Here is a 66,759-nt window from a genome sequence, read left to right as displayed (position 1 = left end):
AAAAAAAAAAAAAAAAAAAAAAAAAAAAAAAAAAAAAAAAAAAAAAAAAAAAAAAAAAAAAAAAAAAAAAAAAAAAAAACGCTTTACATTATTTTGAACAAATAATTTAGCTATCTTTGAGAAACAGATTACATGAAGATTCGATACAAATACAGCATACTAGGAGCTGTATTAAATCGTATTTGACAAGAATTGCATAACGATGATAAACAGGGATAATTGATTAGAAAATAACGCCTTATTACACAAACATTTATAAAACGTTAACTATATTCAATTGTATTTTGAGAAATAAAAAAAAAAACGGTTCATAATTGAGATACCAAAATAACGCTTTACACAAATAATTGAGCTATCTTTGAAAAATGAGGCACAGATTGCTTGATGTTTAAATACAAAGATCGCATTCTAACAGTTGTATTAAATCATATTTGACAAGAATTGCGAAGAGCTTAATATACAGACGTAGTTGATCATAAAACAACACATTATTTGACGGGTATTTTTGAAATGTAAATTTCTACATTCAACCACATTTTGAAAAATAAAGAAACTGCTTATAAGTAAATTGTTCGAAAAAACACACAAAATAACGCTTTATATTATTTAACACAATCAAAATATCTTCGAGAAATAAGAGACACAGATTGCATAACAATTAGATATAAAGATTGTATTCCAACAGCCGTATTAAATCGTATTCGACAAGAATCGCATAACAATGATAAACAGGCGTAATTGATTATAAAACAACACATTATTTGACACGGATTCGTGAAACGTTTAACTATATTTAATCTCATTTTGAGAAATCGAGAAACGAATCGGAATTACGATACCACGATTTAACGTTTTACACAAATAAGTGAGCATCTTTAAGAAATAAGAGACACAGATTGCATTTTAATAGTTGTATTAGACATGAATTGCATAACGATTGATTCATTGATCACAAAAACACGCATTCTTGAAATGTTACGTAGGTAAATTGACCGTGGAACCGCAAAGTAGCACCTTACGTTATTTTACAAGTCGAACTATCTATGAAAAATAGAGACGCAGAACCTAGGATTCTTGTAATGTTAATTATATTCGAGAAGCAACTCGGTAAGATATTATGAACTATCATTTTATAAGATTCACATATTATTTTACACAAACAATCGAAATGTGTGAGAAAAATAGCGACACAGAAATAACAACATTATTTCAATGTAACAGAAACCAGAAATTTCACACCTTAAACAGATCCTATAACGTTCAATGATATATTTCTTAAAAATGTAATATCGAATTCTTTCACTCCGCCTTATTGTTATAAAATAACGCATTGATAAATTTCTATTGGTACAAAAGTAAAAAAAGTATGAATATATCACAGAACTCCATTTAGAATAAAAATTAATGTTTTAAAAAATTTTAAAATCAAAGTCAAAATGTAGTAATAGATGGAGCACTACTGATTACCAAACCTGCAGGTGAAATAGGAACAAAAGCGTATCAGTTATTCTAAACAAGTGTGTTATTAAAAATAAGATTTAAGTTCGATAGAGGTGAATATTCTAGATTTCTGAAATTATGTTTCTTTGTAGATTCCCGAAGAAAAATTATTGTTTTCGTTTTCGATATAATAGTTCCATAAAATTGTAGATACTAAATTTCATAAGCATATTTTTAGCAATTTCTGACTAACCCCTCCCCCTGCCAGCAAATATAAGTAAATCACAAACTCTCCTCCCATGCTTTTACAAAGTTGAAAGAAAGTTGCAAATCCTTTTTGGTTTTGCTTTAACTTTGACTTTTAACTTAGTAATCTAATTTTCAGTTTTTTAGACTGAAAAAAAAAAAGTGCAACTTTGTATAAAACAAATTTTTGTTTTAATTCGTTGTATGAAATTTTGAATCGAATATTCTTTGGGCATCTTTTGAGTTTACCTTCAGCTATAAACTAATGATCTCAGAAATTCTCTGACGAATTTTTTTTTCTCTCCTCAAATTCAACTTCAGCTATTTGAAAATTTTCACATACATTTTTTGTTATTTTTTCATTTAGTATTTTAAGAAAATTTTGAAAATTAGGTTATATTAATGTCTTCCATAAGCATTGCACACACCCCTCTTCCCCCCATCAGCAAAAATAAGCATATCACAAACCCTCTCCTTGCCATTAGGTGTTTATGCAATATTTGAATAGTCCCTAGTAATATATTAGCATGTTTGCAATCAAGGCACGCCACTGATTGTAACAAAGAAAAAACGAGGTACACGCAAAGTTTTTCTCATACAGCAAACAGCAATAAAGTGTCATTTGAATACACAAATACATTGAATTCTTCAATAGTTGCAACAATTCATAGAAATCAGGGCACGAAAAAACTGAGAAATTTTACCAGAGGACGGCTTGTCCAACAATGTACCCGTCCTCCTTTGAAACTAACCCCCGCAGCAACTAAATAAATAAAAATATAATTTTCTCTTATTTATTACAAATATTTATATAAATTGCACAATGAATTAGTAGTTACTAGGATTACAAATACTAGGTTACTGATAGTAACCTAGTATTTCCTTTATGAAATAATTTAAATGACAAAGTTCAATTTATCCGAGGGTACTGCGTTTTTTAAATGAATCAAATATGACGTTTGGCAGTTCCACAATCAAGCCAATGATTTACAGAGGTTTCGGCACAGAAATCTGAAAGGGGTTTTCCATTTAGGTAGATGCTCATAATTACGTTTAACGCTTCTTGTTTAAGACCAGTTCGTAATGTGTTTTTTTGTAAGTTCATTGCTGAAAAGTTCCTTTAAATCGCTGCAGTAATCACAGACAGAGAAAACATCAATTCCACCATGCGCAGAGTGCTGCTGCATTTCTAGATTAGAAGGTCATTTTAGAAGTGAGGCGCTAGACTCTTGTAAGATAATAAAAATTGAAAATGTATCACGAACACTAATGGGAAAATGGCCGCCCGCGCGGAGGTCGGATTCGAAAAATTCGTTGTCAGCGGGGAATTTTTGATCGCCGAGGACGGGCGGTTTTTCGAGCACTGATGGAAATAACAATGCAGATACAAAAGAACAGCAATGTCAATTTAATGATAATACATTTAAGTAAAGAGATTAAAGCAATAAAAATAAACACACAATAGCACAAATATATAAACACAAAAAAGACGCCCTTCAGGTAATTTTCCAAGAATAAAAAACTACACATAATTAAAAAGTACTCAACGTAATAGGGTGGGGAAGGAACAGCAAGAAAATACCTCGTTATAAAAGAATTTTCAAGCGCAACAAATTTCTCCTTTGACATACAATAACAATTGAAAATAGAATATATAATATTCTTAAAGAATATAGAATATTCTTTAATTTTGTAATTACACTTTGAATAAATCTCAAAGCCACAATAGTAAGCTACACCCCTGCAAAATAATTATTTTGTTATGTCAAAGTAAATTTCTTGAAAGACGATAACACGTTTTGAGAAAAGAGAGTAAAACAAAGACAAACACATTAATAAAATATAACTGCCTTAAGCAATTTGAAAGGTTTTTTTGAAAAGGGAAATTATTATGGTATAAATACAGCTATAAAGTTCCCGAAAAATATGTGCACATTTGTGAATGGGTTTGTTCGATTTTGATCCCATCAAAATAGTGTGAGAAGAAGAAAGTATCTCAAACAGAAATCGGAACCAAGTAAAAACGGCAGTTGTCAATGCATAACCTATTAAAATAACAGGGGATTTTCAGAGAAGAATCGTCATAGCTTTCTAAATCAAGCTGTTATTCGTATTTTAACGATGAAACAAATAAATTGACTTAAGCTGATATTTCATTACTGCTTCAATCAAATTTTAAAATCATGAGAAACACAATATGGCAGATACAATGGAATAGACTAACTGATGTCTGGGTAATATATGGGACACTTACTGTTTGTCTAAGATATGTACTCTGACCGCCACTAAGTCTGCGGCAGTCTTGTGCTATGGAAACAAGAAGAGGGCACTTTAGGGAGGGTAGCTTCGATGAAGAGGTCTACTTTTCCATCGCCGAAACCAGTCCTAAAGAGGGACCCCTCACCCCTACTCAAAATAATCATACCTCGTTGCCATAGTCACCGCCACAGCTCCAGACGAATGTCTGGCAGAGTACCTATCTTAGACAAACAATATGCGGGTTTTTGTTACACTTAACACAAATGTGGCAAAATTCGCTCACATTCTTGACACTTAAGTGTATAACCATAGTCTGATTTAAGATGACAAAAACTAAGAACTTGAACATTAAGAGCTGAATGTTTGACATACATAGATTGTTTAACTAAAGATTTAGATGAAGAAAAAATGCTGATCTTTGTTAATGTAAAAAGGTATAAGGAATATCTAAATCATCTTTAATTACTAATTGAAAGTTTTAAAGCTTAATAATCTTTTTGATTAGAAAAAATTGATTGAGACATTTTATAGTTTACACAGTAAAAGTAACATACATGGATTGTTTAATTAAAGATTTAGATGAAGAAAATATGTTGATCTTTGTTAATGTAAAAAGGTATAAGGAATATCTAAATCATCTTTAATTACTAATTGAAAGTTTTAAAGCTTAATAATCTTTTTGATTAGAAAAAATTGATTGAGACAGTTTATAGTTTACACAGTAAAAGTAACACTTGTGATTTTAAAAAAAAAGAGAGTAAATTATTAATACTAAGAAATATTATAAGAAGTGTCATATATTACATTACAAAGGCAATACTATTTATACAACAAAGATTATACTATTTATATTGTTTTCTTGTGTGCCAAGTTACTCCAATTTATCATTCAAGGTCTGTTTCTTGGAAGTATTTTATACTTTTGGCTAATAAGATTTAAAATTATATACGCTCAAACTTTTCTTTTTACAGGGATTCATCACAAATAACATAAATAAGTGATTATTTCTTTTGATATTATTACAAACTGGCAGTTTTCATATTGTGCAATCGAACAATACCCTTATCGTTGCTTAAATATATGCGCACACAATTTTAGAGATTTGTACTTCATCAACTACAAACTGCACTTAACCACGGTATTATTAAATTTAGGCCATTATCATCTTGAATCGAACCTTGCTTTTCTTATATTTTGCATTTTTTGCTCTTACTTTTCACATAGACAATTAAATAAGCAAAAAAATTAGTAGAATATTTTTTTTAGACTTCCACCTCGTCCCTAAAATTTTAAATGCTTTTTACATTTTTAAACAAAATATTTTGTGTTCAAAATGTCCTTAAATGTATTTTAATGAGCTATAAACTAAGTTAATACTCAGTGCAGAAATTAAAATATAAATAATCCGCAATTATAATTTAATATTCTGTAAAAAGATAATAAACTTGGCATGTTATTCTGAGATTTGGTGTAGGCAAAGACGATGCTTTTAAAACATGCACATTATACTTCATTCCTCTTATAAACAAACAAATTAAAATCTTATTATTTTCTCTTAAAATTTTACAAAAACGCACAATAGAAGTAATTTAAAACTTGTGAACTGAATGTGAACAAATTCTTCACTACATAGCCAAACTTTTATTTCCTTGGTAATGCAATAAATTACGAATTCTGAGCTTAAATGTAATAATAAAAGATGAGAGAAAAATAAAGATAGGTAACCAAATATATTATCAGTTCCACAAAACCTAAGGTGTATTTCGACCAAACAAGGAAGTATCAAATTAAATAAATAGTGTCATTTAAAAAAAAAATATGCTTGCTTTGTCTCAAGTACAATGTTGGGGAAATAGATCTTAATATATAATGCATAAAGCAATGGACAACTGAATTTAAAATAAACCGATAAAACTTTAAAATTAATGAATTTAAAAGTTTTACAATTAAAGAAAATTTAATAGTACTAATAATAATTTTACAAAACATTACATTAAATTTTACACATATTCAATAAGAGAAAAAAATACACACACAATTTAGAATATTCTAAAACTTAACACAACTTTCTTAGCTACAAAACCCTAGAGGCAACTACCAATTTTACTCATAAGTAAAATTATAAATATTTTAATTAAGTTTAAAACACTTAAAGTTAGGGTATCAAAACACAAGATCATTACTCCTGTCCAGGGCGAATAGGCTATTTAAAATAATGATTATCATCTCTGATTATTGTATTTTCCTTACTACTATTTTATTTTTTTCTCACAAATATTTTTTTCTTCATAAAAAATACACAATTCTTTTAAAAATCAATATACTATTGACCTATAAATTAGCACTTAATTTTGAATCAGAAAACTAAGATGTGAATATAGGACAATGAAAAATAAGAGAAATTTTTTTTCTGTTATTTATAAAAATTTAATAATAATTTAATGCCAGCTATTAAATCAAGTTAGTTCATTTTATTGGCAGCTGTGTCTTTACATTAAAAAGTGCACAACTAAAATCAAACAATTGAAATGGAAGGGTTTATTTCAATACTGAAAGTTAAATAAATTTATCTATTTAATTTTAATTTTCTTAATTTAAATACATAAGTACATATAGTAAAAACTAGAACTAAGAAAGATTAGAAAAATATTTTTCTAGAAATACAACAATGGTTGAATTTAGATCAAAGAAAAAATGGCAAGTTAAATCTTAATTTCTCAAATTATAGTGAAAAGCATTTTGTTGAAAACATTAAAAGTGTTAAATTAAAATTGAAAACAAAGTAATAGATAGGCCCACAGGTAGAATGAATTATATTGTGTAAAATCTATGCAGTAATGCATCAACAAAGAGCAAAAATTTTTATTGCTAAGCACTTTTCTTTTTATTTGGCTCTTTTCTAAGCAATATAAGTTTGGAAATGAGTTATAAAACTTTGAGTCTTAAAAATCAACTAGGCAGACGTAAGAGTAAAAAGACGAGCTTTCTATGTTCCTTTATTCAATAACATAAAATTAACAGACACAAAATAAATGAAAAACACCAATATGAATACAAGGAATGAATGAGCACTACTCCAGCTATTTGTGTTGTGTTTAAAAGTATGAAATGAATTTAATAGCGTCCTCCAGGTCTACGACCCATTCCTCCATATTCCTGTCTCATATTTCCCATACCTGGACCAGAATTGAATGATCCACCAGAATAACTGCCAGGTTGGTTCCCAGGGCCTTTAAATTGATCAAATTGGTTTTGACCAGGAAAATCATTACCCATGCCACGGGGGCCACCTGAACCCATTCCCATATTACCACCTCTAGGTGGACCCATACGATTTACATCAGACATTCTTTGTTGACCCATTCCAGAGTCTTGCATGTTATTACCTCCAAAATTGTGTTGTGAACTCATTCCACCCATATCAGACATACCACCAAATCTTCCAGGAGGTCCCATGCCCATACCATCAGATGAGCCCACATTTCCCCTAGGTCTTGGGCCACCTAAATCTGACAAGCCGCCTGGTCCCCTAGGTGGACCCATGTCTAAATTTCCTGGACCTCTGTTATTGGCATTTCCACTGATATCGGACAATCCACTAGGTCCCCTAGCTGATCCCATACCATCTCTTGGCATTCCCATGGCATCATTGGGAGATCCCATTCCAGTGCTACTTATTGGAGGCTTAGATGTATTCCCAAGAAGAGAACTTTGAGGTTGATTTGACAAAGAAGATTTGATATTTTTTAGTATATTTGGTCCAGTTTGTATTAAATTGTCCAATGCTTTTTGCACACTTGGATCTCCAAAATTAATAAATGTGCTTGGCGGAGCAGCATCACCACCTGTTTGAGTGTCTCCTAAAGCAGAACTTGCATCTCTACTAGTTGAAAGTTTATCATCCATGGTTTTTAGCCCAGGAATATTTGTACTCCCAGACGATGGCGGATTCATGGTATTAGCCCCGAAAGACTGATTACCTCTATTTAATGGAATATCATTACTTGACAACATGTTGGTATTTTGACTTGAAGATGTAGGTGCTCCTTGATTCATGATATTCATAATGCGATTTTGGAGATCTTGTTCTTTTTGGGCCACATCAATATTATCTTCTAGGAAAGAAAATTAGAATTTTTTTAAAAACATTAAAATGTACAAACACTGTAAAAATAACAGAAAAAGTAAGATTTGCTTTTTGCAATAAAATGTTACGGTGATACCTACAGCAGATTACCCATTATGAGGATAAATACTTATTAGGAAGTTCACAGTAAAAATATCAGGAAAAGATTAACGATTTTATAAAAATTCATTTAAACAATAAACATTTTTAAAGCCAAAATAAAAGTATTTACATTTTTTATGACCTTTCATGTATTATTAATGGTACAAAAGAAAGTCTTAACACAACAGCATATGACTAAGTTTGGTTTATCTCAGTATTTTATACGGTATAACAATTCTAAGAAAAGAAAAAAAAAAAAGACATACAACGGAGACAAAAAAATATCACAATCTAACTCTATTGACTACTCTATGAATTGAGGTTAGTTATTTTTATACTATTTCTCATAAAATAAATAAAATTTTTAGACCAGAGCTGCATTTTGATTATACCCTTTAAACCTACAAAAATGACTAAAACCCCTCATATGTTTTCCTTTCCGCTCGGAAGATTAAACAAAACAATCATTAAAAATAAATCTGCTAAAAAAAGATTTCACCTCTTATTTCATGTTGAAAAATCCATTCCAGTTACATATAGCTTTCTACTTATCTTTACGTAAAGGAACTCAACAAATTAAAAATGACAAATCAGTTTATATATGAAATACGAAGTAAATTTCGTAAAAAACAATGGATATTTTATTTAACTTTCTGAAAAAAAGTTTATAACAAGTTTTATAGTTTAAAACTTTCTTTTCCTTACTTACTCTTACAAGATTATTTATGAGCGCTAGTGTCACAATGATGTAATAGGAAGAAAAGGTTACAATATTCAGCCAACTCATAAGTGTAAAATTATTAATTTTATTAAATTAATTGAAACTTTGAGTAATTGTAAAGAAAAATAACAATTGGACCAATTTTCAGCTAGATATGCAACATTTAACCTGTTAATCAAGATGCATAACTTAATAATACTTAGTCAAACCAGCTGAAAAGGTATTTTGTTTGTAGTTAGAAAATAGAAGCAAAATATTTAAAATAAAAGTGAAAAAGGCAAATTTTAATTTCAGGAGAAATCCATTAAGGATACAAGAGAAAACAAAATAAGGTTGTACTTACTTTGAAAGGGGGGTTGATCCATCTTTATATTAGCAGGAGGGATGGGAGTTCGACCGATTCTCCTATCTTCCTCTGCATTGCCCGTAATTTTATCTCGCCTTTCAGTTAAGTAACGAATTACTGCAGTTAACTCAGTTTCAGATAACCATCGTCCATCAGCGAGCATGCGAAGCAGTAATTGAATTTCTCGGTCGGCAGATACGTTTCCAACGTAAGGTCCACGCTCGGCTCGTTCGCGTTCCATTTTTTCTCGTTGCAAGCGAACATGCTTATGAAAGTTTTGACCCAGCAACTTTAGAGCATCTTCTAATGGCATATTACGATGTTCTGCAACAAATAAATACATGTTTTTTAAGCAATTTAGTAAGAAATAATAATCTTTAAAAAGACTATTAAATTAAATATACACATTATTTAAAAAAACAAGGATTCTAATCAATGCAACAAGTACATACCTGTTACTCAACAAGGCTAATTTTATCAAAAAATAAGTTTTTTTTCTGAGTATATACAGGAATAGAAAAATCTGAGGTAAAGGCTGATTGACATTCATTAAAAAATGTGATTTCTGAAAAGTTGCACTTGGCAACCCCTGTGCAGGGTTGGTAGGTTTCCGATACCACAACAGTTTTTGATAATTTGAACAGCTATAAACTTCAAATTAAACATTTTTGTAATAATGTAATTTTTTTTTTGTTATTTCAGATGCCCATAATATTTGTCAAATAATAAATTAATACTAAATTAGAGGCTGAGGTCGAAAAAAAAAACCCATATTATTTTTGCAGTTTATACAACTACTTTCTAAATGTAGTAACTACTTCATGTTGAACACATCGTATTAGTAATTGAAATGCGAATTGAAGGGGTATAAATTACGTAAAGATTGCTTACTTTGCTTCTCGTAAGCGTTATTATACCAGTGAATAGGACTGAGCGCTTCAAAAACTTATGAGTATATCTCCAAAAAAGCACATTTGGAAGGATTGTAGGGCAACACAAATCAATGATTTATGTAATGAAGTATTTCTTTTAAAATAGACCTTGAATCCAGCCATACCCTTCAGCATTAGATGATTCAAACATCTGATCAACATATTATTTGGCAGTTTGTACATTTTTTTTAAAAAAGATGTAATTTCTAAAGCTAGTGGTTAACACAGACAATAAACTTCAACTATTTAGGATTAAGCGTTGTTGAACTATATAAAATTAGTTTATCACCGAAAAAACGTTACTAGTTAAAGATAAATCGATTTAACATAGGTTTCATTTTTACAACCTGTAGCAAGATGAATTTTATTTATATTATCTCCCAACCGTAAGACATGCCATGCAAGTTTTACACTGCTTGATTGATAATTTTTTTTTTAAACTGACAATTAACTTAATAACTGGTCTTTTTTAGTAATCAGATTCATACCAGTGGTCAGAAAAACTACATTAATTTTGAAATTTACTACAAATATTTTTCTTAAATGCAGTGACTACAAAATACTTTGGAATTGTAGTAACTACCTCACTACTTTAAGGAGACAAAATTTGCTGGAGAACTTAATTTACACCTATGTTCAAAATGATTTTGAATAAGAAATTGGCTTACATTAAATATAAGGGAATAATAAAAAAAGAACTTATTCATATTTACACGATCCAGTTTGCTATTCTATTTATGCCTTTCTCGACAGTGAATATTTAATTCAAGAAATACGAAATTATCAAATGCTTGCAATTGTTAAACACTCTTTTATTCCTTCTAAGAAATTAAGTACATCGAAAATATGTTCCCTTCCTTTGAAACAACATCAATGTTTCATGAGGGTGCGTTTGCAAGTGAGAGTGCGACTAAAGTGATTAAATATCTATTTCGCATAATGACTAGTTTAAATATTAGTTATAAGTGATTTTAAATATGTAACTTCTATTAACGCTTAGCTAGAGCCACGGGGTCATTTTCCTTTTATCCATCGACGGACCCGTGAAGATTTGTATCCATCAAATTCGAAAAATTAGTCGGGTTAGAACAGTGTTTCTTTTCTAAACTAACGTTAAAAGTAGATGACAGAAAACACTACAAATTGGTTTTTTCTGTACATCATTACTTACTATGCTACTTTTTTTTTAAAAAAAAAAGTAGCACACTACACTACACTACGAAAAAAAGTAGAGACTACAGTAGTTTCACTACTTGTAGTGCAATACTTCTGACCACTAATCCGTACTGACAATATATTCAAATAAGTCAAAACATATTGACAATATAAGTCAAATTTGACAGCAAGGAGTAAGATTTATTTACCCCACTTCTTCCAAATATACGAATTGAATCAGATTTGAAAAGTCACTTTTTAAACAGACACCAAAGGAGAGCATAGATCGTTTCCCCCCCATTTAGTAGGTAAAAACGGAATCGAAGTTTGAAATGAGACGAAAGCATTGCTAGTTCTTCATGCCTCTGAAATGGAGTTAAAGTATCTAATTATTACTACTTGAGCAATAAATCAGAATAATTACACTGATTCAACATCAGATTTGTATGCATGAGTATACCTAAATGATACACTGTTGGAATTTATCTGAATATTCAAATAACATGCCAGCTATTTATCATAAAGGATTTCTTAAAATATCAGTACACACGATCCCTTGCAATTAAAAAACTTAATATATTTTTTTAAACTTTCTAACATTTATTTTGTGTAATTAACAGGATAAATTTGTTGCTCTTTTCAAAAGAAACAAGAGCTCTTATCATTTCCAATACTATTTTACAAATTCATTGAAATTCTAATATTGCATAAAAATATAAAAGAAATTTTTTTTGGCTAACTAAATAATGGCTTTAAATAGAATATTCAATAACACCATTAGACAAATTTGATTTTTCTCGCCATAACACAAGATAGACAGGTGATCAACATGAAAAGTCTTGATATAACCATATCTTGAAAGCATTTTCTGGTAATGTTTTAGTCAATTAAACACTCAGAGCTTCACCACTAAGCGATTGGCTTTTTGATATGTTACAACAAAGCACATTCAACAGATTGATTCATACATTTGAACTTTATTGTACTTAAAATTACATCATGCTATCAGTTTAATTGTGTTATGTTATGAAAGTGATCAAATTTTGGGGCTATAATAATGGAACATTTTTAAGCATTGTAAAAATTCGTTATAATGACTGTTCACGATAGCAGACAGAATTTTCTAATAGCGAGCTATTTGCTATAAACTAATACAAACATTTAAAGCAAAAATAACAATAAAAAAAACAACTAAAAGGTGAAATTGAAACATTTAATTCTTCCCCTTTTATTTGGAATTATTTTAATTTAAAATAAATGTCTAGAGTAGAACCGGGCGATATTGGAAATTTTAATATTGGCATGATAATTTAATGATGATATATCATCGTCTGAAGTATTAATATTTTATCATGATACATCACAATATTTTCAATCTTACTAATTTACTTATTTTATATTTGACAATGTTTCTTCAACAAAATGAAAAACAGGCATTTTTTAAAATAACTGAGTAATTATGAAAGCTTAGATTAATCAATTTACATTGTTCTGAGGTAATTGTGACTGAAAATTGTATAGATAATTGGCATAACTCACAATGGCTGATGTTAAATCTCTTAGTATATTTGAAGCACATATGGAAGCAAGTTTTTTAAAAAAAATAATTAACATATAATTAATAATTTCAAAAAGTTTTAGAAAAATTCTAACAATATCTTTTAATTATCAATCTTTGAAATGCATTATAAAATGGCTATTTTTTTCATTCACTGTTAAATGCTGACTCCCAAACATCGAACATTATTTAAAATAAATATTCAATGATGGTTTATGCATTACATTACTGATTTAATGTTATTTTTTCTACATATTTTCCTTTTTAGTAATTTCATAAGGGAAAGTCGGATTAAAAGAAAAACTAGATGAGATAGATTCTATATTGACAGCTATTTTCCAAGATTCATAATGAAACGACTAATTTCTTTGCCTTGGCCTAAATTTTTAGTACAAATTTATCCATTAATACGCTTGCTATAATGCCACCTCCAATATATATATATATATAAAAAGCAATAAGCAAAACAAATCAGTCGCCAATGTCTTTGAACTGTGTGAAGTAAAAACAGGGTTGCCACTCAAATCTGGAAAAAAAATTCCCTGTGTTTTCCCTGTGCACAGATTATACACAATATATTAAGAGGATAAGAGGAAACAACAATTACTGTACTATTGTGTGAGCTATATAGGGCTTACTATATTTATTAGTTTTAATCGGCGGGAAAATAGCTGAATATACTTAATTAATGCTGTAGTAAGTGAAATAGTTCAGTATAGCTGAAATATCATGGCTAAATATCCCACAGATTACGCTCTGAGTGGTCACCATCTTCTAAAAGACAAAAATAAGAAACAAAATTCCCTGTATTTTCCCAGTTTGTAAAGAAAAAATTAAAATTCCCTACATTTTCCCTGTTATTTTAGGTGATATTTAAATTCTCTGCATTTTCCAGGTTTTCCCTGTTCTCCCTGTGGAGTGGCAAACCTGTAAAATCAGTTTTTCACCAACTCGTCATTCCGCTTGGAAATATATCCTTTGCCACTTTCCCATTTTTTCGTTTTTTTTTTAAATCTGTTCCCCCCNATATTTATCGAGTGCCAGTATTTTCGACACCTATCGAATGTCGATATTTTTCGTATGTAGATATCAATTGTTTTCACAATACATTTAAATATTGTTAAGGCGAAGACTCTCAGTGTAGTGAATGGTGACTGATGCAACTTAAATCTGTCGAGTCACAAAGTCCTCCACGTTCCCATATTAAATCATACCTCTGGGGGTTCTGATCCAGGAGTTTCTTGTCTTCTGGATTGGTTCAAAATTAAAAAGCTACGGAGTTGAACATTAGTAATCGTAAACCCAAAATTGGGTCGGCTGTTAAATGACGGTTATAATAGAAAATAAAATACTGCTAAGGCTAGCCGCGATGGCTCAAGGGATAGGGCTTTTACTTTCCAATGGGGCGAACCAGGTTCGAATTTCAGTGATGGCTGGTCGATACAAATCCCGCATCCGGCTTGCACCAACCACAGTGCTGACATAAAATATCTTCAGTGGTAGATAGATCATGGGTTATTGTCCCCTTGCCGTTAGGTTAACCCTGGGAGGTTTAATGCAAATACGGGTTAGTTTCATGAAAAAGTCCTCCACAAAGGCAAATTTCTCCCTATATGTGATCCAAGAGTTCCCTTGTTTTCTGGACCGGATTCAAAATTAAAAGGATACAGAGTTGAACATTCGAAGTTATAAACCCAAAAATTGGGTCACCTGTTTTTAATGATGGTTATAAAATAAAATATTGTTAAGGTGAGCTGTGATAACTTAAGGAATAAAGCGCTTGCCTTCCAATGAGATGAACCAGGTTCGAATTACAGCAATAGCTGGTGACACGAATTCCACATCTAGCTTGCACCGACCAGTTCTGACGTAAAATACTCAGTGGTAGACGGATCACGGGTTCGAGTTCCCTTGCTGTCAGGCTAACCGCGGGAGGTTTTCCTCTCCATGTAATGCAAATGCGGGTTAGTTCCATGAAAAAGTCCTCCACAGAGGCGAATTTTCCCGATACTTGACCCAGGAGTTTCCTTGTCTTCGGGATTGGGTCAGCTGTTTAACGACGGCAATAAAATAAAATACTGTTATGGTAATAATTAAAAAATATCGACATTTCCTGATATATTGCTTGGATCAAATCTAGAATTCTTTTAGAGACTACCTTCGACTAAAGATTGAAGGCTGGATAGGTGATTTTTGCNCGACGGCAATAAAAAAAAATACTGTTACGGTAATAATTAAAAAATATCGACATTTCCTGATATATTGCTTGGATCAAATCTAGAATTCTTTTAGAGACTACCTTCGACTAAAGATTGAAGGCTGGATAGGTGATTTTTGCTGGATATAAGGAAGGGGAGGAAAAAAAAACACACGCACACAAAATGTCTTAACTTTCCATCGCCCTGATAATATAAAATGTTAATTTCAATAAAATAAGAACCCATTTTAGATAAACGGTCAACAAAAGGCTCATTCTTTCGAAATGCGCAGCAAGGACAGGATTCTTACTCGGTTTTTCGTAAGGTTGAAGATAACTTAAGCAACTGTCGCCCACACATAATTTTACAAGTATAAAGTGAAATGGTGTTCATATACATTATCTTTTTCTACATCTATGTCAGAAATAAATAAAAATTTCGCAATTTCATAGAAAACGTCGCAATTTGTAGTAAGCAGGCAGTGTTTTCATTACAGAAAAATAATGAGAGAGAATTTTTCACCCTTTCTCTCAAAGTTAAGTGAGATTTCTAAAAATTAAAAAAACATGAATAGACTTGGAAAAAAATTATTTCTTTAATTATAATACATTTTTCACATCTTCTAATTGAATATTTTTGCTGCATCATCATATGGAAAATTCTCTATATCTACTTTTTCATCGGCTATTATATTTATTTGGCTCAAAAATATCCGTATTTGTTTCGTTTTGACCATTTCTACCGACATTTGTTTCATTTTTATTTGTCCGTTACGGAGTAGAAGATGTCGCCCTAACAAGGTATTTGCCCATCTTACATTCATGCACAAGAAATGTAAACGTCTTTCATGAAGAAACCTTACCCACGGTGAACACGTGGTTGCAGAGAAATGTGTTCTGAAGGGGGTTCGGGGGGAGGGTGTTCTGCTGTTCGCACCAGTTCTGAACAATACTGGTAAATAGGGAAGCTAGATAACAGGACCGATGTTCAAAATAATGAAAGATCAAGAAAGAAAAGTGAAACGGATTTTATTCAAAATGACAAAAGAAGAATTTTTTTTCCAAAATTCGAGCATTTTGAAATTGATTGCGTTCGCGAACTTCTCGCGTTAATAATTTTTTATTGCGAGGAAAGAAAATTATGAGCGAGATTCTCGCGCTATAGTGAAAACACTGGCAGGACATTTTCAGTTCCTTATAAACATACTATTGTATCTTTAATATGAGCACTTTGACGGTATCTGTGAAGCTCGTCGTAACAGTGGATTTTCTGGTAATATGCCAGACTCGCAACATCGAGATTTTACTGAACTATTTACATTACATAGAAATCATACATGAAAACTTTTCCTTAACTTCAAATATATTTATAAGAAATGCATTTTATAAGAAAACAGTAGATATTTTAACACTATATAAAGGCACAATGTAAAACACATTCTCATCATTTAATTTTATAATCATTATCTTCATAATTTGTCAGTGCTTACTTTTTATAGAATTTTAGACCACACATTGAATGATTTCTATCTTTCAATGCATTTTTAATTTTGTGTTTCAGAATGAATCTGTATGGTTTTGTCAATTGCGCACAACACAGCATTAACACATATAATTATACGGTTTTTAAGTCTAGATTTTGAAGAGAGCAAAAGTCGATAAAAATAAATTAGAATCCATGTTTGGATTCTGTAAATTCAAAAATACATGTATTACATAACCCAAATATTTGATGCAAATGCATTAGTGTCACAGGCACGATGCTAGGCGAACACGTGACATAAGCCACAGGACACTGATGCTCTGTTAATCAAGCTTTTTATAAGCAAGAAGTTCAAATACACAAAGTGATACATTCTCATGGAGAGTGGTCATCTAATGCCTGATTGGTTTACAATGTCACTTTTTTTAGAAGGTTATAAGAGAACAAGATATAAGAAATAAATAAACATATGAACGTATCCATTATTTGCAAAGGCATACTATCTAACATTAATTTAAAATGATATTATAAACTTTCATATTTTTTCTTAAGCACAGTGTCTAGGACAAATTTCATTTACTTCCCCTCTTTGGTGGTGTTTTTTGCCCCCTTGTTGTCCAAGGGGGCACTTAAATTGTATTTTATAGCATACCTGATTAAATATGCACAAGTTTAGCTGAACATGTAAGAGAAAAAATACATGAACAATCAGAATTTTTTCAGGCATGTCCATAGATTTTTGAGAAAAGTACATTTTTTTAGGCTTTTTTAATTTCTAGCCAAGTGTATAAGGATGGGGGGGGAAACCTTGCTAACAACACACAAAGTTTAGACAAGATTTAATGAAAAACAAAATCAAAATACGTAGAATTTGATGTGATACTTTTTGAAAATATTTGATATACAATGGCCTTTTTGCACATCATCAAACTGTAGTACTCTTGCCAACAGCCAATATTTTAATACAACAATTAGAGTTAGTTGCCATTTTTTCCCAACATACATCCAGGCAAGGATGTAAATTCTCACTCATATTAAAAAAATAAAATAAAAATGATTAAATTAGAAATGTTTATCAAATATTAAAAAGAATGAAAATGACACCAAGATTATCGTCAAGCCAAACTGTTAACTTAATTCAGCAATTAACCAGAGTTAAAACAGTTTTTTTTAAGTACATAATTTGGTAATTTATAGCGGGCGTCGTGAAAATGAACAAACCATTATATAAAATTGCTTGTTTACCAAAATTACGCCAAATACGCAGTGATAAAATGCACTAAGGAAGAGGGAATTGCTGACTCACCCATCTAAAGAAAAAAACTTCTAATTTTTAAAATAAGCATGGTATCAGTCCGTGACACATCAGGTTAATAAATCGCAGCTAATCATTTAAAAAGCATTGAAATGACAAGAAAAACTTGAAAATTAATGTAACAATAATCCACATAAATCAGAAAAAAAAATTGCTTTTTTCAACGATCTAAATTAAACAAAATTAAAAAAAATATTACTTACATAAAATAAAGATACATTATTTACCGTACATAGAAATACTGCACAAAAACTCCTAATAAAAAATGTGCAGGCAGAATAAATATTTCATTTTTTAAATATATTTTTTAAAGAAAGCTGTTTCATTTTTGGCTTCTTATTTAACAACTTTTCTTTAATCCTATAAAGAGACATGATTTCTTGATTGGTAATTAAGTCTCTTTGTTCTAGTCCTTTAACGGCATTTTCTAAATGCATAACTAGATCGTCAGTAAAAATCCGTTGTTCTGCTGGTTCTACCTCGCTGTATCACTGCCTTAGTTGTTTAAAGCTATATTTTTGATTTCCTCATCTGTTAATTGAGACACAGTTGTGGCATCATCGTCGCATCTTAATGATTCGACAACATCATCTTCATTCAATTTTTCACTCTCACAATGACTTTTGATGTAATAATTCTTTCTATCTTTCTCTTTGTTTGGACGAAATCCTTCAAAGATGGGCTCATTCTCATTATTACCAAAAAAAAAATAAATAAAATAAAAATACTTGATGGCTTAAGTTATTTCAAGCATTAAGGGTTTTTTGGTCGACTTCTTCCCACGCTTTTGCTATGTTCCATGTTTCAGTCTTTACGGAATAAGACTTTAAAAAGTCTTCTAATATTTGGCCACCATTTAAAGAGGTCAGCATCGACCTTAGGAGTTGAGTTTTGTATTTGCACTTGAAGGACCTCAAGATACCGATATTTATGGGCTGCATAATTGAAGTGCAGTTAGGCGATAAAAATACAACAGAAACATTTGCCCTTTCCATTAATAACGGCATTTTGTGGGCAGAGCAATAGTCCAGGATTAGAAGTGGCTTTTTCTCTTCCAAGCCAATCGATAGAAAATGTTTTCTAACCTGAGGCACAAAATAGTTATCCAGCCATTCTTCTAGGAGTTGTTGTGTCATCCATGCTTTTCTATTGGATCTATAATTGACGAGTAACACTTTAACACTCTTCAGGACGCGAGGGCGAGCACTCTTCACGATTGCTAACAATTTGCATTCGTGCATACCCGCAGCATTTGCACACGCCACAATAATCATCCTCACTTTACAATCTTTGACACCGGTTGGATATTTTTCTTCAGCTGCGGTTAAAGTCTTTCACGGTACATGGGGACAAGTCTTAATTTTTAATCAATTCATCAAAATCTTCTATGAATTTTTTTTGGCAGCTTCGGTGTCGGCTTCAGCACAATCTCCGCAGATCGATAGCTGACGCATCCCATATCTTTTCTTAAAGTTTTTTAACTATTCAATACTGTAGCTGCACTCCTCTTGAATGCCCATTTCTTCATGAAAAATCTTTGCTTGAGTCATCAATATTGGTCCTGCTAAAAGTACGCCTTCACTACTGTGTCGTCGTACCCACTCAATCATAACTTAATCATGATCCTCATTTTTGGCATTTCGAATATATTTCCGTTCTTTCATTGCAAGAGGTGTATCAGAGTTTGAAAAATAGTCAAAAAGTTTCTTGTTCTGTTTTTGATATCGTACAGAGTAGACTTTCCAATTTTATATTCCTCACACTAACTTAGATACTGTAGTCAGATAATGAGTAATGTATTTTAAACACAATAAAATCTATTGAAGAACAGTATTTTACAGAAAACTTACCAAGCTTTTTATTTTCTTTAAAATATATCCATAAAATGTGAACCGTGATTTAAAAATTCTGTGAATATGCGTAATATTTACTAAGCATAATTTTTAAATCGCATTTATACGAATCTAGATATACTATATGTAGGGGAGAGACATCGGACATTAATTGTTATATTAAAAAAATATTATTTTCATAGTTTCAAGTATTTATGCAGCTGTTAAAATGGCAAACAATAGTTTTGAAAATATGTTGAATACAGTAGTCATGAAATAAGAAAAATTGGTTGAATATTTTGATTAAACTTCATTTTAATACTAAAAATTTTTTTTTCTCTATACATACAGCAGTAAAGTATGTAGTCTTAAGTTTAATTTGCACGAAGAAAGAAGTTTATATGTGAAAAATTGTTGGAGTAATTATAAATTTATCAAAAAAGTGGATTTCGCACATGAATGTCAGGTATCACTGCCCAATTTTATTTCGTCGATAAATGTACGGTTGCAAAGATTATTATTTTATTGCTTAAAATTGAATGTTACATGCATTTTTAACAACAAATATTGTTGTTATTAAATGATTGTTATTAAAAGATAGAATTCACTAAAAGTATATAAATATGCAATAAATAAAATAATTTTGTGATAAAAATGATAAATGAGGTTTATCTATTGTCAATACATTGGTCACTTTCATTTACACCTGAAAAAATAGTCAAAAAACATAATTTTTGTAACTGGGCAGGGCTACCCGACACATTTTGAAAAGAGCTGAAAAACATGTTTTTTTTTTAAATTTATATTTTTTTAAGTTAAACTATTCTTTTTGCATTATTTAATTAGATGGTAAAACAATAGAAACATACTAAAATATTGATTATTACTCATTATTATACAGAAATATAAACAATACTCCTTAAGTGGGCGGGCTACCCGACTCTCCCCTAAATCAAAATTATAAGAATGGTGAAGTAAGTCACAAAGATTACGTAAATTATGTATCACAATGTGTGATTTGTAAATTGAAATTGAATTGCTGTTTATGTTTCTTAAATCAGAACAATGCGAATAGCAAATGATACAAAACGCACTAACTAACAAGACGTAAATCACAATGTGTGATACTTAAATCACTTCAATATGAATTTTGTTGCGTGATTAGCTAATAGTTTTCATTTGAATTGTGATCATTATAATGAAAACTGCAACTTTTGATTCGAAAGGTGCTTAATATAGAACAGCTATGCGTGATTCTTACATCATTTTGCATGAGAATTGCAAGTGGCGATTCTTACATAATTTTGATGAGAATTGCAAGTGGCAATTCTTAAATCTCTCTTTTGTGAATCGCAATGCCTAATTTTTAACTACTAGAATGAAAATTGTGAGGTATGATTCTGAAATAACTTTTAATATGTATCACGCTATATGATTCAGAAATAACTTTAATTGAAATCATGATGAGTGAATCCTGATGAGCAATTTGTAAATCACTTTCAAGTAATGTTCGATATGTGAGTCATTAATCACTTTAATTTAAATGACAATTTGTAGAACATTTTATATGAATTCTGATTCGTAAATCAAGAATCAGTTTAATGTGAATCATGACATTTATTCATGATCAATGAAACCTGTAGAACTAAATTTTATTTATAAGCAGTAAAAACTAAATGTAAAAATTTGGTTATAAATGATAAAAAATAGAACGTACGTAAATTAAAGAAAAAATAGGATAACAATATTTACCTGTCATAATAACAAAGTTAACACATTGACATATTTCTAAATCGAATAAACACTACATATCATTCGAAAACTGTGACTACAAAACCTAAAGTTTGCTAGAAATTTCAGCTTTCACAACAGAGAGATGAACAATAATTTGGTATGAAAAATCTAGGACAGAAAAGTTTTGCATCTTCTTTAACCCATCTTCACTTCAAGCATTAAAAACTGCATCTATCAGAATTTCTATAATTTTCCTTTGATTTTATTTATTATTTTTCTTTTACTGCTTTTTTGAAAAAAAGATTAGTATTATTTTAATTCCTAAAAAATCAAGTACTTTTCAAGTACCCTATTGCGGAATTCAAGGACTTTTCAGGGCCCTGAATTTTTTCAGCAAAATTCTTTCAAGGTTTTTCAAGTACCATGGGAACCCTGAATAACTTGTCAAAAAACTTAATAAAAATAATTTAAAAAAACATGTAGTTGAAAATCACAATTTCTTAACTCACAAAAGCTAGATCGCTAAAAACGAACAAATGTGACGCATTGGATTGCTTTAAATACGAGATATTTGGCGAGAGAAATTAGTTTTGGAGTATTTTGCAAGACTTATTTCGAAAAGGTATTCACCTCTTCCTATAATGTATTTGCAGATGCACTGCATGAGAAAAAGGAATAAATTTCGGAGAAAAATTTAGTGCTTGGTTTGGAATTAAGGGACTTCCATTAGTCAAATTCATACTTCAGTACAAGGGATTCCTGGAAATCTTTTTCATGTCAATGCTAAAGAAAGAATGTTACCCCCCTTTCCCCCTGCCTCCTAAATATTACATGGTCAGGGGAAGAACGAATGTTACTCAATCACGTGTATCCTTTTAGACCTATTCAAATTTTCTATTTTGACTCCTCCTCCATGCTAACGTTCGCAGCGCTCACCCTTTCCAACAGTATTTCTTCTTTCCTTAACACTCTAATAAAAAGGTTCCAGGAAAAGCCTCCTTTACTAGCCAGCTGCATAGGAAAATAGGGGGGTGGGAGCGTCACTAACGGTTTTAGTAGATCTTCTCTTCCTCTTTCTGGTGATTTATGGGTTCACTGCATAAATCACTAGAAGCTAGAAAAGGAGAAAACGTGCCAAAAGACCTCTTTTCTTTCTTTTTTAAGAGAGGGGAAGATGAAGAGATGCTTATTTTGATTGTTAAAAAGTGTCCGAGATATCAACCCTTCCGGAAAGGGGACATCACACTGTAATATTGTTTTTCAAAATAACATGACAGGAAAACTGTTTCCCTTCTTGTTAAGAGGACGCTATTTCATGGGAGAAACTTTATACAACAAATTCTGTTTTCTCCTAAAATCTAAATTTAAAGTACAGAAAAGAAAGGTTCAGGCAAACACAAGGTAAACCATAAAGTTTCAAATGCTGAAAAATTCTCTTAAAAAAACAATTATGACAATATTATTTCCCTATTGGGTATATTGCCATAATTTGATATTTCAAGAAAAAAAAAACAAAAAAAAAAACATCAGCATTTTAAACTTTATGGTTTAATCTAAGTTTACTTGAAATCATTTTTTTTTAACACCTTAAATTGGTACTGTAGATAAAACAGAATTTTCCACAAAGCCTGTCCACTGTATAGCATTCTTTAAAGAGCTAATTAGTGTTAATTGTTTTTGTCCTAGCAAGGTTGACCGCTTAAAAAAACTACAACTAATTACTATAGATATAGTCTACCGCTTTATTTAGTAGTAACACTTATTAGAATACTCAAGTAAGCAATTAGTAGATTGAAAATCTAATCTAATCTAGTGATCGTTTTCAGAATCTTTAACAATTTTAGAGAATTTTATAAGATATAGAAAAATCCGCAATTTTGATTAAATCATGAAAAACTTTAAAAATTATGTCTAATCATAACTGCCAACTCTACTGGAAAAATTAATAGAGTTAGCTGCCATGTTTTCTTAATCCAAACAAAATAACATACTTTGTAACATATTAACCCAGATAAACATTTAAATAAATTGGAATACAAATTGTTGATTTGATTGGAATAGTTAATCGGATACATGTTTTTCGAGCTGAACACATTAAGCATTCTTCAAAATCAAGAAGGGATAAAAAAACCTATTGCCATTGAAACACTATCTAGGACATGATCATTTTTATAATCAAAAATAGAAATAACACAATCAGAACATGATAACACATAATTTATCTTTAATTCCATGCAATATCATATAAATTCAAACATGATTATAGCCAAATACAATTATAATTCAAAATAAAATAAAAGACAACCTTGTTAAATATAAAACGTTTTTCCACTTGTAAATTTATTTGCATGAGATGACAGCAAGTTGTTCCCATTTAGCTAAGCTTTAACTATGGAAAAACAAACTACACCTGATTAAATAGTTAGAAAACATCTTTGTAGGAGTCAGTACCACTATGACACAAAAAGCAACAATAATACCTTATATATTTTTAATTATTATCTTAGTAGAATATGAATTCAATCTGATTTAAAAAAACTTTCTTTGAAAGGGGTAAGAAGATAATTTTTTATGAATGTATTTTGTAGTAAGCTTTACAATATTTTAAATAAAGAAATTTGCAGAGGGAAGCTACTTTTAGAATAAGCTACGATAAATAAATAAATATAACTGAATAACTTTGTTTGTGTCTTTGTGTTTTCGAGATCAGCTATTGTCTAATAAGTTGAGAGCCTTAGGCAGTAATGCTAAAACTGTTGTTTCAATACTAATAGCTGACTACCAGTGACATCCTAAAAGAGACTATCTCTTAATGGGAGGTAACACTGGCTAAAGTTTACATAGATGCAAACATGAACATGAAAAAATCTAGTAGATTTTATGAAATAATATTAATTTTATGATAATTGTTGAATAATGTAAAAAATATTTTACACATAGGGAATTTTATGGTCATCAAAATAAAAAAACTGCAATATTTTCCATTTAAGATTGACATTCAATAAGTTTGAAATGCTATGTATTATATTTACTCCTACTATTGAATAGAAATAAACATTTAATACAGACATAGATAAAAGACTTTGTAATTAATTTAAAAAAAGGGAGTTCTAAATAAATAAAAAAAAAACAATTTTAAAACAAAATTTTTTTCTCTCTATAAATGAGGCTAGCTTGATTATGAATTAGTAATACGTATTTAAATATTCAAGAAAGCAATAATCAGTGCAAAAATGTTATTTCAATAGGAATTTTCCAAAATTGCACAAAAACCAGAATTTTTACTAAACCAGTATACCACGAGAAACTGGCAAAATCCAGTAGGGTTTAGCTTTTATGTCAAGGAGTGATAATGGCAGTTTCTTGATATTTTTTTCTACTTAAAATCATTTTGCATGCAATGCAACAAGTTAATCAATAATGTTAAATTTATCTATAACATATAAAAAAATAAATAAATAAAAGATCTACAATAGAATAACTTATCATACCTTGAGGAGTGCCATGAAGAATATTAACTGTAACAGATCTATGAGTTTCATTTTGCGGGCTAATAACCATCGCATATAAGCTACCACGGCGAGCAATATCATCAATGGTCTGTGTTAAGAGAGCTTCATCTTTTAAAAACAGCATATCAACAACAATTCCAATTTCTTTCACTCTAGCTTCAACTGACTCTGCATAAACCCTAAAATATATCAGTGAATTTTTATTCAAGAATATTTTAATCAAAATTTTCTTGAAATAAACATCAATTTTCCCAAAAAGATATAAAATGAGATCAATTTTCCTCCATAAAAGGAGTGTAGTTTTCACCTGTGATTTTTATTTACAACAATTATTTCACATTCATTAGGCTTGGGAAAACCTCCAGTAGGCATTCTTGGGGGTGGACCACTCGGAAAGTTCATAGACCTGCAAAAATTAATAAAGTTAAATTATAAAAAGCTGAATAATAGCAAAACTTTTATTAATACAAACAAATATTGTTTGTAATACTGAATTATTTGGAAAACCAGCTTGTTATTAATGTGAAAAAAAAAAAAAACACTAGATGAATTTTATATATTAAAGATTAACATTTAATTCACAGCATACTACGTTACTAATTCTGCATTCTAAAACTATGTGCTGCCAGTTATACTCAAAACTTGCTCATTCACAACTTAGCTTTGATACTGTTTAACTCTGGAATAAAATCATTTGAACTGAACTCGAGAGTGCTGACAAAAAAAAACAACCTTTCTTTAAGCACACATGGCCAAGTAAGCACACTTAATAATATTTTCCATTACAGTAAAACTCTGATTATATCAATTCACACAATTTTCAGGGGTACGACTGAAAAAGATGTAAATTTTTCTTAGCATACAAATTTAATACTACCTTTCTGATTGCAACAAACCTCTTCTAAATACAAAGCAGCAGGACACTTAATTAATAAAACAAGCAGTTAAATAATAATTTTTTTTCCTTCTTCATAGTTGAAAGAAGAATAAAAATATTTTGACAATTTTTTTTTACAGGGATAATTGTTTAGGTAACAAAACATAAAAATGAAAATAGAGCAAGGCAGAAATAAGAACAAGGTGCGTAGCCAAATTTTTCAACAAGAAATAAGCATCTTTTAAGCACTTTAAAAAAAATATATAATTAGGCAGGGTTGGCAAGTTTTTGATAATTGACGGTTTTAACCACCATGTCAAAAAAAAACTTTTCACAATTGTCAAAAATTATAAATCATTTAAAATGAATGGCATTTTCATATGCTACGGACCCACGGTATGCCGAAATAGATTGGGGTTGAATTATTGAGAAAACGTTGAATAGAACAATGTGAACAGTGTCTTTTTGGCACAATACGTGGCGAAAATCATTATGGTACAGGGAAAATAAAGAACTTTTTAAAAACACCCAATGAAAAAAAGCACCTTTAAGGGCTTTTATAAAACAAAAATCAAAAATAAGCACTTTTTAAAAACGCTACGCACTCTGAAGAAAAAGCACAGTTGCCAACATAATAAAAAAAAATGCATGGAAAAACCATTGTAGCTGAAAAGCAAATCAGGGCAGAATAGATTTCAAAGGCAATGCAGGCAGAACTAAGCTAATTTACTATAAAATTAGCAATTAAATAAATGAAACAAGACACAAGGGCATCAAGATGAACATTCATTACGGAAATTAAATTTATACCTGATATCTAACAGTGTGAGGCAATTAATAATTTGCCCTTAAATCAAAATTTTAGATTAATTCTATTTTGCCCAACATAACAAAGGGCGGATTGACAAAATGCCGTTTGCCCCAATGATTTAGAAACATTCAAAATGAAGGATGGATATTTTAGCAATTTCACAGAAAAGAGAGAAAAACCGTAAAGTAACCAGTTGGCAGTAAAGATTATTACGAGAGAAAATGATTGGTATTTAGTAAGCTTATCAAGGACTGAATCAACAATCGAAGGATTAAGTCTGCGACCAGCAAAAAGTGAGAAATTTAATTCGTAATTAGAGAAGTCAGAACAGAGGTTTTGTCTAACCTCAGCTATGACTTCTCTTTAAATAAATTTTATTTTCACCTATTTTTTGCTGCTAACAGAAGATATAACCCTTCTACAGATAATTTAGCCTTCAAGAATCGACAGAAACAAATAAGAAAAACTCAGGACAGGAAATAAAGTTGTTTACCTTAAAAGAGGAAGTTTTTTTTAAAAATTTAAATATTGGTTCATAGTAAAAAATGTAACAGTTATATTTCCTTTCAATGCGCTTTTAAGGTTGCAACTTCTAAAATATTAATTGGAAAAAAATACAACTAAGTAGGTAAAAACTATTATTCTTAAGCTTTAACAAATTATTACCGAGCATTAAAAGAATCACCACCAGGTCCAGAAAAGTGATCAAATCCACCAGGGCCTTCAGACCTAGGTTTGTCCATGAAACGTTCCCGAGAATCATCCCCATAAAAAGGCCTTCCTGTATCCCTCCTATCGTCTCTCTTCATAAAACCGCTATAAGAATACCAGTTAAAAATTATGGAAAGTATCATTCTTACAATATCAATTAGTGATGTAATAAATATTTGATTACTATTAGGTATTCAGCTCATTTGCAGTATGTTCAGCCAAGTATTTTTTGGAAAAATATTTAAAAATATATTATTTTTGGAATTTTAATCAATAAAATAAAGAACAATCTAAAATAGTATTTTTACTATAAATTATCTGATATAGTTTTTACACATATCAGATAAGTTTCAAAATTCACGTGTTTGCAAATATATGTTCCGGAAGACAAATGGAAAAGTGAAATTTCAAGAAATGAAACTAGATTATTTTATCCTGATTTTATTCAACAATTCTAATTCAAGAATTGAAAACATATTTTTTTGTTTCTTTCTTCATTAAAGTGCAGCTTTTAAATGAAGATTTTACTGTTTTACTGAAAGATTTTATTGTTTTTCAATGTTGATTTTAGCTGCTTATAGCGTTTTTCCATTTTGATTTATTTTAATTAAATTCTGGTTTTCATTCTTGTTTAACTCAAGTTTCGTACTTATATAAGATTTTTTTCCCTATAAATAACGCAAATAGGCGGTAACAAAAAAGCTGTGATTTTCAGTGTAAAGTTATATTTTAAGAGATTAGGAAATTTTTCTTTCTCTTTTCCTATTAACTTTTCCTTTTATCAGCCTTTTTATTAAGACAAAACATTTTTTAAAGAGCGTTTCCAAAGAATATTATTCTTTCCTTTTCACTCTATCTAAAAATACAGCAATGTAAAAAAGTTAATTTCAGATTTTTAGAATTAAATTAAAAAAAAAAAATTAAGATTGATTATTGCTTTGGTGTTGATTATTGCTTCTTTATCTAGTTTTGTCAAGGTTTTTATATTTTTTCTTCATTTTTTATTAAAAATACAGTATAATTAAAAAACAGAGATGTTCAGGACTTTTAAAATTTTCTTTCGAAAATGAAGATAGATTTTTTATTTTGTTTTGTATCTAATCTTTTTTCTTTTCTTTCTTTGGTATTTTCATAACAGCACAGCACTTTTAAAAACATTTCTGATAGACTATATTTTTCTTAACGTTTTATCAATACTTTTATTCAGAAAATACTATTTTTAACATTCAAGTTAGCTTAATTAAAATTTCTTTTTTCTTTTTGAAAATAGTTTTTAGTTTCTTTTTATGTATCTTAAATATTCATAACGGATATCTATTATATTTGTTTTCCTTTACCCCACACTTGTAATACAGCTAAGTTTTTATTAATTGTCAATAATGACGAAACTTATTTATATATATAAAAAAAATATTTAGTGATGATTTAAAAAAAATTTTTTTTTTTGCAACTCGGCCGATATTTATGGTTGAATATAGGTAATTCGACCAAATCTCTATTCGTTACATCCCCAATATCAATTTAATTAAAACTGGCAGTAAAATACTTTACAACTGGATATCTCCCTCTAAAAAACACAGTAGCACATACCGTTACCAAATGAAGTATTAGATCTTTGATCTATATATATGATCTTTTCCATACATCATTTCTCTCCGAACACTTTTATTTTAAACATTAGTAACATTGGCCTTAATACCTTACTTATTCCCATGGGAAATATTTTTCTCTCTTCTGCGGATCACTTGTTAGTGGCTACTGTACTGGACTATGGGGCCAGTGGTTGTGCGTTCGAATCCCACCATAGGCATGGATGCAACTTTCTCTGTGTTCAATTCTTGTATTTTAAAGAAAACGTAAAATTTAAAGTCTAATAGAAACCCTCTTAATTGCCACATCGTAATAAAAGTGTGTGCAAAAACAAAAGCTTTTTTAAGAAAGAAAAAGCTAAATAGAAACCAGAACTGCACTTAATTTTTAAATGAAAGATTTAAAGCTAAAAATATAAGTTCAATCTTTTTTTACATACCCTTATTTTTAGAAAATAGTGACTATAAAAGAATATCCTTCATTAGATATGTCATAATTAAAATGATAAAGAAAAGTTAAAAAAAAAGTTAAAGAGAAAAAAAATTGTTCTTAGTTCTGAAATACAATTTTAATGTTGAAAAATCACAGTTTTCTATGGTACCGGTTACCTGTCTTACAATACAGGAAAAAGAGACAACAAAAGAATAAAATCTATTATATATACGTTTGATTAAAATGCTGCACTATAATTAATACAGAAAATCAAGCAAAAATGAAACAAATAAAAAAAAAAAAAAGTTCTCAATTATTAAAACTTCTAAGTTCTGAATTTAACAAGTTTTTGACTTAATATGCGTAAAAACAATTTCTAATAATGTATAGTAAAAATTATAATTTTAGATAATTCTTCATTAAATCTCTTCAAATTTCCCCCCCAAAAAAACTCTGTTGAAAAATATTTTTCCAAATAATATTTATTTGGCCAACTGAATATTCGGCAAAAGTACCGAATATTCCTTACTTCCCAATTATTCACCACTAATTACATAAAAAATTTGACAACTAAATACTGCTGACATTTTTGTAAAATGAGTAAGATCAGATATATTTATGGAAATTTTTTTCATAAAAGTTCAAAGTATATGTGAAAATCATATAAATAAAAAAATTACATATAATGAATATAGAAAGAAATTGTTTTCACTAAAGTATAAAACCATACCTATCCTCTTTTTTAAATCTATCATTAAAACGATCATCAGACCCTCGCAATGGAGATCTATCTCTCAACATAGGAGGTTCATCTCTACCAAAAAAGTCCCTGAAATGTAAAGATATATGAAAAATTGATATCATTTATGGTTTTCAATTTAATAAGCTTATTCCGCTCACTCAGAGCTTTTTAAAGATACATTTCTTGTCATTAAAATCTAGAAAAACTACTCATAATATTAAAATCTAAAAAACAAATTGAAACTTTAGTTAAAACATAAAGCTTTAATTAAAACACAGAATATAAAAAAGTTACAATTAAAATTAATTTCCTTAATACTATTTTGCTAAAAAAAAATTACCATCAATAAAACGAAACCAAGCAATTATTTTAAATGCTTACAATTACTTTTAAAAAAGAAAAAACAATCTTCAATTTGATTATATCTTTAACCAGATGAAACGGTTCAAATCATTTTTAAAGTTTTCAACACTTTTATTTAAAAAAAAAGAAGGGAGAGGAACAAAATTCCATTTGAATTGAAATTTTGCAGCTTTTATTAACAGCATAAAGGATGCTGATCTAAAAACATAACAGCTACAAACTCATAGCAATTATAATAGCTTTTTCAGTAGAAAGCATTATTTTACAACATAGCTACTTTGATTTAAGAATGTATGTAACAATAATATTTAGATATAAAAATGTATAGAGAAAATTAAAATGAAAATTTTTTGTTCAAGAAGAAAAATTTAAATTAACCTATTATTGCGATCTCTGTTTGGTGGAGATGGTCTTCTACCACGCCCAAATGGAGGTCTTCGTCCTCGACTCGAGTCTAGAAATTAAAATTTTATTGAACAAGTGGTATGTAATAGCTTTTGTGACTAGAAAACAAATTTTAGGATATTATTATTGAACCTTTAAAACATTAGCTACATAAGTTAAAGTAAGTAAACTATGTTTAGCTATCAGATGTTAAAGTTTTCCAAGAAATTACAGAATCTATCTTTAGCAAGTTTTTTAGGAATCCAAAAAAACTTGAATCTGGGCATCCAAAAAAAAAGTTATTTTTGAAAACATTGATTTTGAATGCAAATAAATCTGAAACGTGTTTGAAGAATGGAAAGTGGGAAAATAATTAAACAAAAAACAAGATGCAGAAAATGCAATTAGATTCAATCAAAAATAAAATCAATCCTACCAAATTACCAATTAAAAATAAGTAAATTTGTTCTTAAATTAATTATAAAAAATTTAGAGTTGCAATTTATCATGGTGTATAAGTTGACTTAATAAAGTTTAAAATCTGTTGATCATGAAATATTGACGAATCATAAACATTGTAATGAATATGAATATCTCATCGGTTTCAATTACACTTTTCAAAAACTATTTTTAATACATTTTATACAATTAATTTTGCCTTTAATATTCATATACTTACTATCATCAAATCTTCTTTAAAAATTAAGGTTTTTTTGAGAGAACAATACTTACTTTAAATTTATATTAAAAAAAAAATGTGAATAAAAAATTAAGATAATGTATTTAAAAAAATATAACACAATGAAAATTTTTAAAACAAATTATTAAGTTAAAAAACTACAATTTTAAAGATTTCAGAGCATCATCTGTGACGGACTCAATAATGTTAGTAGCATAATTATACGGATCCAGTTTACAATGGATTCTATTTCAGCCTCATTTGCTGAGCCCTTCAAAAACTCATCTTCACTCCCATTCAAAGAATCTGAAATTCCACACTTTTTAAAAAATATTATAATAAAATTAAAATTCTTCACATTTGTTTTTTTCAGTGATGGACTCATATAAATGATATACCAGAAAGTTGTCACCTTGTAATAAAAAAAATAGAGAGTAGACAGATACACTAGGAGATTCAGCAATACTATGCTTTTTATTTACTATGAATTTTATCAGGAAATGCTCCTATGTATCAATGAGATTGCGAATTTTGTCAATGCTCAAATGTGATGTGTGTGAGCAAAAAAATTTTTTATGCTCCAAATTCATTAAAGAATTCCAGTGTACACAAGTATGTAACAGAAAAAAAAAAACATTAGTTAACATTAAAAAGAAAAGTTAGATTGTGTTTTAGTCTTTATAACAAAGACACTACGAAAGTGTCTGCCACAGTTCTGAAAAAAAAAAGACAAACTATATTGATAAAATAGATGTAACATCTTGAAAAAAAAAAAAATTCATTACAATGATAGTAAAATAAGTATGGAAAAGTACAACATTATTTCAGTTTAAACGAGTGTAAGAAAACTAATCTACAACTACATATCAAACCTATATTAAATAAAATATTTCTACATTTTTGTAAATCAATATTAAAGAATAAGAAATGAACACATTTAATTGCACAATACAGTACAGAACCTGTTATCCGGAAATCAGAAAACCAAAAAACCGGAACGAAATTCAATAAATTTTCCAGCCATTAAAAAAAAATTTTTTTTCTCCTCATAAGATTTTACGATTTTTCTTTCTTATTTTAAAAATGTTTACCTTACCATCATTTTAGAAATAACCATTAATGTTATCTTCATCGTGTTTTCTTATTTTTAAGATTATTTCCAAATTTTTTTTGTTGTTGGGTTTAATAGTTTAACAATAAAAAAAAAAATCGGCTTTTCGTAGCGATTCAGAAAACCGGAAAAATCAGTTATCCGGAATAGCGATGGTCCCGACCATTCCGGATAATCGGTTCCCTACTGTACATTACATAAAACATCTCACCAAATCTGCGATCATCCATTTCATCATTCATTCCTCCTCTATCATTATCCATATTACCATATCTTCTGGACTCGTTCATATCCATCTTGCTGCCCGCGTCATTATCTCGACCACGAAAACTCATTTTAGCTAAAAATTTAATTTTGCAAAAATAAGTACAAACACATTGGTCTAAACATAAAATTTTGATATCGTCATTGGATTTAAAATACATCATAATTTTTTCAACATTAAAACAGGCATATCATATTCACTAAAAGAGGTTAGTATAAATAAGACATCAACTAATTATAATTTATTGTTAGTCAGGAATAAAACGACTGACTTGATATGCAAAACTGACTAAACCAATCTTTTAAATTAAATATGAATCAATGTAAAAGCGAGTCTATACCTTAGGTTAAGATAAATAAATATCTCTAATAGATGTGTTATAATTCCACAACAAAATTTAATTTCTAATGTTTTAAAAACCACGGATCGAGAAAGAAATAGTAATAGTATGTGTGTAAACACGTTTTGCTGCAGGTTTATATTTCTCTGGTAATGCTGTTAACATCAGATGCATTTATATAGAATGCTGAAAAACATACATTTCATTGAGAATATCATTGCGATGAAATAATAGTAGAGGATATTATAATAAGAACACCAAGAAAGCAAACTTAGAACTCAAATATATTTAAATAAAAAGGATCAGTCGATGACAGTTGATATCGTAAAAAATTTAGAAGAAAAAGAATAAACAATGAGAAGAGGTTAGTTCAAAAATCATGCTTCAAAGAAAAAAAAAAACAGTCACTAAGAAGTCATACTAAATCAAAATGCTTACCTGGTTGATTAATTTATATACAAAGGTGATAGTTAGTTATAAATTATTGTAATTTAAATGTTAAAGGCCGGCACTGTGTCATTAGGACTTACTTTTTAAAAGTTAAAAACAATGGAGTCTACGCTTTTTCATCGATAGGATAAAAATAACGATTAAAATTATTGTTGCTGTTGCTGTGAGGGATTCCTAATGCATAGGAACTATTTTTACTGCATAAAGTTAACACAGCTTTTAGTAGTACTTTTAGTAGTACTTTTAGCATGTACTTTATCACCCTTTTATGTTGAATTGACTCGGGAATTTAGGGAGTATTAACGCTGCATATGTTTGCTAAACTTCCGATCATCGTCGAAAAGAATCTGATTCGTGAGTTTTTCGCGGGAAAGTATGTATCGCCGAACAGGTTCTAATATATTCTGAACAGAGATCAGAGGTGCGGCATCCACATACAACGAGAATGGCCCATTGAGATAAATGTTCACTGGTTGTAAAAGAAAAAAAAAAAAAAATCACATGGGAATGAGAGTCTGATTGATGAAATATTTTTAATCGTTCCGAATGGTTACTAATACCGATTAGTTAATCTTTATACATTTCTATAAGATTTAAAAAAAAAAAGTAGAATAAACTGGGCACTGAGGAAGCTCCATATTGCATGCGACTCCACTTGACTTAAATTTATTCAACACTGTTGAATTTTTGAAACGCTTTGCATCATATTATTGTCTAATTTGCTGCAGTTTTCATAGAATGCTATGAAATGAATTTTCTTGATGCATACAAATTTATTAATGAAACAAGTTTCAAATGAATTTCTCAATGGAAAAATTTGCAAAAAATTCACATATTGTCTTCCTTCATTTTTATATGCATGCACTTAACGTAGCATTGTTTTGACTAAAAACTGCTTCTTAAAAATTTTGAGTTAATATTTTTTGACATATGCGGGTATTTTTTAAAGAATTGAAGACCATTTTTTAATCTTATTCAAGTTTCAAAATGAGTTCCTCATTGCAAAAAGTAATAAAAAAAAGGAAAGAAATCGCAAATTGTCTTCCTTTTCGTCAATTACACTAATGATCTTAACACATTATTGTTTGGTGTAAGCAAATCTTTCTTAAAATTTTTGATTACTTATACACATGATTGCTTGACATGATTGATGAATTTTGATTACTTGACACATATGGGTACTTTTGGAAAAATTGAGGCTTAATTTGTAATTTGAAACAAATGTCAAATAATTTCCTCATTGCAAAAAAGTATTAAAAATTCGCAATATATCTTTCATACTGTTAACTTTATTAATGCTCTGAAAGTAACATTGTTTGGACAAAAAACTGCTTCTTAAAAATTTTGAGTGCTTTTTTCTGGACACATATGGGTATTTTTGAAAAAATCTGACACTTTCTTTATAGTTTGAAAAGGGTTTAAAAAAGTTTCAAATGAATTCCTCATTGCAAAAAATAATTAAAAATTCGCAATTTATTCTTCTTTATGTTAATTATATTAATGCTTTTAGCATAGCATGGTTCGGAATAAACAAATACTTCTTAAAATTTTGTTCTTTTATTTCTTAAGATCTATGCGTATTTTTGAAAATTTTGTCTCTTACTTTGCAATCTGAAACAAGTTACAAATGAATTCCTCATTTCCAAAAGTTATAAAAAAATTCATGAAGTGTCCTACAATATGTTAACTATAAGCATGCTCTTAACGTACAATTGTTTGAAGTAAGCAAATCCTTCTTAAAAATTTTGAGTATTTATTTCTTAAGACATGGGTATTTTTTGAAAGAATTGACGCTCACTTTGTAATGAGAAAAAAAGTTTCAAATGATTCTCAAATTGCAAAAAATTCTAATGAATTCGTAAAATTAACTCCATTCTGTTTTGAAAATGTATTTTTTATCTGACACAAGTTTCAAATAATATTCTTATTGCAAAAAATTATAAGAAATTCGCAAAGTGTCCTCTGTCATGTTATTGATAAATATGTTCATACCGCGAGTAAACAAATACTTCTTAAAAATTTCGAGCACCTTATTTCTTGACACATAATGTATTTTTGAAAAAAAGTGACGTTCACTAAAATTTGAAACAAGTTTCAAACGAAATACTAATTTCAAAAAATTATAAAAAAAATTCACTAAGTGTCTTTCGTTATGTTAACCATATACCTGCTCTAAACGTGGCATGGTTTAGATTAAACAAATGCTTCGTTTAACACTTATTTTTCACATAATTTTGATGTTGTTGTTAATTTACGTCGCACTAGAGCTTCACAATGGGCTATTGGCGACGGTCTGGGAAACATCCCGGAGGATGATCCGAAGACATGCCATCATTTGATCCTCTGCGGAGGGGATGGCACCCCCGCTTCGGTAGCCCGACGACCTTACACATAATTTTGAAAAATTTGACTCTTACTTTGTAATCTGTAGAAAGTGTGAAATGAATTTCTCATTGGAAAAAGTTTCAAAAAATTTACAAAATGTCCTCCCATTATGTAGTATTGTTTGTAGTATTATTTGAACGTAGTATTGTTTGAATTGAAAATTGCTTCTTAACAATTTTGGTTATGTATTCCTTCACATCAGTCTGTATTTTTAAAAAAATTGAAGCTTACTTTTGAATCTAAAAAAAGTTTTAAAAACATTCCTAATCGCAAAGAATTTTAAAAAATTCACAAAATTGCCTCCTTTTTTTAAACTATGTGTATGCCCTGTGGGGAAATTAGTTACAGACCATGTCAACTGTCATCTATGAAAAGGTACCCCGACATAGAGTCGAGTTAACATGTCTTACATACTAGTGAATTGTATTGTAATTTTGTAGTGGTAGACACGCTACAGTACTCCCCCACCAGAATTATAGCTATGATAGAATTCGATGAATGGATGCCACTAGTTGATTCATTGCTGTTTTGTGCGTAGCCGGGAGAGCTGTATTAAGATCACCGTATTTTTTGAGTGCTGAATGGGAGAGGTGTATTAACTTCACGGTTGTAGTCGCTCCNTGCAAAAAGTGATAAAAAAATAATCGCAAATTCCTTCCTTTTCGTCAATTACACTGATGCTCTTAACACATTATTGTTTGGTGTAAGCTAATCTTTCTTAAAATTTTTGATTACTTATTGACACATATGGGTACTTTTGGAAAAATTGAGGCTTAATTTATAATTTGGAACAAAATGTCAAATAATTTTCTCATTGCAAAAAAGTATAAAAAATTCGCAATATATCTTTCATAATGTTAACTATATTAATGCTCTGAAAGTAGCATTGTTTGGACAAAAAATTGCTTCTTAAAAATTTTGAGTGCTTATTTCTGGACACATATGGGTATTTTCGAAAAAAAACTGACGCTCTCTTTTAATTTGAAAAGGGTTTAAACAAGTTTCAGATGAATTCCTCATTGCAAAAAATAATTAAAAATTCGCAATTTATTCTTCTATATGTTAATTATAATAATTCTTTTGGCATAGCATGGTTCGGAATAAACAAATACTTCTTAAAATTTTGGGTCTTTATTTCTTAAGATCTATGTGTATTTTTGAAATTTTGTCTCTTACTTTGTCATCTGAAACAAGTTACAAATGAATTCCTCATTTCCAAAAGTTATAAAAAAATTCATAAAGTGTCCTACAATATGTTAACTATAAACATGCTCTTAACGTAGAATTGTTTGGAGTAAGCAAATCCTTCTTAAAAATTTTGAGTATTTATTTCTTAAGACATATGGGTATTTTTTGAAAGAATTGACTCGCACTTTGTAATCAGAAAAAAAGTTTCAAATGATTCTCAGATTGCAAAAAAATTCGAATGAATTCGTAAAATAAACTTCATTCTGTTTTGAAAATGTATTTTTTATCTGACACAAGTTTCAAATAATTTTCTTATTGCAAGAAATTATGAAAAATTCGCAAAGTGTCCTCCGTCATGTTATTGATAAATATGTTCATAACGCGAGTAAACAAATCCTTCTTAAAAATTTCGAGCACCTTATTTCTTGACACATAATGTATTTTTGAAAAAAAGTGACGCTCACTTTAAAATCTGAAACAAGTTTCAAACGAAATACTAATTTCAAAAAATTATAAAAAAATTCACTAAGTGTCCTCCGTTATGTTAACCATATACCTGCTCTAAACGCGGCATGGTTTAGATTAAACAAATGCTTCGTAAAAAAATTTTAGCACTCATTTTTCACATAAATTTGACTCTCACTGTGTAGTCTGTAGAAAGTGTGAAATGAATTTCTCATTGGAAAAAGTTTCAAAAAATTCACAAAATGTCCTCCCATTATGTAGTATTGTCTGTAGTATTATTTGAACGTAGTATTGTTTGAATTGAAAATTGCTTCTTAACAATTTTGGTTATGCATTCCTTCACATCAGTTGGTATTTTTAAAAAAGTTGAAGCTTACTTTTTAATCTAAAAAAAGTTTTAAAAACATTCCTCATCGCAAAATTTTTTAAAAAATTCGCAAAATTGCCTCCTTTTTTTAATTATGTATATGCACTATTACGTAGCATGGTTTGGTTTAAACAAATGCTTCTTAAAAATTTTGGTAATTTATTTCTTCACACCTATAGGTATTTTTCAAACATTAGAAACTTTCTTGACCATGCCATCATGCCACCATCCAAATTATGCCATATTAAGTGCATATATATGGTTAACACAATGGAGGACACTTCATAATTTTTTTCCTTATTTTTGCAATGAGTAATATAACTAACATAATTGAGTCTATTTTACGAATTTAAAAAAAAAAAATTGCAATGAGAAAATCATTTGAAACTTTTTTCAGATTACTAAGTGAGGGCCATTTCTTTAAGAAATACTATGTGCTATAAGTACTCAAATGTACTATAAGTACTCAAAATGTAAAGCACTCAAGTAAATGTACTATAAGTACTCAAAATTTTTAAGAAGGATTTGTTTACTCCAAACAATACTACGTTAAAAGCATATTTATAGTAAACATTTTGGAGGACACTTTGGGAATCTTTTATAATTTTTGGATACGAGGAATTCATTTGAAACTTGTTTTGGATTACATAGTAAGCGTCACATTTTTCTACCCCACAAATTAGAAGAATTAATTACTTAAAATATTTCAGAAGCAATATAAATATTTAGTGCAAACCATCCTACGTTAAGAGCATATTGTTAACATAATGGTGGGCACTAAGTGAATTTTTATAATTTTTTGCAAAGAGAAATGCATTTGAAATTTATTTCAAGTCAAAGAGTGAGTGCCATTTTTTTCAAAAATACCAATATTTTTCACGTTATAAGTACTCAAAATTTTTAAGAAGGACTTGTTTACTCACATTAAGAGCGTATATGAATAATTAACGTAATAAAGGACAATTTGCGATTAAAAAAAATTTTTTTTTTACAGTGAGAAAATAATTTTGAACTTTTTACAGATCATAAAGTGATTGTCAATTTTTTCAAAAATACCCATATATTTCAAGAAATAAGTACTTAAAATTTTTGGAAGAAATTTTTAGTCAAAACAATGTTACGTTATGAGCAAACAAATAAAAATTAAGGAGAATATTTTGCGATTTTTTTTATAGCTTTTTGCAATGAGGATTTCATTGAAAACTTGTCTCAGATTACAAAGTAAGATTCAATTTTTTCGAAAATACCCATACACGTGAAAAAATAAATAATCAAAATTTTTAAGAAGCATATGTTTAGTCCAATCCGTGCTGCGTTAGGAAAAATAAAATATAGTTAACACTAGATTGCTCAAGGAAGTCATTTTGACTGCCTTTTAACTTCATTAAAAAAAAACAATGATGTTTATAATGATACAATTTCTTAGAATTTTGTGACCTTTTGTACAACATATAATTTTTTTATTGTTAATATTTGATAATAACTTGTTATATAACTGTAAATAATATTAAAACTATTAAAAATTAATTAAAAAAAAATTTCTTGGCACATTAATAATTCTTTCACAATCCAGTCGTTTTGACTGTTTTTGGTCAATATAGGTATATACTAAGTTTCAGTCTTTCTAGTGTTAGCATAATGAAGGTTATATTGCAAATTTTTATAACTCTTTCCAAAGTGAGCGTCAATTTTTCCAAAAGTACCCAAATGTGTCAATAAATAAGTAATCGAGAGTTTTAATGTTTACTCTAAACAATGATGTGTTAAGAGCATGTGTATATGATGATAAGGAGGAAAATTTGCGAATTTTTTTATAATTTTTAGCAACGAGGAACCCATTTGAAGCTTGATTAAGATTAAAAAATGACAGCCAATTTCTTCAAAAATACCCATATATATGTCAAAAAATATGAACTCAAAATTTTTAAGAAACAATTTTTAGTCCAAACAATGCTACGTTAAAAGAGTACACATATGAAAATAAAGGAGGACACTTTACGAATTTTTTGCAACTTTTTCCAATGAGAAATTTGAAACTTATTCCATATCACAAAGTAAGCGTCAATTTTTTCAAAAATACCCATAGATGCGTAGAAATAAATACGAAAATTTTTCAAGTAGAATTTGTTTAGTCCAAACCACGCTGCACAAAGAGCCGTGTTTTGTCATCCCTAATAAGAGCTTATCAGTGAGGTTGAACTTTCATCCATACTGAGGAAGTGGGATGTAAGACTCATCCTATAGACAAGAGGTCACAGATCCAAAGTGGGGTAGAGCTCATCCAATACCTCCTAGAGGAATCAAGCCCCACAACGGGTTACTATAGGCGATGATGACGTAGTAGAGTTAGGCCCAGAGGGAAACCAGTCAGGGTAGCTATTTTTACGAAAAACTCCGAATCTGATCAAACGAGCCATTGGCGATATTCTCAAGTATTATAACCTGTGTCGGCATTCAGCCAATTGGCGAATATTTTTGATTTGAATTTGTAAACAACCGTGTGTGTTCTGGTGTCAACGTTCTTCGTAAAATTTATATTTATTCAACAAATGTTGTAAANATACTTGTACTTTTACTCGTTACTTTTTAAAAGTAACGTTGCCATGTATGGTCAGAAGTGATCAGCGAATCTGGGCCTAACATGAGTCATCGTTTTGCGTCCTTCGGCTTTCTTCCCATCTAGGAGGTATTGGCTCATCCCATAGCACCAAAGGTTATCAACTCTTTAAGTGGGGTGCATGCTCATTTTACCCCTACTACTATCAGACCACGCTAAGCTATGAATTGAGAACCGGATTAGATTGTCTAACTCAAAATGTTTCAGCTTAAAATGTTCTAGATAAATTCTACATTGGTTTAAACTTCAATAAATTACCCGATCTAATTTTAAATTATTAAATCAATTTTTATCGTTTCATAATTTGTCGATAAAAAGAAGCTATTAACTTGCCATTGTGGTTTAGAAACATCCTCCTAATAGGTTTGCTGTCATTTTGCTGAGTCGCTATTCACTGAGATGTTATGCTTAGCGAAAACCAGCGACAATGTTAAAAGTTAGGATGGGCTATTCTCCTTTGTTAGAGTTAACTTAGTCTTTCAAATCATAGTAGTAAAATTTTTGAAAAGACAGAATTATAGCTGTATTTATTTCCAATAAACGGAATATGCTGTTTAAACATTTAATTTAATTACAATCTGATAATTTCTTCTATTAAGACTTCTAAGTTTTCCGGTAAATAAAACTGTAAACAATCTCAAATTTTTTTTTTATTTCTTAGTTTCCAGATGCTAAATTGAGGCAAGTATTAATGTAAAATCATATGCCTTCAGCACCCCGAAGCTTTTAATGATGTTTAATTTTAAACATGTTTCATTTTAAATTAAAATATTAGTTATTGATGATACATCTAAAACTATATGTATATACAAAATCAGATGAAAATGATGACAGGTCTGAGCATTTTCAATGGAACATACATTAAAATGGCATGATCTAGTTTTTCCTCTTGCAAATATAAATTTCTTTGTTTGTTATTTGCGTAAAATAATAAAAGTTTTAATAGTATTGTTTATTAAACAAAAAATAATTTACTTTCTCTTCAAGACATCATTAGGATTACTGTAAAATATTTTTAAATGCTAAATAATCTAAATAATTAATAAAATTAGTATTAATGAAATAAGCCGACTGTCTGTACGGTGGTCAGGAAGTTGATCTGAAGTCAGAAAGGTCCCGGGTTCGAATTCCGGATGAGGCGCGGACGTTCTTTTCTTATCTTCTCTGTACTATCTGTCTTTCTTACAGTGGGAGTAATGTTGGCCAACGTAATATGGTTCCCCTGAGAGAGGGGCCAACAAATCTGCCCCTCTGATACCCGAATGACGAATGTAATTATCCTGCAGAGCACTGGGAAAAAAAATAAATAATAATTAATGACAATCAAATTAATAATTATTAATAACTAATAAATCTAGTAATCTAAATAATAAATAATCACACTCTCACGAGATAATCATTTAGGTAAAAAAATACTTAAAAAGTTTTTATGGAAACCAAAAATTGAATTGAAATTAGAAAAAAAAAAACAATTGCTTGTGAAGTTGAAATGGTAATAGAGAAAGTTTAAATTTTGCGCCAATAGAATCGATAACTAAATTTGTGATACCCCAATCTTTCAACTTAATACTTCTTTTTAAAAAAGAAAATTAGATAATAACTAATTGTTCTTCGCTGGATAAAAAAATTAGCAATCGTGGGGTTTAAAGAGCTAAGCTAGCAGAAGGTTAATACAAATTTAATACAAAATAGGTTAATACAAAAAATAATTGTCTGGTTAATACAAATTCTGCTACCGGCTCATACTGGCCCACAGTACTGACGTAAAATATCCTCAGTAGAAGACGGATCATGGGCTAGAATTTCCTTGCCCGTAGGAGGTTTTCCTGTCTATGTAACGCAAATGCTGGTTAGTTCCATCAAAAAGTATTTCACGAAGATTAATTTGTCCCAATGTTTGATCCAGGAGTTCTCTTGTCTCCTACATTAGGTTCAAAATTACAAGGTTACGGAGATGAACATTGATGGTCGTCGTAAACTCAAAATCGGATCGGCTGTTCAACGCTGGATTATATATATAAAGTCTGTTAATAATAATAATAAAATCTGTTTGATTAAAAATAAAAAATTCTTAAATAATAATAAAAAAAATTAAGAAAAGTTTTATTTTTTAAATCCTTATCTATGATCTTATTCGACCATAGATCCTGCAGTTAGCTGCAAAGGCACAATAATTTAAACAACAACCTATGGGGAATGGTTAAGGGTTATCCAAGCCTTGAAATACAATCCATATGATTTTAATTTTCGTTTTAGCTAGAAATTTTTGATTTTGAATGAAGAAGGATATTCTGCCGGGTGAATTTGAACTTTTGAGCTCCACACTAATTTTTTAATCGTCTTAGAGATCACCCTTAAGTTCTGTTAAAGCAATTAACTCTGTCTTTTTTCTATTAGAAAATATTTGTTATCGTTAAAAGAGAGTCAGAGAGCCGTGAGCGAAAATGAATTTATTATCATAAGTTGGTAAACGGTAAAAAATCTAACTTATTTAATAATAGTTGGAATCGTAATGCTATTTTTATAGGCAATCTATTTCTCTCAGATTAACAATCTAAGAGAAATCCTATCTTGTTTCAAGATTTATTTATTTCAGAGAAAACCCGACGAGAATACTACTCGAGATCTCGAAAAAGAACAGTGTTTAAACTATTTTGTAAAAGCAAAATTCTATTTCTCTTATAATTCTCTTAACCCTTTTTTTTTTGTAATAATTTATGATATATATTTTTTATAATATTATATAATAATATAATATTACATTCATCATAATATTATTATTATTATATGTATCCATTTTATTATGATAATTTATGAAAATGTAGATGTAAAAATTACAAATGACAGAAAAAACGCGATAATTTTTTTAAAAAATTATTTACGATCGAGGTATGCAATTTTTTTTTTCGTTGAGTAAATGAAGCATACTACTAAAGAAAGTAATTACTGGAAGCTAAAATCTTCATATATTTTCTGAGCATGTGAGAATTCAAAGCCCGCAATTTTTCAAACATTTTGCACAAAAGAAACGGCTCTTACCGTATTTCGATATATAGAGAAAAAAACCGATTAGCTTAAAAAGTGGGAACATGTATCTCAAGAATTAAAAATATTCATTTAATTTAGTACTAAATGAACGGTTCATTTTTCATAATAATGTTTAATAAATCTAAATATTATTATTAACATAATAATATGTAACTGGAAAAAATAAGCAGAGGCATTTTTTTTAGTATTATTATTAGTTAACATATAATTTTTTTAAAACTGTTTTTTCTTTTAAGGTTTTTGCATTGAATTTTGATTATGAAAACGAAAGTAACTAAATAAATAGTATCATTCAGAAAATAAAATTAATTTCTTTCAATTTGTTATCCCACACAAAGTGCCTCATCACAAAAATACCTCCTCCCGACACCCGCACCCATTTCCGGTAGCTAAAATCAGCGACTCTCTTCTTTCGCTTAACGCATTATTTCACCAGAAAGCAATTGAAAATACCAGATTCAGATAACACTTCGAAGAAAACATGTTTTTAACGGCACATATAAAACGTCGTGGTGTCCATCTTGGTCTTTGTGTATGCGCTCGCCTGGTTAAGCAAATCCCAAGTCGTCAAGCAACCAGAAAGAAACAACAACCATGTCCAGTGCATCAGAGAGGCAAAAGAGGGTCTTGCCCCTTTTCCAGTATGTATCCATCTCTACCAAGGATAAGTTTGGATTGAGGGTCCAAAGGGACCCCCGCCTGGCAGGCTTGGGTGTGCTCGGAAGAGGTGTCCTCTTTTCCTGTTTCCACGCTGACCATTTGAAGGAGGCAACTCATCTCTATGAAGTCTTGATCAGTATGTAGACTTTTTTTTTTGATACGTTTTACTGAAAAAAATACAAAAATTCCATTCACAAATCACAAAAATAGTTAATTATACGCAAATTGAACTTTAAAAAAAAAAAAAAAATTCCGTTTGAAGAATGTAGTTAATACGTTTTAGTCAAAAAATACAAAAATTCCATTTACAAATAACAAAAATATTTATTTGGTACGTAAATTTAGTTTCTTATTTTTCATCATTTCAAATATGCATTTGATAAGTTTCAGTCGAAAAATGTATAAATACTAGTTTCAACCTACAAAATTAATTAAAAAATCAGTATATAGATTTCATTTTTGCAATTCTACTTCAATAATGCTACGTTATTGTAAAAAAAAAAAAAAAAAGTGAAAATTACTATTTAGAAAAAAAAGAATTTTTTTTTTTTGCAATTCTATTTCAATAATGCAGTTGATACGTTTTAGTCAATATATATGTAGAAAAATAATACTATTTTACAAATAATAAATTTAATTGATCTGTATGTAGAGTTTTATTTTAAAATTTCACTTCAAATATGTAGTTCTTATGCTTCATTTAAATTTTCAACACTCCAAAGAGTTTTCTTCAAATTNTTTTTTTTTTTTTTTTTTTTTTTTTTTTTTTTTTTTTTTTTTTTTTTGAAGTATGATTTGGACGTTTTAGTTAAGGAATGAGAAAATACATTTTGAAAACAACGAATTAGTGAGTTAAAAAAAGTATTTTAGGTGATCCGTTAAATACACAATAAGAGATAATTGAAAAAAAAAACAAGAATAAAGCATACAAAAATAATAGAAACTAGAAAATACAATATTAATTTTACCTCATTGAAAATCACATGAATGAGACAGTTTCAGTTTAAAAGTTTGGATTAATGTGATTAGTATATCCCTCTTTTATTTTTAATCCCCACTAACGTATTTGAAACTGTTAAGCTAAGCAAAGTAAAAATTATTATGTTTTAAAAGAATGAAATGAAGTAATTTTATAGATATATGTTTGCGAAATTATAAAATCTAAAAGAATAATTAATTATTTGCTTTAAAAAATCGAATAAAGAATGAACTCAAAATTTGCTTAATATACTTTGTAAGGTACATCAAATCATTATTTTTTCAATGAATTAATAAGTCTCAATTAGATGTTTTATAGTAAAATGAACTATAATGAAATAGATTTTCAGGTTTAATTCTATATGAATTAAAATTAATTACAATGTCTCAATAAATTAGCAATATCATACGAATACTTATTTGCAATATTATTTGAGTATTTCAATTAATTTGTTGGAGGTAACAATGTTGTGAGGTTTCGATCATCTGTATGCAGAAATTCTCTTCAATTTTATTTTAAGTATGCAACGGATATGCGGTAATCGAATTTCGTGAAAATCGCTCTTTGTAAATATGAGCTTCCTTACCGCTAGTGAATATTTTTTAATCATATTTTTTAATAAAAAAATAATTGTCAATTGATGAAATACATAAATAAAAAAAAATTAATTTAAGAAAATAAACTAAAAAAAAAAATAAATTGATTTAATTGGATGTTGTTTCGCGTTCTCAAATAATTATTTTCATGTTACAACGAGAATCAACAAATATTTCATGTCAGCTGTACGGAATATTCCAAGAGCTCCATCTATTTTTTTTTAAAGGTTTACAATTGATTGCTTTTTATTTAAACAAAGTAAGAACTATTGTTCAGAAATAATGTTTCGTTCAAAGACAACAAATTAAAGAATCCAGTGAAGTTAATTATGTTTAAAATAAATTAAGTAAAATTTTTTTTAAAAATAAGTAAAACTGATAAAAACATTACAATTGATTGAATGTTGAGTATATTTTGCATAGGAATGAAGTTCTTATGTCTGAAGACAAAGCAATTAAAAAAATGCTACTCAAGTTTATGGAATTTTTAATAAACTGTAAATCCTTTATTTCATTCCAAGAATACAATTAAAAAGTTTCTTTAGCGTGTAGTGAAAATCGTAATTTAAAACAATAAGTCTGAACGGATTATTTGTATTGAGTTAATAAAATAAAATTTTAAAAGCTGCATTCTTAAATTCATCGAACTTATAAGGGAATAATTACAGGTTATTAAAGGATAAAACTAAATAACGTGACTACATTGCAAAATATTAAATTAGGGAAAAGCTAGAATGAATAAATGAAACAAATATTTATTTTTGTAAGAATTAGTTTTCTCTTAAATATTCTGCGATTCAAACCATTTAAAGTGATTTAGGAAATAATAAGAACTTTGATATCGAATACAAAGGAGCAATAGAAAATTAAGATTCATTTAAAAAATGAGTTCTAATGATTTTTTTTATATCTTAAAATAGATGCTAGTCTATGCAATACTTATAGATAAAAAGCAAGCATTACAATAGATACAATGTATGTTTTTTTAGTCCTTTTAATAACCATTGAGACTATTTACACGTGCATAAAATCTTTTTATCATTTAAATCGGAGGGTTTTGATCTATTTGTTAAAAAATACATCTTTTAAAAATTCATTTGATTTAGAAGCTTATGATTTAAATTAAACAAAAATACTTAAATTAAACAATATTTTTCTTAAATTGCTGTTTCAAAGGAAAACAGTTTCTAAAAAATGAATATATTTAAAAGAAATAATTTGAAACTTTATGAATGTAAATATCTGAGCAAATAAATAAAAAGAAGTACTTCGTTTTTTCAGACACAATAATCCACATTTTAATAATAAAAGATGTTTAAAAATGAGGATGATTTAAATAAATTTTTTTGAAACGGTAGTTTTCATTCATCATTTCGTTCAATCATTTCATTCAAAAGTATTAATTTTCTGTATGAGCTTGGAGTAGCCCTTTGTATTTTAATGATGTACTGTATTTTTATTAAAAATAATCACACATAATTTCGCTAAAAATAAACTATAATTTGATTTCAAAAATGAATAAAATTCAGCTAAGTGATTAAATACTGGGGAAATATAGTACGTAGCTTAAGTATTTTTTTCTTTCCAAAATATGCTTTTTAATATTTTTCTTTTCAATATCTGTGTGATTTTTTTATTTAAACTTTTATAAATTTTTTAAAGAGTAATTAAAATTGATTGATATAAATTTTTGACAAGAATTGCTTTATTTAAAAACAAATATAGTGAAATCGTTAATAGTAACAAACGAAAAGAAATATTCGCAAGCCCTCATTTCTTTTCTACTGTAAAATTATTTCTATTCAACGAAAATGCAGAAATTTTCAGTAAAAGGAAATGGTTTCAAAAATTTATCATCTCTCTTAAAAACATACCATAAAATGTATATGAATGCTTTCTTAAATCGGTTATTCAGTTTGAACAATAATGTCAACTATTTTAATTTATAATTTAATATAAATTGATAAGTTACTAAAATGCGATAACATTTACAAAAAATTATAATGTTTTTGCTACTGGATAATAATTTGTGCAATAAAAATAAAATGTATGTTTGAGACGAATACCTAATTATTGTGAATTGTGAACGTGTTTTTTTAAAAACTAATTATGATTTGTATACTTAAAATACGCATCCAGTTGTAAAAGATGATAACTAAGTAATTTGTGTTCGTTTACTAGATGCTGCAACTTTTGAAGAGTTTCTTGACCTGTGCCATCAATGCAGGGACTACGTGAATGAAGGATTGTATGCATACGCCGTATCTGTTGCTATTTTGCATAGGAAAGATTGTAGAGGTGTCAACTTGCCTCCTGTCCAAGAAATCTTCCCCGATAAGTTCGTCCCAGTCGAAACACTCTTTAAGGCTTACAAAGAAGTACAACTTCACCCCGAAGATGAGGTAAAATGATATTTACAAATTGCAAAGTTTATTACATTTACATATTCTATAAGAGTAAATGAAAAATTCATTTTGACTCATAATCTAAAAGAATTGAAGAATTGATTTTAACTTATAATTTATAAGGGCAATCGAAGAATAAGTTTAGATTTCATCTATGCAGCACAAAATCAAAATTGTTTAGCTTTGCGCAAATAAAAGACTTGCAATTTTTTTTTGTAATTTTTTTTTACTCGCATTTCTTTCTTTAAGTAATTCATTAATAATGGGATATGTTTTTGTGAAAGAACTTATAAAATTTGTTTCGAAGTTACGTAATAGATGGCAGCACTACGAATAATTTTCAAACAGAAAAATACTTTTACCAATTAATTTTTAATCTCTGTTTTATATTTATTTTAATTACTTATTTATAATGCGTTAAATTTAAACAAGGTTCTGAAATATTAACGGTTCAACCTTTCCAATTAGGATGGATCACTTTTTAGCTTAAAATTATTACAAAAGATTGCAACAAGTGTTCATAGGGTTTTTTCAGCAATTCACTCTCTTAAAGCGGCGCTTAAATATAATAGATTGAAAACAAGAACTTTTCTAAGTTTATATCTTATTCTCAAGCTGAGTCATTCAGACTATTTTCAGAATTATTTTATTTTAAATAATTTGACTGAAGGCAGGGCTTGATCTAGAAATGAGGGGGAATTAGGCACAAAACTGTCAAAGGCACCTCTAGTCGTTACTTTAAACAAAACTTACCTATTGCTTAATTATGAAGTGTTTTTAAATTATTTATGACATATATAAGTTACGTTTGTAAACTTGATCTTATATTTATTTCAATCTTTGTTAACTCATAATTCTAATTGACAATTAAGAAGAAACGCAAAAAGAAATTATTTGTAACATTTAAGGGGCCCTAGGCCTGGGCCTCTCAAGCCTTATGATGAATCAGGCTCTGGCTGAAGGCACATGTTTATAGTGCATAAGCCATATGAGACTTTCTGTGCCAAAAAACCGAGGTTACTTCTGGCACTTTAGCAAAACAATGAACGTGGATCCATGTTTATTTGGAATAAATAAATAAATAAATAAATAAATAAATAAATAAATAAATAAATAAATAAATATATAAATAAATCAGCTTAGGTGTTGTTAAATTGTAAAATTGATTGCTTCAAAAATCACGAAACTAATGTATTATAAGCATAGTACATGTAAGGTTTAACTTTGGATGTCAAAATTTGCAGGACATCGTCATCAACATCGAAAAAACTGGTAATGTCATGGATCCTGAATACAACTTGGCATACTACAGAGAGGATATCGGTATCAATGCTCATCATTGGCACTGGCATTTGGTTTATCCTGCTACATGGAGACCTGAAGTCATCGGCAGGATCAAGGACCGGAAAGGAGAACTGTTCTTCTATATGCATCAACAGATGTGCGCCAGGTAAGGAAATCAAGACAAAAATCCATAAAATGCATGGACTAAACACTTAAATGTCCCATCAAGAGTTTAGTTAAAGAACATATTAATTGAAATTTTAAAGACATTCGAATTTAGTGACTTAATATGTTTAAAGAATGGGTTTTTATTCGGATTGTTCTCTATCTCCGATTGCGTCTCAGGGACTTTTAATTACTCAGTGGTTTCAGAGAGAAGTTGGGAAGCGTGGTGCGAAGAGCAAGTGATTGCTATCTCTATTTGCTCTAAGATTAGAGTGGCATTGCAGCTGCCTTGTCTTCAAATCATTAATAATGATGAAAGTTTATGCATAAAGAATGAGTGAGTGAGTTCTGCCACCATCTGCTCTTTGATCTAAATTGTGGTTGTTCTATCATTGTTCACGGATTACCACAAAGGATGATTATTTAAAAATAAATAATGAGCGAGTGATTGGTTTCACTATTTGTGCTTTGCTCTAAATTGTGGCAGCACTATCATTATTTTCGGATCATCATTTAGGATGAGCATTTGGGGAAAAATAATGAGCGAGTGTTTGCTACTACCATCTGCTCTTTGATCTAAGTTGTGGTAGCACTATCATTGTCTTCGGATCATCAATAAAAGTGATAAATAAGGAAAATAATGAACGAGTGATTGCTACCAACATCTGCTCTATGATTTAAATTATGGTAATGATTTGCGTGTACTTACGTCAGCATTCTCTTCGGATTATTACTAAAATAGCCATCAGTTCATTAGTCCAGCTTTAGGGCAACCTTAATAATCAAGTCTGAGAACAGTAAAAATATGTTATCATTGGCTGTAAATATAAAACATGAATCCCCCCCATATCTTTAAAAATGTTATTTTCAATTCGAAAACATGTTTTCCAAAATCTTCGTACAGTTACTTTGTATTTTAAAGCAAATTTTCTCATATTTTATTGAAATTTCTATTTTATATTTTCCTCTACTAAGCTCTTGAAATATTTACTGTAATAATCAATGATGTTGAGTTTTTCTGGAGAAAAGTTTCATGGTTTTCTTCTTCTTTGGCAGACAGGGTTTGTTTTAACTAAAGAGTTTTTTCTTCAAAAATAAAGTTTTTTTGTCATATAAGGCAAGTTAGAGAATTTGTTTTTGTAAATACAAAATTTTTATAAACTTATGTGCTTTCATGAATTAGTAGTTCAGAAAATTAATACATATATATTTAATAATGAACCATCATAAAGGGTTGATTTATCAATAATAAGGAATTAAAAAAGTTTAAGTATAAGCAGCATTATTGTACTTGTGTAAGTTCTCAAACTTTTGTCCAATACTATACACAACTTCACTGTAAATATAGATTAAGCTAAGAAAGTTTAAATGTCAGGTAAAAACGTAGATTTCATCTAATACATACGATTTCTGTTAAATTAACATATCCTTAAAAATCTATTGCAAATTTTTTATTAATCAAATATAAATTCGAACAAATTTAACAATTGTTTTATTTCACATCCGAAAAAAATTATTCTGAGCTAAATAGATTAAAAATCTTTAGATAATGCTTTAAATGAATATTTATTTAAAATGAATAATTATTCGTATTTTTTTTATTAAAGTTAAGAAAGCCTTTATTTTAAATTGATTAAAAATTTCGTGCATTTTTTGCGGAAGTTATTTGACATCGGAGCTATAATAGTTCTAGGCTAAGTAACTAAAGATTAAGCTATAATTTCTCAAAGTATTGTAATACCTTGGGTCATTACAGCTTAATCTTTATAAATTCATTTATAAATTTAATCTTAATGAATTCATTTGAAGCGCGAATAATAAAGTTCTTCTTCGGAAGGAGAGGGCAAATTCAAACTGGTTACTCACAACTTTTGGGATTCCGTAGAGAGAAATAATCCTCAATAATTAATTGAGAATGAGTTGAATTTGATGGGTTCCCCATTCTTTTAATATATATAAGATTGTTCTTAGAATAAGTGTTCTTGTAATACGTGTTCTTGTTCTTGCAACCTCATTATTGTATTATACGATCACGAGATCAAAATCATCAAATAGCATTTTGCGATCCACATGAGTAAGTACTTCGCCTGATAGTAAGTACTTAATAGATAAAAAATAAGGTTTTCCTTAATAAGGTAAGATAAAAAGATAAAAAAGATAAGGTAAGGTATAAGGTAAGATAAAAAATAAGGTTTTCTGCATTCACTATCCTTCATATTTATTTTTTGAATCAATTAAGTGAAAAACGCAGATCACATTAGGCTTACAAAATAATATTAAAGTAAGGGGAAGAAAAAAAACGATATCAGCATTACACAAACATAATTGAGGAAGTCGGGATTAAAAACATCAAAACCAGCTTGGATTGCTTTACGACTAAGATGTGTTTCTATTAGCTGATTCTTACAACCTCTTAGTTTCCTCCGAAAACAGGTTTTGGTGTTTCTAATCTCTTCTTTTTTGTCCATGATTCTCCATGGTTGAAGACCTTTTTTGTTCCCACCCCCTCCTTTTAATATTTATCGGAATCTCATATTATGCATAGCATTTTGATTTCATTTCTAAAAGCCCCCATGCCTCAAATGATAGAGTGCTTGCCTCCCAATGAGGTGACCCAAGTTCGATATCCATAGATGGCTAATCGTAATCGATGCGAATTCTGCACCCGATTTGCACCGACCACTGCTCTGACGTAAAAGATTCGCACTGGTAGACGGGTCATGATTTGAAATCCCTTTGCAGATTTTCTCTTTTTCGTCTCCATGTAACCTACAAAAGACTCATTCTAGTTCATCCTAATGCTTGATCCGGGAGCTCCATTGTCTTTTGGGTTGGCTTTAAAACTATAAGACTCCGGAGATAAACTCTGATACTTGTTAACTCACAAATGAGTGCACTGTTCAACCCTGGTTGTAAAATAAAATGACGAATACTAAAAATATAAATTTAAGGGCAGTGATTGTGGAAACCCAGGTATTTTATTAAAGTTTAATATTTTTGACTGTAAGGGTGGCTCCTATTCTATGGGCAAGTGTTATAAAATTTTCTATTTTTTTTTCACGTGAAGGCTGTGGGCAAGTATTGGAATTGATGACAAAAAAGTAATTCATTAGATGATTCCAGTAAATAAGTCGACCCATAAAATTCTAAATATCATATTATTTGGTCCATAACCATATATATAAATGGCTAATTTACTTTGTAACTCGAAAGTAAAGTAAATGCCAGTTAATAAAATATTTCAAATTGAGCTGTGTGTTAATAACTTCTCATACAATAGTTACAGCTTAAATTAATTATATATTCCTTAAACTGACCAGCTTTGGTGGAATACGCATTCTCACTTGCCTATGGTCTTCAGGTGCTGCCTTTCCAGTAGATTAATTACGTTTAATTAATTATTAGCAGAATTAAAATATCTTTTTAAAGTAACTTCCCAAGAAGATCAGAAGTATTAAACAAAATAAACTCTTTGTTAACTAGAGTCTGTTGTAAATCTGCTTAATAACTTTTATAATTAAATAATTTTTTTTCTTCTTCATAAAAGTTAAAAAGATTTATTGAAATTAATATTTTAAAAACGCATTAGAATTTTAACGGATGCGTGTCAGTTTTTTATGGGTGCATTTGATTTGTTTGTAGAGACAATATAAAGGAAATTCTCTATTTTAAGTAATTTATATTTTGCAATATGCATTTTTTCATTAAAAATATGTAACTAAAGCTTATCAATTCAAAACAAAATTTATCAATTACAAAACTTAAATTACTTTGCAAAATGTTAATTCAATTCTAAGTATACAGATTTTTTTCAATATTTACAATAATTAAACAATATTTTCAACCATGTCTGGCATATTTTAATTTTTTTTTCTCCCTCCAAGCGATAAGGGAGATAATGCATTTCGGAAAAATGAGTTTTTTTTTAGTATTTTTAAAGTTACATATTGGCATATAAAGTAAATTAGAATATTTTTTTTATGCTTAACTTATAAAAGTTAAATAAGATAGAAAGAAATGATTTTTCGTCTAAATAATGTACTGTTAGTGCATAAAGTACATTTGAACGTTTTTAAATTTAATATTTGTTGAAGTTGTATTCAATTATAAAAAAACACATAAGAAAATTGTACAAAAAGCAGTAAAATTAAGAAATCTTTTATTTTTCTTAAAATTTGACGTAAAATCCAATTTACTGGCAATTATAATAACAATAATAATAATATCTAATTATTTCAAATCCTTTTTTTAACTTATAGAATTTTTAAGTGCTTTTCTTTATTTTTTCATTTTATGCATGATGCCAACCAGAATCTTTTAATTTACAATAAAAACAGTTAAATAACTGGTATCAGATGTTTTTTTTTGTCCTTTATAAAATTAGTTCTTAAGCAGCCCAGGGGAGCCACTCTTTCTCTGTACGTATTACATCATCACTTTTTAGACGTAAGAAAAGGATTTCGAATAAAGGTATGTAAGCATTTTGTTGAATTTTGCATTCACTATTTATTCTCAGAGTCGCGATTTAACTAACAATTTTTTTTTTAAATTAATGAATGAAATGTAATTCAATATTTAGTTTCGGGAACTGAGAGTTAATTTTTACCTTAATTATTTATGATTATTTATAATTTTATTATGGTTGTTTATGATTTTTATCATGGCATTATTAAAGATATGTAATCATTGTTTTGAAATTACTCTGTTTGCTTGATTTAGATTCAGAGATGTAATTTATCTAGCACATAAGATTTTAAAAGAATAATTCTTTATTTATTTTAAATGATTAATTCTTTATTTATTTTAAATATATAATTCTTTATTTTAAAGAGAATTATTTTTGACGTAGAGTTAATTTTGGACCTTCATCAGGATTCTCACAACAGAATTAATAAATTAAATATGCAGGCATATTTAATAGATAGAGCTATATTATTTAACCACATTAAAGTTTTTAATTAATAAAATGTAATTTTTTATTCCAAATAAAATTAGTTGTGAAGTAGCAATAGGCTTACAGATTTTTTAAAAAAAAAAAGAATATTTCTATAATTTCACAGCTAAATTTCTTAATATAAATATATTATGGTGTGTGGATATGTTTTTCGCAATTAAGATAAATTAAAAGAAAAAAACAACAACATAGAATGACGTATTATACACAATTCATCATTAAGAAAACGATCCGTTATCAAATAATGACAGTAGTCGCTAAGAAGTAAATGAACGATTTCCATAACGGTTCAAATAGTTACTGATGATTACAATTACTTTAGGTACGATTGCGAACGACTTTCCAATCACATGCCACAGATGATTCCTTTCCACAACTTCCACGATGGTTTGGAAGGTTATTCCGCTCATTTGACCTCAAACATCAATGGTTTGCCATACTCATCCAGAAATAGTGGTCGCCAACTGGCTGATTTACCCGATTGCTCAGTTCAAGATTTGGAAAGATGGCGTGAAAGAATCTTGGACGCCATCGATGTCGGCGTCGTCGTTGATCCAAACGGTGGCGAGACTCCATTGGACAATGTCCATGGCATTAATATTCTTGGTAACATCATTGAATCCAACTACGATTCCGTCAATGTTCCCTATTATGGCAGTCTTCACAACTGGGGACACGTTCTGTTCGCAGCTGCTCACGATCCAGATGGAAGATTCAAGGTAAATTTATTCTTTTTCTTCCTCTTTGAAATTGCACCCACTTTAACATCAGGCACCACAATCAACCTCAGAAATCAATAGAATGGAAGACAATAAGCATGCTCATTAAGGGTCACTTTGCTCATTAAAAGTTACAAGAATATTTGCCAAAAATTAAATCAATAAGTATGCTCATGAAAGTCACAAAAGTTAATATTTAAGTTTACAGAAATCCCAGTTGCAGAAGTCAATCGAATAGAATATATGTTGAAAATCAAGTTTGCTTATGCTAATGGTCGGTATTGATAAAGGTGAGATTGAAAACATCAAAAATTGTTTATTTGACAGATGAAACTCACCTTTCCAGCAACCCCTTATTAACTTCTTCCAATTTTCCTTCGGAATCAAACAGGTTTTGAAAGTTTTCAGTCACGTTCAATTCATTTGTTACACTTCAATGGCGTTTTTCGCCCTTTCATTTGAATATTAATTTACAATCCCTTTTACATGTACGTTTTGACTTCATTTCTGGAAAGGATTTTTAAAATATACATAAGGGTGGTCTTTACTGAACCCCTCTTACGAAAATACAAAATTTGTTAAGAAAGTAATATTTATCTTCTTTTTGTAGTAACACGTAGCAACTAAAAGATATCATTAAGTAAAATTATTCAATTTGCTAAATTTTTAAAACCAATGACGAGAGAAAAAAATTTCACAGAAAGTTTTTAAAATATTTCAAGTAATCGTTTGTATTAAAAAATATTTATTTGTTGTTAAATCGGATTAAAACAATTAATTGTAAGATAAATTTTATCTAATATTTATCGAGCAAATTTGTATAACTTACTTCAGATGCATTGATATATTATGAAATATCAATATGTTTTAAATAAATAATTTAATAGCGTTTGAAAAGTAATCTATTATCAATCAATATGGATACTTTATAAAGTATTCTCTTATTGTACTGTGAGTGCTGCCCTTAATACTGATATCAAGTATACGACAATTATCATTCACGATAATGACGCGAGTCTTACCAACAACGATAAATATTGAATACGATTCTTTCTCAATCATTATCTACAACGAAAAATATCGAAAACGATACTTTCGCAATCATTTTCTTCCACGAAAAATATCAATTGCGATAATTATCGTTCTGGTAAATTTCATATGAGTAACGAAAATATTGATTATTGTAAAAATAATGTAAATGCGTTGAATCAGAAAAAAATATCGCAATAAATTGTAAAATACCGTGTATCCCGACGATATAGTGCACTATTAAAATCCTGATATCACGCAGCACGAATATTCATGTATAATAACTAGTTTTTATGTAAAGAATAATTATGTGCCATACTTTATTTTAGTTGAACCCTGGTGTTATGGATGACACAGCCACTGCTCTCCGAGATCCAATCTTTTACAGATGGCACAGGTTCATTGATGACCTCTTCCAAGAATACAAGAGGTCCCTACCTCCATACTCAGTAGAGGATGTAAGTTATAATATTACAATTAATACTCATTGATACTTTACATTAAAATTGATAGCAATTGATACTTCATTACAAAATTAATACTCATTGATACTTTATATTAAAATTGATAGCAATTGATACTTCATTATAAAATTAATACTCATTGATACTTCATTATAAAATTAATACTCATTGATACTTTATATTAAAATTGACACTACAATGAGGAACAAATGAACTGTTTCTAATTTATCGATTAACAAAGAATGAAATTTATGATTATGAATTTAAAGCAATAAAATTTTTAATAATAGTAGATTTGATTGGATGAAAGCATTACGTGACATTATAGTGAATTTGAATAAACCTGCTTAGAAATTTATACAGTGGAAATATGAAAAAAGCCAATTGGCAAAATCTATTTCCTATTGGCAATAATCCTTTAAGTTTTCCACATCATAGCGTTTGCAATCTAAGTGGTTAGTTTGTAGCAAACAATTTTACAACTTGCAGCAAAAAAAATAATAAATAAATAATAAATAAATAAGTAAATAAATAAAAAAATCATTAGGAAACTTGTTGACCTTTTATTACCAATCAATTATAATTAGGAATTTAAAGCAATAAAATTTTTAATAAACGTAGATCTGATTGGATGAAAGCATTAAGTGATATCATAGTAAATTTGAATAAACCAGATTAGAAATTTATACAGTGGAAATATGAAAAGGCTAATTGGCAAAATCTATTTCCTATTGGTAATAATCCTTTAAGTTGTTCACGTCATAGCGTTTGCAATCTAAGTGGTTAGTTTGCAGCAAACAATTTTGCAACTTGCAGCAAAAAATAAATAAATAAATAAAAAAGTCTTTAGGAAACTTGTTGGTCTTTTATTACCAAATGCACTTGCATTCTTCATCCATTTCAAAAATATTCAAGAATTGTTACTTAGTACCACTGAGACCTTGTGAAATATGAAGACTTTTCAAAATATTGTTAAGTTGGATCTTTCTCCGAGAAATCTTATATTTTTCAAAAATATCAATTACAGATTTTTCCATTTAACCTTTTCAATCATCACAGATATATTTATCAGTTTATGATAAACAATTTACTAACAGCTTTTACACGACCTGTATTCGAAATAGAATAAATATTTTGATCTTTGATATTTCTAGAAAGATTGTCGAATAAGAAATATTTCAGTTCCTTGCATTTTGCGCAGGGTCATACATTGACTTTAGCTCTTAAATTTTAAATCCTGTTGAAAAAGATATCATTTACCTGGACTCAAAATAGAAAAACGTTTTCAAAGGGATTCTGATACAAAATAATAAGAAATGAATTTATGATGAGATTGAATTTATTAACAGAAATGAATTTTTATTATGCATTTCAGAACAATGAATCCTTCCTGTAGAAATTAAAAGTAAACTTTTTTTTTTGGTTTAATAGTTAATCATAAAAAGGTTTTCTAATAGTTAATGAATGTTCTGCGCAATTAATTAATAGAGAAATGAAACTATTAAGACCCCGAAGTAAGTAAATTAGTTAGTATAGTTAGTTAAAAATGTGTTTCTTCTTTTCTTAAAAGCAAATCCAACTTGCCACAAAGTTGTCAAGAAGAAAATATAGATATGGAAAAACAAAACTCTTGTTTGACAAGTTATTCATTAATCTGTCAATTATTTGTTTACGATATGAAATAAAGTAATAAATTATCTTTTTTGACATGTTTAATTATTAGAAGTAAATTTGTCTTTTTTTTATAATAACAACGACATTTTTTTTTCTTAAATGTTTTAAAGGTAGTAAAATCTTAGTAATATCTACCCATTTAAGTGTTTTTGCTTTTCTTCTTAATAAAGATTTGAAGTGGAAGTCAGAGTACATTCTGAAAGAAAAGAAGGGAATAACGAAAAGTAAACAAATTTTGAAAACATGAAATTTATTTTTGAATTATGTTTTTCAAAAATTTTAAATTAACTTGTTAGCACTGAATGTCCTTGTTTGAAAACAGTTCTTCATTTCAAAATAAATAAATAAAAATTGGTAGCACAAACACAAGTATTATATTACAAATTTTTCTACCTAAGAGCAATGAAACTTGTTTGTCTGTTATATAAGTTGATATATTAATAATACAAGGATTCTAATTGGAATCTTTGGTGATAGGTTATAAGGATGGGTTATTAACAATAGGTTTGAAAATTAGGCGGTAGCTAACATAATAAAACACTCAATTAATCTAATAATTAATGTACTACCATTCTTTTCATAACAGCATTTTTTTATATCATTATAATTTAAATTTCGGACATTAACGGACTAATTAAATGCAAAAATTTCAAAGAGTTTTTGAAATTTCTAAACTAATTTTTGCTTGCTATAAAACTTATTTTTCTATTACAGTATTAACATTTTTTAATACAGTTACACTTAGAATAGAAGTATGATCAAAACTATTAGAATAAAGAGAAAATTTACCGTGTTTCTGATTGTATGGGAACACCAAAAAGTCAAGTAACTCTTGCCGGAGCACTTAGGTATTGTTTTCAGTGAAATTATCAAAAAAATATGGTTTTATAATGTGTGATAAAATTTAGTAATTTTAGCATGATACCTTAGAGCATGGCATAAAATACATTTATTCGGTTAAATTTACATTTCAGTTTTGTATTTTTTACTAAATGAGCGATAAATTGAACTATTATTTAAAAATTAAAATTTCGTTTATCCAATCGTATGGTAAACCTTTACCACATGAACGGGTAAATTATCAAATAAATGGCTTAAATACCATATATTTTAGTTTATTAATCGGAATTATGTATTTGTTTTTACTAGAAATGTCAATACCATACATCACGGTAATTTTATCAGAATTTTACGATTATGAGTATATGATTTTGCTTAAATTATTATATTGCCTTTTTTATCATTTCACATGTTTAGTTGGCGAATTTCATAAATTATAACTCGGTATATACCTGATAAACATATGCACTTTATAAAATAAAATAAATGACAAAACCCTTTGGGTACCGATTATTTTAGAACAGCCTAAAATTATTCATTAAGTATTAATTATAAAGCTTATTTCACCAAGTATTTAATAGAAATTTTTTTGTTTTTTCAACTTTGAGGAAAGCAGTTTTAAGCATGAATTTTGAATAAATGCCTTCAATTTACGAAATATTATGCCACGGAGGCTTAATTTTTGACAATTAATTTGAAAATTATTATTAATTAATTAAGTGATTAATTATAATTAATCATATTTAATTAAGTGATTAATTATAATTAATTATTAATCATTAATCATAAAAAATTATTAATAATTATAAATTTGAATTATTTTTTGATAGATTTTATGTGTTTATTTATAAAGTTAATGTTTAATATTATCGCCTACAAAAGTAATGGGCCATTGTCTTTTTCCAGTTGAGCTTTAGAGGTGTGACTGCAAAATCAATCTCCGTAAAATCCAGTTCACCAAACACCATCAAAACTTTCTTCAAGGATGACTATTTGGATGTCTCACACGCCTTCTATTTCCCAAGATCTGGAGCTGTTAAAGTAAGATAAACGGCATATTAATCATAAAATAATTTCTTCTTGTTCCATAAGTTTCTACTTGGTCTGATACTTGATAAAAATCTCGATTTTTTAAAAAATAATTTTTGTTTAGTATTCACACAATTTGTACGTGATATTATATGGCTCTACTTAGTTAAAGGGAATTTTTATTTAATTCTCAGATTGCTTATATTTGACAAAAATAAAATTTCTACTTTGTCAAAAATAATTTTTATTTAGTCCTCAGTTTATTTATTCTTGATATTATAAATTTTCTACTTGGTTAAAATTTTTTTTATTTAATTCTCAGATTGCTTCTATTTCGTCAGAAATAACTTTTATTTAGTGCTCAGTTGATTTATACTTCGTAACGTAGATGGTCTACTTAGTCAAAGATTATTTTTACTTAAAGCTAAGATAATTTCTCCTTGGTCATGGAGCAATTTCTACTTAATAAGGAACTAATTTTTTCGTCTGTATAAAATAATTTTTACTACATTATGCTTTTTACTTGTTCATAAAATAATTTTTAACTAATGTAAAGTAAAATGTTATTTTATCATGAAGTAATTTGTATTATGTCATAAAGTAATTTAAAATACTGTCAACTGAGTTGTAAGATAATTTCCATTCGTTCTTAAAATAATTTCTACTTGTTCTTAAAGTAATTTATGTTTTATTTACTTTTTACTTCGTCATAAAATATTTTACATTTTGATTTACTTTTTTTTCCATAATTTTTTTTTTCTGAGGCAAATAAAAATTTCGTAGTTTGTGCAATAGAAAATAATTTATACGTTGTTATAGGATAATTTCTCATGGATAAACTAATTTTTATTTGATTGAAAAGTAAATTATTTTCAGAAAATTTCTCAAATTTATCTAAATTAACGAAGTCTAAATTTACGTTCATTCTAGGTTCACTACAAGCATTTGGATCATGAACAATTCACCTATAAATTGGTGGTTGAAAACAGTGGAACCAAGACCAGACATGCTAAAGTTCGAATCTATATGGGACCTAAATTCGATCACTTGGGCAACGAAAAAACCATTCGAAACATTCGAAGAGTGATGATTGAATTGGACTCTTTCCATGTTGAATGTAAGTAATATTTCTTTGAACGGCTGATTTAATATTTGATCACTTAGCAAATGAAAATTTTAAAAATTAAAAAAAATATTGAAGGACACTTCAGAAGTAATCAATCATTTGAGTGTTGGAATACATCTTAGTTTGTTCTGAGATTAGAATACAAATTTATTCTAATGACTCTGATAGCTTAATGAATCCAATAATTTTTTCAAACTTACTAAGTTCTCCTTGTATGTAACATAACAATTAAGTAAATGCGAAAGTTAATCGTTTAAAATTTATGCTAGTTATCGATTTAGACTTAATTGTGTAAACTTAATGTGGTTTTTAAATATGCATACAATTATTGTTCGTAAGATTCGGATTGTCATTCATAATGTTTCATTTCTTTTCGTCATTAGTGAGGCCAGGTGAGAACACCATTGAAAGAAGGTCAATTGATTCCAGTGTAACACTGCGCAAGCAGAAGACACTGAAAGAATTGCTAAAAGGTGAAGGCGCTGGACAAAGAGCCGACGAATACTGCAGCTGTGGATGGCCTGATCATCTTCTCATACCTAAAGGAGACACCACCGGACTCCCATTCCACCTGTTTGCAATTCTCACAGATTATTTCGAAGACACAGTAAGTTCTTTATTCAATTTTCTAGCCTTCCGAATTATAATTTCACGCAGCTCAGAGGATGGAGTGTTCGTCTTAAAAGTCGCGAAAAAACATATCATCATCATCTTCAATCAATTTAAAATCACTAAGCTTTTGCCTTTGTTACACACTTTGTTTATGGACGTTCACTTGATTGCATAATAACACGAGGATATCGGCTCCGAATGCAATAAGACTGTTTTTTCAAGCTATTGGTCAAACTATTGTCAGTCACTTTTAAACATTGCAGAACTTTTGGCTCTAGTTTTCAGTCACTGTAAGGCCGTCACTTGCTGCTGGAAATCATCAAGTAATTGGCATAATGGAAATGGGCATCTCCTCATGTCTCATTTTCTGAACCATGAGGGATCAGGGGATAGAGCTCTTGTTCTGTAGCAAGGTCCCTAGGTTCGAATCTCGGCAACAGCTGCTCTATTCGTATGCTGCTCCCAAATTGCATAAACTACAGTACTGACGTGAAATATCTCAAGTGGTTGACTTTTCTTGGGTAATATCATTTTGAAGTCAGGCAAATCCTAGGAGAATTTCGTTGTTCTTCCTCATGCAGAGCAAGTATGGATTATTTCCATCAACAAAAGTTCTTCATGAATGTGAGTTTGTCCCGATGTTTGATTCAGGAGTTATTGCTTTCTGGATTGGGTTCAAAATTATAAAGCTACGGAGTCTAACATTGATAGTCGTACCTTACAGCTATCAATGGATAGTCGTACATCTAATACATCTAGAATGTTAGTCACCCGCCATTAAGTATGAATCCTTTAAGGTGACAGGAAAATTGTGAGAGGCTTTCGTGATTTTCCTCTTCATGAATATGGATTATTTCAAATAACAAAAGCCCTTCACGAATCTGAGTTTATTGCAATGGGAGGAGCTATTTTGCCTCCTAGATCGTGTTCAAAATTATAAGGTTACAGAATCTTATACTGATAGTCGTATCGCGCATCGATGAATGGATAGACGTACATCTGATACAGATAGACAGTTCGTCGACGGTGATAAAATAAAATATAATAACTCATTTTGGATCAAACAAATCCCATGTGTTATCTTTTGATGTAGACGGGGCACCGATGTCCTTTTTATAGATTTTTTGTTCTGACTCTCTAATTACAGGCAAAAGTATATATAGATATTTTTTTTTTAATTATAAAAAACAGTCAAATATTTACTAAATAATCTGTTAGATTATCGGAATTCTATTTCCTCTAAAATTCAAAAAAGGAACTTTAAATTTTTTTCTCATTTGTATTCAAAAATGTAAATATAATTGATTTTGTAAAATAAAGAAATTTAAATAGTGAATAACTGCTTCTTTTAGATCTTAAATCACTGCAAATAAGTGCAAAAGCGAAAAATTATTGTTTCGAAGTGAGCCGTGTTTGGAAGGTTTTACCTTTAACGCGGCAAAAGACACCGGTGTTTCATACTGTATTTCATAACCATAAATTATTAAAATGTTAAATAGAATGTGTTTAACTTATTTTGACCTAAATTAATACAAAATATTTAAAGAATATGAGAAATATGTTTAGTAAAAATTCTGCACTAAAGGGTGAATTGGCACCTTTTTTGTGTGGAAAAAGTAGCGTTTTCTGTCTTCGTGTATAAGTTGAGACTTGATTCCAATGTCTCTTTTATAGGTTAATGACCACGGCCGAACCAATGAATGCATCGATGCTGTGAGCTATTGCGGAGCTAAGGACCAACTCTTCCCAGACAAACGAGCCATGGGATTCCCCTTCGACAGAGAAATCAAGGCCTTCAACTACGACGAGTGGAAGCAACCAAATATGGTGCACACCGAGGTCACCATCAAACACGAAGAAAACTAAATCCCGAAAACAGATTTTTGTGTCTTTGTGTGTGTCTTGCAACAACGAAGAGCTATTTGTCAGAAAAGTATTATACGGAAGTTGAAATTGGAATACACTTTTTTTCTTTTAATTTGGACTGGAGAGAGAGAAAAATTCCAATAATTTACCCTGAAAACCATTTAAAACTCTCTGTTGAAGAATTTTCAAAAGAGTTAGCTCATGCGATATAGTTTTTTTATTTTTATTTTTTTATGATTTTTCAAAATATTACTGATTTTTGTCTTGTTAAACAAGATCGGATATAATAAAATAGTAACAGAAATTTTGAAATATAGCACTTGTATTTCTCCTTAAAAGTATATTTTTTTATTCAAAAAAATTATGTATTTTTTAAAAAATTAATTTTGTTTGTAAAATCAATTTAACCTTTTTTTTGGTATTTGATAACTTTGATTTTGGTTTACAAGCCTATTCTATGATTTCATTTTTAAAAATTCAGAGATAAGTTGCGTCAGGCTGATATAATGCGCAGATAATGTTTTAGGATTCTCTTATTATTCTGACGCTACCTATCACTGCATTTTTATCACCAGGTCAGAAAATAGGTTTGTATGTTTTATGGTGAAAAGCTTAGCACAATTTAAGTTAACGAATTATCGAAATCTTAAATTGTTTAGTCACATAACTATTTATATTACATTATTTAGCATAAAAGAGTAGTATTATAATACAGTTTTAAAATAATCAGGTTTAGTTTTGAACTTTTATCATAGTCTCAAACTTTTAATTCAATTTATTGATTAAAATATGAACGTAAAAGAAAGTAAAAAATTATGTCATTATTGATTTATTAAAATCATTTATTATGTTCAAAGAATATGCTTATGACAATGTCTGAATGAAATAAAGCGGTTTGTATCTAACTTAATTTAAATAGTTATTGCAGGAGAAGACAGTATTGTAATTTATATGATTATTTCAAAACAAGCTGCAAATTGCGAAATCATTCATTCATTGTACTGGATTTATGGAATATGTAATCAGTGGATATCAATAAAATAGTACTTTTCTGGTGATTGTTCTTCCACTATATAAATTTTGTGTACATTTATGTATTATAGACATTCATTTTACATGCAGTGCATGAGTCAGAAGCTATGGATATTCATGATAGGTTGATGATTTATTAAATCAGGGATAAGGACACATTATAGATGTGCTGCAAAGGCAATGAATAGTTAAGAGTGTGATTTAATAAATTTTGAAAGCATACCATACTGATGTGTCGTTATTTCGCATATTGATTCATTTACATAATTTCTAATGCAATACAGTTAGGCTTTTTCCCCCCAATATTGGAAAACCTCTATATCCATATCTTCTACATGGTGAACAGCCGAGAACTGACTAATTTAAAAATCTAGAAAGCAAAAAGGTATAATGGAATGAAACAAGTATGTTTATTGTGATAGTTGTAAACTTTTATACTGAACTTTTAGAATTTTGCTTCAAAAATTGGCAAAAGATGGCGTTACAAGTCATCTATGAACGGCTCTAGAGTTAAAGCGTGCAAGGAGGTTGTCGTACCGGATTAGGAGGTTTGAACCCAGCATTCTTTTAAAAAAAGTATGTTTCTGTTTCTGGAATGTGACAGTTTAACTCTGTACAGGGTACAGTGTTAAACTTGCTATTGGCAATTCAGAAGCTAAATACCCAAATGTCAGTATAAACCTTTTACATCTTAACCGCTAGACATACCTTTTGTTTCATTCTTCCGTCGCCTTTTGTATCTGTGCATATTTTAACTTACAATGTGGGTGGCACTAGTGTCATCCGAAGAAAAAATAGCTCTTATCAGTGCTGTTTAATGCCACGCAGTCCCAGATATAGTTTGTCTAAAATAAGAACTCCTCCTGACATTCGTCTGAACCTGTGGCGGTGACTATGGTAACGAGGTATGACTATTTCAAGTAGGGGTGCGGGGTCACTGTTTTGGGGTGGTTTCAGGTCTCGTCGGCGAGAGAAAGGAGATCTCTTCGGTCTATTGTGTTAGTCCTAGAGTGAAGCTACTCACCCTAAAATGCGCCATTCTTGCTACCATAGCACCACACGGCCTCAGACTTTGTGGTGGGAGGAGTTCTTAGCTTAGACAAACTATATCATTCCAAACAGCGCAAGCCTTAAAAAAAACTTAATTTTACTTTTTAAGTTTAAGTGCTCTTAATTTGAAATTTCTTTTTCTCTTTTTCCCTAAATAAATAACTGTAACTTTTTTTTTAATACATTAACATAGCAATAATGATTTAGCATAAATTTGTTGCATATCTAGGGCAGGGGAGCACATTTACTCTTGAAGGGGAAATGTCCCCCAGGAAGAGTAAGTTCTCTGCATGATTATTTTCGAGTTTAAACTTATTAATTCCCAAAAAATGAAAATATTGCTTTTTTATTACTAAAGTTTAAAATTTATGAATATTAAAGCGATGATGTAAAAAAATGTTTGACGGGGAAATTTAAAAATTACTTATATCAACTAGTTTTATTTATATATTTTCCAGATAATTACTCAGAGAAAAAATTACATAATTTTAT

General features: G+C 29.0%; 2 protein-coding genes across 6 annotated transcripts; one reads left to right on the top strand and one right to left on the bottom strand.

The window, feature by feature from the left end:
• Positions 1-6,909: 6,909 nt before the first annotated feature.
• On the bottom strand, positions 6,910-33,996 carry LOC107436419 (nuclear receptor coactivator 5). Of its 5 annotated transcripts, none has more exons than XM_043048105.2 (9): positions 33,702-33,996; positions 32,870-32,998; positions 30,863-30,938; positions 30,110-30,208; positions 27,313-27,462; positions 25,266-25,364; positions 24,938-25,137; positions 9,238-9,564; positions 6,910-8,060 (listed from the first exon to the last, which is right to left on the bottom strand). In XM_043048105.2, the coding sequence occupies exons 2-9, from the start codon at positions 32,991-32,993 to the stop codon at positions 7,060-7,062; spliced, it is 2,076 nt and encodes a 691-aa protein (XP_042904039.1). In that variant the 5' UTR covers positions 32,994-32,998; positions 33,702-33,996; the 3' UTR covers positions 6,910-7,059. The 5 variants fall into 5 exon arrangements, with proteins under 5 accessions (XP_042904039.1, XP_071040590.1, XP_071040593.1 ...); XM_071184489.1 differs by having other exon boundaries at positions 33,794-33,909; XM_071184492.1 differs by having other exon boundaries at positions 6,910-8,057; positions 33,702-33,887.
• Positions 33,997-44,256: 10,260 nt separating this feature from the next.
• LOC107436418 (hemocyanin B chain) lies at positions 44,257-65,243 on the top strand. The gene is made up of 9 exons (XM_016048130.3): positions 44,257-44,579; positions 48,200-48,420; positions 49,668-49,873; positions 55,149-55,545; positions 56,904-57,032; positions 60,459-60,593; positions 61,512-61,698; positions 62,091-62,314; positions 63,994-65,243. Exons 1-9 carry the CDS (start codon positions 44,378-44,380, stop codon positions 64,183-64,185), a joined length of 1,893 nt encoding a protein of 630 aa, XP_015903616.1. The 5' UTR covers positions 44,257-44,377; the 3' UTR covers positions 64,186-65,243.
• Positions 65,244-66,759: the final 1,516 nt, after the last annotated feature.

Source organism: Parasteatoda tepidariorum, chromosome 1 (assembly GCF_043381705.1).
Source record: "Parasteatoda tepidariorum isolate YZ-2023 chromosome 1, CAS_Ptep_4.0, whole genome shotgun sequence".
Lineage (NCBI taxonomy): Eukaryota > Metazoa > Arthropoda > Arachnida > Araneae > Theridiidae > Parasteatoda > Parasteatoda tepidariorum.
The sequence above is the reverse complement of the archived record's forward strand: the minus strand, read 5'-3'. Positions and strand labels throughout refer to the sequence as shown.

Coding starts and splice junctions, on each gene's coding strand:
- LOC107436418 (XM_016048130.3), top strand. CDS start 44,378: ATGTCCAGTGCATCAGAGAGGCAAAAGAGGGTCTTGCCCCTTTTCCAG. Junction 49,874..55,148: donor CATCAACAGATGTGCGCCAG/GTAAGGAAATCA, acceptor CAATTACTTTAG/GTACGATTGCGAACGACTTT. Junction 62,315..63,993: donor CAGATTATTTCGAAGACACA/GTAAGTTCTTTA, acceptor TCTCTTTTATAG/GTTAATGACCACGGCCGAAC.
- LOC107436419 (XM_043048105.2), bottom strand. CDS start 32,993: ATGAGTTTTCGTGGTCGAGATAATGACGCGGGCAGCAAGATGGATATG. Junction 30,939..32,869: donor AATGGATGATCGCAGATTTG/GTGAGATGTTTT, acceptor TTTAATTTCTAG/ACTCGAGTCGAGGACGAAGA. Junction 30,209..30,862: donor AACAGAGATCGCAATAATAG/GTTAATTTAAAT, acceptor TTTACATTTCAG/GGACTTTTTTGGTAGAGATG.